The sequence below is a fragment of the Arachis hypogaea genome, chromosome 10 (genome assembly GCF_003086295.3).
Source record: "Arachis hypogaea cultivar Tifrunner chromosome 10, arahy.Tifrunner.gnm2.J5K5, whole genome shotgun sequence".
Taxonomy (NCBI): Eukaryota; Viridiplantae; Streptophyta; class Magnoliopsida; order Fabales; family Fabaceae; genus Arachis; species Arachis hypogaea.
Genome location: NC_092045.1, coordinates 84,806,235 through 84,878,323, shown reverse-complemented (window position 1 = coordinate 84,878,323; position 72,089 = coordinate 84,806,235). Strand labels below are relative to the sequence as shown.

At 36.9% G+C, this 72,089-nt stretch overlaps 1 long non-coding RNA gene across 4 annotated transcripts; it reads left to right on the top strand.

Annotated features, from left to right (window-relative positions):
• The first annotated feature begins 59,115 nt into the window (after positions 1 to 59,115).
• Positions 59,116 to 66,408, top strand: LOC112717679 (uncharacterized). Of its 4 annotated transcripts, none has more exons than XR_011866715.1 (10): positions 59,116 to 59,412; positions 59,516 to 59,800; positions 61,711 to 63,345; positions 63,446 to 64,000; positions 64,106 to 64,273; positions 64,510 to 64,754; positions 64,837 to 65,124; positions 65,827 to 65,961; positions 66,052 to 66,155; positions 66,272 to 66,408. It is a non-coding gene; the product is annotated as an uncharacterized lncRNA (long non-coding RNA). The 4 variants fall into 4 exon arrangements; XR_011866717.1 differs by having other exon boundaries at positions 59,161 to 59,412; positions 61,714 to 63,345; XR_011866716.1 differs by lacking the exons at positions 65,827 to 65,961; positions 66,052 to 66,155; positions 66,272 to 66,408 and having other exon boundaries at positions 64,837 to 65,358.
• Positions 66,409 to 72,089: the final 5,681 nt, after the last annotated feature.

The window sequence follows — 72,089 nt, the reverse complement described above, 5'->3', positions numbered from 1 at the left end:
CATTATTAAGACTTTCAGCACTTGTACAATTTGTACTGCATATGGACATCAGATCAATTTTCAAAAAATTTGTACTCACCTTTTTATTCATTTGAGCTATTTCTTTATGAACTTGGTGACTAATTTCAGATGAATCATATGATTCAACAAGTATATGAATTGCTTCTTCTGTGGTTAGCCCTCTAGCTAATCCTTTCTCAGGATCCTCCTCCTGAAACAAAGAGATAAATTGGTTAAGTTTTTTTGTAATCTATCATTGTAACCGTTAAAATAAATTGTTGTTCAGTAAAGATCTTAGAGTGATTCATATTCTACCTACATGTTCAAAATCCTTGTTAATAATTTTTACAAAGTGATCAGGAGGATTCTGGAGACTTGGGAAAGGAATCCATTTAATGAGAAAAACTACAGCCAAAAACAGAATTCAATAAGCCATTGATTTGCAGCAACAAATACATATATGGACAGATGATACTGATTTCTAACCTTATTGGCAGCTGAGACAGGTCCGAAGTAGCTTATTGCTTATTGCTTATCAAACATTTATGTGAGTAACTTCTATTCTATTTTATTTTATTTATCTAATCACTAACACAAGTTGCATTAAAGACTTTACACCCACGCCATCACCAAGTTTTTGACTAGCTGCTCAGAACTCTTCCATAGATTTCTCAGGGTTTATCTGCCCCAAAAAAAGATTCAATAGAACGCAAGAAACGGTTTCACAAATAGAAACATATGAGCACTATTAGTTTAGTATTCAATTCTGTTTCAATCAAAATGAGTACCTTGAGAGCATATAATGGTGACTTCACTCCTTTAACCAGAACAAGCCTACCATCTGTCAAATCCTAACGAGATTGTAGCATTACACTTCTGAAGTTTTATCCATATTGAAGAACAACTAAACTAAACAATCAAGAGATTTTTCTTGGTCTCATTAGGTACCTGAGCAAAAGAGTCGCTTAAAGAGTGAGTAGGATCAGTTGAAACCACCATAGTGGGGTGCCTATGATTTGCAAATCTCACTGCAAAGGAGGCAGCACAGCTTGTTTTTCCCACACCCCCTTTCCCACTAAGCATGTAATACTTCCTCTCCTTCCCTGCCACCATCTCATCAAATCCACAAACACCTTCTGTGCAAGATCCTAGTAACCTCATTATATTACTAAATATAGTGTGCAATCTTATCCACTCATCAAAATAACAATCATTGTAATAATAACCGAGCACATTATCCCATATTTATTATCCATTATGCAATTGTCATAACAATAATTGTAATAATAACAATAAAAAAAGTTATGAACAAAGAAATAATGTTGAATCATTAAAAAAGAACTAACCGTTCCATGATCTTTTAGCCACTCTCCTAAAGGTCTATTAGTATTCTGAGGATCATAGGGTTCACCATAAAAGGAGTCCGAAATAACCACATAGTAACCAGAAGCTGTAATCTTGCTGCAAGCTTCCTAAATAACAAAAGATGAACAATGCTATTTAGGACAGGAACACATTGAGATGGAAACAGAGATAATTGACAATAAGAGCAGATTGAATCAGATTAGCCTCCTGCTTCTATTGGTGGTAAAATTTATCAAAATCTTCAGAAATTTTAAGTAAAAGATAGCGAGGCTTTAATCTTAGCAAGTAACCTCAAACAAGCAAGTAACTCTAACAAGCAAGTAACCTCAAACAAGAAAAGCTTATACCTTCTTTCTTGTCATTTTTTATTCAGCCAACTGTCAAACAAGAAAACATTCAAATAATTAGAATAAAGCAACAAAATTTGGAGAGAAGAATGTTAGAGAGAAGAAAACTTAACTCAAAAGGTAGGAAAATTTGGAGCCACCTTCAAGCATTACTATCCCACGGTGTACATCTTGCGATCATTTTGAGTGAATAAGAGCCCACGATAATCGCAGGAGACACTCCTGCAAGAACTCATCGGCTTACTTCCCAGCCTCAGCAACCTCTCTCTCACACCCCTACACAAAAACTCGAGTTATAAAAAGTAGCAAAGGAACAATAAAAAGACAAGGAGGTTTAATTGTTATCAACAATTTCTTTTGTGAATGAAACATATCATGCTCTAAGCTATAGCTTTAACGGATTACACAATAATCCATCACAACAGGGAATTGTTTCATAGAAGCTTGATGAGCGGATAATTTATACGCTTTTTGGTATTGTTTTTAGGTAGTTTTTAGTATGTTTTAGTTACTTTTTAATATATTTTTATTAGTTTTATGCAAAAATCACATTTTTGGACTTTACTATGAGTTTGTTTATTTTTCTGTAATTTCAGGTATTTTCTGGCTGAAATTGAGGAACCTGAGCAAAAGTCTAATTCAGAGGCTGAGAAATGACTGCAGATGCTGTTGGATTCTGACCCTCCTGCACTCGATGTATATTTTCTGGAGTTATAGAAGCCCAATTAGCACGCTCTTAATTGCGTTGGAAATTCGACATCTTTGGCTTTCCAGTAATGTATAATAGTCCATACTTTGCCCGAGATTTGACGGCCCAAACTGGCGTCCAAACGCCCACCAAAGACCCTTTTCTAGCGTTAAACGCCAGAACTGACACCAGAACTGGAGTTAAATGCCCAAACTGGCATCCAAGCTGGTGTTTAACTCCAAGAATGGCCTATGCACATGAAAGCTTCAAATTTCAGCCTAAATACACACCAAGTGGGCCCATGAAGTGGATTTCTGCATTATCTGCACTTAGTTACTTATTTTCTGTAATCCCTAGTAACTAGTATAGTATAAATATCACTTTTCACTATTGTATTAGGGAGCTTATGCCATTTTTCACATTTGGAAGGCTAGTCATTCGGTCATGCCTAGACCTTTTTCTCTTATGTATTTTCCAATGGTGGAGTTTCTACACCTCATAGATAAAGGTGCGGAGCTCTGCTGTTCTTCATGAATTAATGCAAGTACTATTGTTTCTCTTTCAATTCACACCTATTTCTTCTCCAAGATATACTCTCGTTCTTAATTCAGTTAAGTCAGAATGAAGGGGTGACCCATGACAATCACCCACTATCTTCGTTACTCGCTTAGCCAAGATCCGCATGCCTGAAAACCACAAGCGGTCTACATGATGTTCAATGTAGTCATTGGACAACAGCCGGAGTATAATCTCTTGGGTCTCTGATCCACGGATTTGACTTGCCTCTCCTGACAACAGAGCATTCGAATCCGTGAGATTAGAACCTTCGTGGTATAGGCTAGAACCAATTAGCAGCATTCCTAAGATTCAAAAAGTCTAAACCTTGTCTGTGGTATTCCGAGTAGGATCAGGGATGGGATAACAGTGACGAGCTTCAAACTCACGAATGTTGGGCGCAGTGACAGTGTGCAAAAGGATAGAGAGATCCTATTCCGACACAAGTGAGAATCGATAGATGATTTGCGGAAACCATACCTAGACCGTTTTTACTGAGAGGACAGATGGTAGCCATTGACAACGGTGATCCACCAATATACAGCTTGCCATGTGATGAGCGGATATTTTATACGCTTTTTGGGGGTAATTTCATGTAGATTTTAGTATGTTTTAATTAGTGTTTAGTAGAATATTATTAGTTTTTAGGCAAAAATCATATTTCTGGACTTTACTATGAGTTTGTGTGTTTTTCTGTGATTTCAGGTATTTTCTGGCTGAAATTGAGGGAGTTGAGCAAAAATCTGAGTTAGGCTGAAAAATGACTGCTGATGCTGTTGGATCCTGACCTCCCTGCACTCGGAATGGATTTTTTGGAGCTACAGAAGTCCAATTGGCGCGCTCTCAATGGCGTTGGAAAGTAGACATCCAGGGCTTTCCAGCAATATATAATAGTTCATACTTTTCACGAAGATAGACGACGTAACTTGGCGTTGAACGCCAAGTACATGCTGCTGTCTGGAGTTAAACGCCAGAAACACGTCATGATCTGGAGTTGAACGCCCAAAACACGTTATAACTTGGAGTTCAACTCCAAGAAATGCCTCAACTCGTGGATAGCTTTAGTCTCAGCCCCAGCACACACCAAGTGGGCCCCAGAAGTGGATTTCTGCACCAATTATCTTAGTTTATTCATATTCTGTAAACCTAAGTTACTAGTTTACTATTTAAACAACTTTTAGAGATTTATCTTGTACCTCATGACATTTTCAGATCTGAATTACATACTTTTTGACGGCATGAGTCTCTAAACTCCATTGTTGGGGGTGAGGAGCTCTGCAGCGTCTCGATGAATTAATGCAATTGTTTTTATTTCTCCACTCAAACGTTTGTGTGCTCCTATCTAAGATGTTCATTCGCGCCTAATTATAGAGAAGGTGATGATCCGTGACACTCATCACCTTTCTCAACTCATGAACGTGTGCCTGACAAACACCTCCATTCTACATCAGATTGAATGAGCTTCTCTTAGATTCTTTAATCAGAATCTTCGTGGTATAAGCTAGAATTGATGGCGGCTACTCTTGAGGATCCGGAAAGTCTAAACCTTGTCTGTGGTATTCCGAGTAGGATTCAAGGATTGAATGGCTGTGACGAGCTTCAAACTCGCGATTGCTGGGCGTGATGACAAACACAAAAGGATCAATGGATCCTATTCCAACATGATCGAGAATCGACAGCTGATTAGCCGTGCTGTGACAGAGCATCTGGAACGTTTTCACTGAGAGGATGGGAAGTAGCCACTGACAATGGTGACACCCTACATACAGCTTGCCGTAGACGTGCTTTACAAACAATTGAGTTGAATATTACATTGCAGAAATTCAGAGGACAAAGCATCTCCAAAACTCCAACATATTTCCCATTACTGCACAACAAGTAACGATTTTATTCTCTTTTATTTTTCCAATCTAATAATTCCAACTGATAATTTTGATTGACATCCTGACTAAGAATAATAAAATAAATATAGCTTGCTTCAAACCAACAATCTCCGTGGGATTCGACCCTTACTCACGTAAGGTATTACTTGGACGACCCAGTGCACTTGCTGGTTAGTTGTGCGGATTGCAAAAAGTGTTATTGCAATTTCATGCACCAAGTTTTTGGCGCCGTTGCCGGGGATTGTTTGAGTTTGAACAACTAAAGGTTTATTTTATTTCTTAGATTAGGAATAATTTATTTTTATTATTATAGAGTCATTAAATCCTGATAGGATAGTTTCTTTTCAAAAAAAATTTCTCTTCAAAAATATTTCTCTTAATTAATTGTTAATTTTCGTGAGTTTAGTGTCTTGTTCTAAGTTTGGTGTTAATTGCATATTTTATATTTTTCTTTAAATTGTCGAACTTGTGTTCTTTGTTCTTCATTGATCTTCAAGTTGTTCTTGTTTATTTTTCTTGTTTGATCTTGAGTTTTTCTTGTGTTGTGTCTTTTCGTGTTTTTCTTGTACTTTTTCAAAACATTAGCTTTCAAAAATTTTATACTTTTATCCATAAATATAATACATCTTTAAAATCAACACTGAAGTTGCTGCCCAATTGGCTGGAGCTTTAGTAGTTGTTCTTGATAATTGGGTATCTTCTTTGGAATCTTTTTCAAAAATAATTTTTCTTTGATTGAATCTTGTGCCAAACTCTAAGTTTGGTGTTTTCTTGTTAATTTTTCTTTAATTTTTGAAAATTTGTCTTGTTTTTCTAAAAATTTTAAGTTTGGTGTTCTTTCTTTTGTTCTTGGTGTTCTTGTGAATCTTCAAGGTGTTCTTGAGTCTTTCTTGTGTTTTAATCTTAAAATTTCTAAGTTTGGTGTTCCTTGGTGTTTTCCCTCCAAAAATTTTCGAAAATAAGGAGCATTGGATCTAAAAATTTTAAGTCTTGTGTCTTTTGTGTGTTTTTCTCTTTCATCAAAAAAAATTTTCAAAATTCAAAAAAAATATCTTTCCTAACTAATTTTAAACTACATTTTCGAAAATTTTGTATAAAAATTCAGATTTCAATTTCAAAATATTTTCAATTTCTTTTATTTATTTCGTTTTTATTTTATTTTATAAAATAATTTTTTATAAAATAAATAATAGTGACATACATATCATCTCCTTTATTCCATTATGGAACTAAGTGAGAATGAACAGTCCAAGAGGACACTGGGGTCATATGCTAACCCCACTACTGCTTCATATGGGAGTAGTATCTGTATACCCTCCATTGGAGTTAGTAGCTTTGAGTTGAATCCTCAGCTCATTATCATGGTGCAGCAAAACTGCCAGTATTCCGGTCTTCCACAGGAAGAACCTACAGAGTTTCTGGCACAATTTTTACAAATTGCTGACACAGTACATGATAAGGAAGTAGATCAGGATGTCTACAGATTATTACTGTTTCCATTTGCTGTAAAAGATCAAGCTAAGAGGTCGTTAAATAACCAGCCTAAGAACAGCATCAAAACATGGAAACAGCTGTCAGAAAAATTCCTGAATCACTATTTCCCTCCAAAACGGATGACACAGCTAAGGCTAAGCATCCAAGGCTTCAAACAAGGAGATAATGAATCCCTTTATGATGCCTGGGAGAGATACAGAGAGATGCTAAGAAAATGCCCCTCTGAAATGTTTTCAGAGTGGGTGCAATTAGACATCTTCTACTATGGGCTTACAGAAAAAGCTCAGATTTCTCTAGACCACTCAGCTGGTGGATCTATACATATGAGAAAAACAATTGAAGAAGCTCAAGAGCTTATTGATACAGTTGCCAGAAATCAGCATATGTACCTAAGCAGTGGACTTTCCATGAAAGAAGAAGCTAAAACAGTAACTGCTGAACTCAGTCCTGTGGATCAGGCTAATGAAATCAATCAACAATTAGACTTTCTAACCAAGCAGCTAGCCGAATTCAGGAAATACTACAGGAAACAAGAATGGCTAACAGGAATATGGAAGTACAGTTAAAGCAAACAGAAATGCAACTGTCAAAACAAATAGCAGAAGAATGACAAGCAGTTCAATTAAGAAATGGGAAAACATTAAATACCTCACTTCAAAGCAGCAGGAAGCCAAAAAATGAACAAATGGCTACTCAAAACCCCTCTGAGGACAATCAGAGCCCAGAGAGGAATGTTGAACGCCCAGCCCATGCTCATTCCTGGTGTTCAACGCCAGAAACAAGCATGAATCCGGCGTTGAACGCCCAAGGGGAGCTCAGTTCTGGCGTTCAGACGCCAGTAACAAATAAGGAGTTGGCGTCTAACGCCACTCCAGCTTCCACCCCTGGCATTCAAATGCCAGTGGGGGATCAGTCACATACAAGTGCTGATAACAACCATTCTAAAAAGGCTTCCCAACCTACTTCAACAGGTAATAAACCTACAGCAACTAAGGTTGAGGAATACAAAGCCAAAATGCCTTATCCTCAAAAACTCCGCCAAGCGGAACAGGATAAGCAATTTGCCCGCTTTGCAGACTATCTCAGGACTCTTGAAATAAAGATTCCGTTTGCAGAAGCACTTGAGCAAATACCCTCTTATGCTAAGTTCATGAAAGAGATCTTAAGCCATAAGAAGGATTGGAGGGAGACTGAAAAAGTTTACCTCACTGAAGAATGCAGTACAGTCATTCTGAAAAGCTTACCTGAGAAGCTTAAAGATCCCGGGAGCTTTATGATACCATGCACATTAGAGGGTACTTGTACCAAGCAAGCTTTATGTGATCTTGGGGCAAGTATCAACCTAATACCTACATCTACTATCAGAAAGCTTGGTTTGACTGAAGAAATCAAACCAACTAGGATATGTCTTCAACTTGCCGATGGCTCCATTAAATACCCATCAGGCGTGATTGAAGACATGATTGTCAAGGTTGGGCCATTTGCCTTTCCTACTGACTTTGTGGTGCTGGAAATGGAGGAGCACAAGAGTGCAACTCTCATTCTAGGAAGACCCTTCCTAGCAACTGGCCGAACCCTCATTGACGTCCAAAAAGGGGAAGTAACCCTGAGAGTCAATGAGGAGGAGTTCAAGTTGAATGTTGTCAAAGCCATGCAACATCTAGACACCCCAAATGACTGCATGAGTGTTGATATCATTGACTCTCTGGTAAGAGAGGTCAATATGGCTGAGAGTCTCGAATCAGAGCTAGAAGACATCTTTAAAGATGTTCAGCCTGATCTGGAGGAATCAGAGAAAATAATAGAACCTTTGAAAATCCCTCAGGAAGAGGAGAAACCTCCAAAACCCGAGCTCAAACCATTACCACCATCCCTGTAATCATAAGCTCTACCTTAGAGCCACAGGAAGAGGAAGCACTAATTCAAGTGCTAAGGACACACAAGACAGCTCTTGGGTGGTCCATTAGTGATCTCAAGGGCATTAGCCCAGCCAGATGCATGCACAAGATCTTACTGGAGGATGACGCCAAGCCAGTGGTTCAACCACAAAGGCGGCTGAATCCAGCCATGAAAGAAGTGGTGCAAAAAGAGGTCACTAAATTACTAGAGGCTGGGATTATTTATCCTATTTCTGACAGCCCCTGGTTGAGCCCTGTCCAAGTTGTCCCTAAGAAAGGTGGCATGACAGTGGGTCATAATGAAAAAAATGAACTGGTTCCTACAAGAACAGTTACAGGGTGGCGTATGTGTATTGGTTATAGAAGGCTCAATACAGCCACCAGAAAGGATCATTTTCCTTTACCATTCATAGACCAGATGCTAGAAAGACTGGCAGGTCATGAATACTACTGCTTCCTGGATGGATATTCAGGTTATAATCAAATTGCAGTAGATCCAAAAGATCAAGAGAAAACGGCATTCACATGCCCATCTGGAGTTTTTGCATACAGAAGGATGCCATTTGGCCTGTGCAATGCACCTGCAACCTTTCAGAGGTGCATGCTCTCAATTTTCTCTGATATGGTGGAAAAATTTCTGGAAGTCTTCATGGATGACTTTTCAGTATTTGGAGACTCATTCAGCTCCTGTCTTGACCATTTAGCACTTGTTCTAAAGAGATGCCAAGAGACTAACCTGGTTTTAAACTGGGAAAAATGTCACTTCATGGTGACTGAAGGAATTGTCCTTGGGCACAAAATCTCGAACAAGGGAATAGAAGTGGATTAAGCTAAGGTAGAGGTAATTGAAAAATTACCACCACCTGCCAATGTTAAGGCAATCAGAAGCTTTCTTGGGCATGCAGGATTCTATAGGAGGTTTATAAAGGATTTTTCAAAAATCGCCAAACCTCTGAGCAACCTGCTAGCTGCTGACATGCCATTTATCTTTGATAAAGAGTGTCTGCAGGCATTTGAGACTCTGAAAGCTAAATTGGTCACAGCACCAATCATCTCTGCACCAGACTGGACATTACCATTTGAATTGATGTGTGATGCCAGTGACCATGCCATTGGTGCAGTATTGGGACAGAGGCATGACAAGCTTTTGCACGTTATTTACTATGCCAGTCGTGTTTTAAATGACGCACAGAAGAATTACACAACCACAGAAAAAGAGCTGCTTGCAGTGGTTTACGCCATTGACAAGTTCAGATCCTATTTGGTAGGATCAAAAGTGATTGTGTACACTGATCATGCTGCTCTTAAATATCTACTCACAAAGCAAGATTCAAAACCCAGACTCATCAGATGGGTGTTGCTTCTGTAAGAGTTTGATATAGAAATAAGAGACAGAAAAGGGACAGAGAATCAAGTAGCAGATCACCTGTCTCGAATAGAGCCAGTGGAAGGGGCGTCCCTCCCTCTTACTGAGATCTCTGAAACCTTTTCGGATGAGCAACTCTTTGCCATTCAGGAAGTGCCATGGTTTGCAGATATTGCAAACTACAAGGCAGTGAGATTCATACCCAAAGAGTACAGTAGGCTGCAATCAAAGAAATTGATCACAGATGCAAAGTACTATCTTTGGGATAAACCATATCTCTTCAAGAGATGTGCAGACGGAGTAATCCGTAGATGTGTGCCTAAGGAAGAAGCACAGAAGATTCTATGGCACTGCCATGGATCACAGTATGGAGGACATTTTGGAAGTGAGCGAACAGCCACAAGAGTCCTCCAATGTGGCTTCTACTGGCCCACTCTCTATAAAGATTCCCGAGCGTTTGTACTTAACTGTGACAGTTGCCAAAGATCTGGCAATCTGCCTCACAGTTATGCCATGCCTCAACAAGAGATCTTAGAGATTGAGTTGTTTGATGCATGGGGTATTGACTTTATGGGACCATTCCCACCATCATACTCAAACACTTATATTCTGGTGGCAGTGGATTATGTATCCAAATGGGTGGAAGCTATTGCAACACCCACCAATGACACTAAAACAGTGTTAAAATTCCTCCAGAAACATATCTTCAGCAGATTTGGTACCCCTAGAGTATTAATCAGTGATGGGGGTGATGCATTTGCATCTTTGCTATATTAGCTAGTTAGTTTAAGTAGTTTTAGCTTAATTTCATTCACTTTCTTTGAAATAAACAAGCATTTGTGTGAGTTTTCTCTCCATGCATTCATGAACCAAGAACTAGGTGGAATTTGGCCATATTTGTGCAAAGAATTCAAGGAGTTGACAAATGAATTAGCATGAATGAATCTCTTGAAAATTGTTGCATAGAATGGCAAAACTTTGAAGCAAATTCTTTGGTTAATGATAGGTAATGAAGCAAGAAGGTCATGGAGCAAGAATTGGAGCAAGAAGCCTTGAGAATACATCAAGCTTGGCAAGGAGGCAGAGGACTTGCACGTTGCCAACTTGGAGAAAAGGTGAGTTGTTGAAGGCAACGCCAAGGCAGCCCTGGAGAGTGAACAAAGAGGAGTTGCACGTTGCCAACTTGCACTTCAACTAGAGTGTTCATCAACAACGTCCAACAATGTAAGGCAGCCCTGGAGAAGCACATTTGGGCGTTGCCAACTTGGAGAAAGGGGTGAGTGTTTGATGGCAACGCAGGCAAGCAAGGAATTAGGCCAGGGAGGAGCTCGAGGGCGTTGCCAACGTGGGAATGAAGAAGCGTTATTCAAAACAACGCTGAATAGAAGACTTGGCCCAGGAAAGGGTGTGATGCACGTTTCCAACGCCAAGTTCTGAAGGCGTGGCCCTTGGCAACGTAGCAAGCAAAGCTTGATGCTAGGAGAATGAAGTTAGCACGTTGCTAACTTGAAATTATAAGGGCGTGTGTGGCAACAACGCAGCAACCCTGGCAGCCTGACCTTGCTCTCTTCCATGGAGTATATCTTGAGTTGTAGACCTTCAAATGATGCACTCTCAACGGCATTGAAAAGTAGACATCCAGAGCTTTCCAACCATATATCATAGTATGGGGTTGACATTCGTTTAAAGCTTCAAAAGCGTGCTTCATTTAGAGGTTCAGAATCTGAGGGCGTTGGCAACTTGGAAATACAAAGGCGTTTTTGCCAAAAACGCCTGCGATTTTAGCAGCCTGACCATGTTATCTTCAATGGAGCATAACTTGAGCTACAGAGATCCAAATTGAGTGATTCCAGTTGCGTTGGAAAGCTGACATTCAGAGCTTTCCAACCATATATAATAGTCCATAGTGAAGCATGAAATGGAAGCTTGAATCAGAGTCATCTTTAGGTCCCAAAAACAAGAAAATGAGGTTGAAATTTGAGGAAGCTAGAAGCTAGCCCTGGAAGGGGTGCCAACCAAGTTGCCAACGCCAGGAAGGGGTGCCAACCACGTTGCCAACGCCAGGAAGGGTGCCAACCACGTTGCCAACGCCAGGAAGGTTGCCAACCACGTTGCTAACTTGGAAATACAAAGGCGTTGTTGCCAAAAACGCCTGCGATTTTAGCAGCCTGACCATGTCCCCTTCAATGGAAGATATCTTGAACTACAGAGATCCAAATTGAGTGCTTCCAGTTGCGTTGGAAAGCTAACATTCAGAGCTTTCCAACCATATATAATAGTCTATGGTGGAGCACAAAATTGAAGCCAAATCAGAGTCATCTTTAGGAGCCAAAAACAAGAACATGAAGTGAAATTCAAGAAGGCTAGAAGGTAGCCCATGAGGAAGCACGGGCACGTTGCCAACGTGCTAGCAAGGGGGCATGTTTTGCAACAATGCCAGCCCCAAGTCCCTGCCTTGGGAGGTGAGGCACGGGCACGTTGCCAACTTGGGAGTATAGGTGCGTTTTTGGCAACAACTTGGCAGATTGACCTTACCTTCTTTGAGGAAGCATAACTTGAGCTAGGAAAGTCCAAATGAGGTGATTCCAGTGGCATTGGAAAATAGACATCAAGAGCTTTCCAATGATGTATAATAGTCCATATTGAAGCAGAAGGTTGACACTCAAATTCTGGGCTACATTTAGCATGAAAGTAGAGCCAAGAAGAGGAAAAGCAAGTTGTTAGCAACAACTTGGGCTAGCAACGCCCAAGTCTCAAACTTCACTTCCAGGGAAATATCATGCACGTTGCCAACGTGCATTAAGCCTGGAGTTATTGCCAATAACGCCCCTCAATGGGCCAGAATGGTTGCCAACTTGCTCTGCTTCCCCTATTCCTCACAAAGGCCAGCAACTTCTTCAATTGAACCAAGAATTCAACAATGAGAAAGCCCACATTGCTAACCCAAATTGAAGATCTCTGAAGAAGTTTTGGGAGTAGTATAAATAGATGAGATTGGTGTACTTGTAAGGGACTTTTAGACTTTTAGACTTTTACACTTTTTGACACTTAGAACTTTTTCATACTTTGAGCACTTTTACTTGTTAGCACTTCCGGGAGGATACCCGAGGAGCATTTCTGGGTTCTTCTTGGAACTTCTCTTCTTCATTTCTTAAGCTTTAAGCATTTCATTATTCTTCTTCATCTTTCTTTGCAATTTAGTTTAATTTTGATTTATGGCAATTGTTGTTGAAATTGGAGCAATGACTCACTAAACCCCACTTTCATTAGGGGGAGGAGCTCTGTTTGTTGGAATGAATTGGTGAACCCATCTTCTCCTCCTCAATTCTAGTGGTTGATCTAAAGAGGGAACTCTTGCTCTTCAAAGATTCAACCACCATCGAGAGAGGGGTTAATCTATATGAATTATGTGGTGAATTTGAGGAATGAGCCACATAATTCAGTTTAGAGTTCATCCTTTCATGATTTCTTTAATCAATATACCTTGGTTAGTATGTGAGATGTAACTCTCCTTGGTTGAGATTATAGGAATTGTGTGGCTGGATTAGATTTGAGCTTCATCTCTTCTCATGAACAATTAGATCACGAGAGTGGCAATTGGTTATGTTGAGAGAGATTGAATCACCAAGAGATTGGGATTCAATCACCCACTTGCCATGGATCTATACCCATGATTGAGGAAGATTTGACTAACATCAATTCATGAAAACTAGCATCTCTGATCCCTAATGATCCTCTCTATCATTAATTCTCATTTCTCTTGTTCTTAGTGTTTGAAAACCCATTGCCCAACTCCCTTCTACATTCTTGCAATTTATTATTCTTGCCATTTACATTCTGTTTCTTTATTTCTTACTCTCTTGCTCTTTAGAATTCAGCACTTTATTTTATTGCAATTTACTTTTGATGTCATTTAAGTTTCTTGCAATTTAAGTTTCTGTTATTTACTTTCACTTTATTTCTATCTTCTAGTTCTTTACATTCTGTGTCATTTACATTCTGGCAATTATGTTCAAAAATCAAAATGCTCATGAAATCAAAACTATGTTTGCTTGACTAAATCTACCATTTAACTAAAGTTGCTTAATCTACCAATCTCCGTGGGATCGACCTCACTCTTTGTGAGTTTTATTACTTGATACGACCCGGTATACTTGCCGGTTGTACGTGAAATCTAATTTTTACGTATCAAGTTTTTGGCGCCGTTGCCGGGGATTGGAAAGATTGACAATGATTAAGTGAAAGGGGGTTTAGATTAAGCATTTTTTTTTAGTGTTTTTGTTAAGCCCACTAACTGTTTGATACTTTGTTTCACTAAACCCCACTTTCATTAGGGGGAGGAGCTCTGTTTGTTGGAATGAATTGGTGAACCCATCTTCTCCTCTTCAATTCTAGTGGTTGATCTAAAGAGGTAACTCTTGCTCTTCAAAGATTCAACCACCATCGAGAGAGGGGTTAATCTATATGAATTATGTGGTGAATTTGAGGAATGAGCCACATAATTCAGTTTAGAGTTCATCCTTTCATGATTTCTTTAATCAATACACCTTGGTTAGTATGTGAGATGTAACTCTCCTTGGTTGAGATTATGGGAATTGTGTGGCTGGATTAGATTTGAGCTTCATCTCTTCTCATGAACAATTAGATCACGAGAGTGGCAATTGGTTATGTTGAGAGAGATTGAATCACCAAGAGATTGGGATTCAATCACCCACTTGCCATGGATCTATACCCATGATTGAGAAGGATTTTGACTAACATCAATTCATGAAAACTAGCATCTCTGATCCCTAATGATCCTCTCTATCATTAATTCTCATTTCTTTTGTTCTTAGTGTTTGAAAACCCATCGCCCAATTCCCTTCTACATTCTTGCAATTTATTATTCTTGTCATTTACATTCTGTTTCTTTATTTCTTACTCTCTTGCTCTTTAGAATTCAGCACTTTATTTTATTGCAATTTACGTTTGATGTCATTTAAGTTTCTTGCAATTTAAGTTTCCGTTATTTACTTTCACTTTATTTCTATCTTCTAGTTCTTTACATTCTGTGTCATTTACATTCTTGCAATTATGTTCAAAAATCAAAATGTTCATGAAATCAAAACTATGTTGGCTTGACTAAATCTACCATTTAACTAAAGTTGCTTAATCTACCAATCTCCGTGGGATCGACCTCACTCTTTGTGAGTCTTATTACTTGATACGACCCGGTATACTTGCCGGTTGTACGTGAAATCTCAGATTTTTACGTATCAAGTTTTTGGCGCCGTTGCCGGTTGTTTGATATTTTGTTTCACTAACCCCAAATTCACTCTAGTTCTAGAGTGTCTCACTTGTGATTTTGGTTTTGTTTGTGTATGTCAGGAGCTAGTAGACGTAATATTGAGGACGAGAGAACCCTCCGAAGGATAAGGAGAGCAGAAAGAGGAAAGGGAATAGTTGGTGAAGAGGAGTCAGAGGAAGAAGATCAAGCCATGGAGGATGAGATGCAAAATCCTCCTGGAGGGGTCAACAATAATGATGGACAAGCTAGAAGGGTGTTATCCTCGTATACTATCCCTGATCCAAGACATTGTGGGAGCAGTATTGCTACACCAAATGTTCATGCCCATAACTTTGAGTTGAAACCTCAGCTCATCACTTTGGTACAGAACAATTGCTCTTATGGAGGGGGACCTCTTGAAGACCCAAATCAACATCTATCTGTTTTTCTGAGGATATGCAATACGGTGAAGACAAATGGAGTGCATCCAGATGTCTACAAGTTGTTACTATTTCCATTCTCTTTGAGGGACAAGGCCACTCAATGGCTAGAGTCATTTCCCAAGGAAAGCCTCAACAACTGGAATGATGTGATGGGCAGATTTCTAGCAAAGTTTTACCCACCTCAAAGAATCATCAAGTTGAAGACAGAGGTTCAAACTTTCAGGCAAATGGAAGGGGAGTCATTGTATGAAGCCTGGGAAAGATATAAGGCACTAATGAGAAGATGTCCCCCTGACATGTTTAGTGATTGGGTTAAGCTCCAAAACTTCTATGAAGGCTTAAGCTTAGAAGCAAGGAAGGGACTAGATTACTCATCAGGAGGATCACTCAACATGATGAAAACTGCCGAGGAGGCTCAAGACCTCATTGAGATTGTGGCAAACAACCAATATTATTACTCATCAGAGAGGCAGCATAATCCGACCCCAAAGAAAGGTGTAATGGAGCTTGAAGGTGTTGATGCTATCTTGGCACAAAATAAGTTAGTGCACCAACAAATCCAACAACAAATGGAGATGATAACAAAGAGAATGGATGGTTTGCAACTTGCAGCAGTGAACACAACAAATCAATCATTACTTGAATGGAACCAAGGTGAAGGGACCACTGTTGAACAACCACAAGAACAAGTTCAGTACATGCAGAATACTTCAAATTCTCAGGATGAATTTCATGGCGATACATACAACCCATCTTGGAAAAATCATCCCAATCTAAAGTGGGGTGAAAACCATTGGCAAAAGAACAACAACCACAATCACACCCGTAACATAAATAACCAAAATCACCATGCCAACAACACTAACCAATATAGAAAAACACAAAACACATATCAACCACCTCGTCTTAATTCACAAACTCACCAAAATAACTTTCCTGCACCAACATCCAACTCACAGAATTACTCACAAAATTACCACACTAATCCGCCCAACAACTTCCAACAACAATCAACCCCCATCATACCCCCAATTGACCATCATGAGACCAGAATCTCAAATCTTGAAGCAACTTTGCAAGCACTTGCTCAAACCACTCAAGCCTTAGCTAAGGGACAAAAGGAACATGAGGCCACCATGAAGAGTATTGAGCGACAAGTGGGACAATTAGCCAAACAAGCTGAACGGCCAACCAATGTTCTTCCAAGTGATACGATACCCAACCCAAGAGACACAGAAAAAGCCATAAAATGGGAGGAGTGTAAAGCAATCACCCTGAGAAGTGGGAAGAAAGTGGAGACAGAAGCCATTACTCAGGAAGAGCACATCAAAGAAGGCTTAAAAGAAGAGGTGAAGGAAGCAGGAGCAAGAAACCTATACACAAAGTGATAAATTAGCTAAGAAGGAGGTAGTGAAAGCATACCAACCAATGCTCCCATACCCTCAAAGGTTTAAAGAAGAGAACAAAGAGAAGCAATATTCCAAATTCTTGGAAATATTCAAGACACTACACATCAACATCCCCTTCATTGAAGCACTTAAACAGATGCCCCTATATGCTAAGTTCATGAAGGAATTGTTGACAAAGAAAAGATCCTTGAAAGAGGGACAAACGGTTATGATGACCAGGGAGTGTAGTGCCATCATCCAGAAAAAGTTGCCAAAGAAGATGAAAGACCCAGGGAGCTTTCACATCCCCTGCACAATAGGCAACATGATGATTGAGAGAGCATTTTATGATCTTGGTGCAAGCATAAATCTGATGCCTCTATCTTTGATGAGGAAGCTTCAGATTCATGAATTGAAACCTACAAAGATAGCCCTTCAAATGGCGGATAAATCTATTCAGCAAGCACTCGGGGTTGTAGAGAATGTATTAGTAAAGGTGGACAAATTTTTCCTCCCAGTTGACTTTGTCATCCTAGACATAGAGGAAGATGACAACACTCCCATTATTCTAGGGAGGCCCTTTTTAGCTACTGCCAGGGCATTGATAGATGTCGAAAAAGGAGAATTAATGCTAAGGGTGCATGATGAGCATATAGTGTTCCATGTGTTCAAGAATTTGCAAGACTCTACCCAAGAGGAAGAGTGTATGAAGATTGATTCCATAGATCCAAACTTGAAAGAGGCACCCGATGAGGCACTTCCAAGCTCATGCTGGAAAGAAAATGAAGAAGTGGAGGTGCTGCAACAAGCTCAAAGAATAGAGGAGAAGCTGCAATCAAAGTCAGCATTTAAGATTCATAGCAAGGACCGTCCAAAAATTGAGACCCCAAAACCTGGACTATCTCCTGGAAAAGAAGAGAGTCCCAAGAAGAAAATGCCAAGAGGATGGAGAAACAAGAAAATCTCCACTGAAGACTTCTCACCAGGGGATAAAGTGATGCTAACTTACCAACCAATAGAGACATCTCCACACTTTTCTGGATACTACACAGTGAACAAAATCCTCTCACTTGAACATGTGGAAATCATCAAGAATGATACTGGAAGGAAGCTCACGGTGAGAGGGGAAGGATTAAGGCACTATGATCATCATCCGCCCTAAAGAGGGACAACCGTCAAGCTAATGACGATAAAAAAGCGCTTGTTGGGAGGCAACCCAACCAAAGGTAGTCTTCTTTTCTTAGTTAATTCAATAAAAGAGTTAAGTATATTTATCTGCATTGCAAGGAGCTAAGTTTGGTATTACACACCAACAGAATTCAAAGGTGAATGTGAGGTGCTAAGTTTGGTGTTCCACCAAAAAGTTTCATTAAATACACATTTTAACCCTTTGCATGATTAGTCACTAGCTCCAAACAATCAGAAAAACTACTTAACAATTGCTACTTTTAATTTAGATTTTGTTTCCTTAATAGAAGCACTTGATGTTTCTTACATGTATTCATTCCACTGCATATAAAAGTAAGCAAGGAACTAAGTTTGGTGTCCCCACACCAACTTATGTCTAGAAGATCACAAGCATACATGCATGCTAACCATCTCTCAAGTGCTTGGGGACAAGCAACTTTCAAAGTTCATTGTAGGCGATCACTTCAATCTTGAAAAGGATCAAGCATCATCAACCAAAGAGACAAAGAGGGATATAAAGACCAACAATGATGATGATAAGGAGTAAAGCAAGTAAACTCCAAAAGGTTGTATTGTTGAGTGATTGTCTTGTATTCAAACTACTATGATTGAAAGTGATATTGTACCCCTGTTTGTCTGCTTAGTATAACTTCTTTGTAGTTCAATAACTAAGATGTTTGATATATCATAACACCATACTCTTGAAATTGCTTGCACTCAATACCTATGAAAATGCAAACAGAGAACATTTCTTTGAAAAGAATGATTAAGGAGTCAAAAATCTATTTTGAGGCAAGAAAAAGATTAAGAGAAGTGGTGGTTCTAGTTGTATGATTGTGTATTGAGGTTGCATGTTTGTGAAAACTTGCATGGGAGCTCATAGGCAGGAAATAGAGTTCAAAGAAGTATTATGGAGATTCTCAAACACTTATTGATCCAAGAAGCAGCAAAAAAAAAACAAAAAAAAAACAAAAGAACATGGCAAAAGGCTCTGAGCATCAATTACTAGGAAGAAAAAGAAGGAAATGAGAACTCAAAGAGTTACTATCCTAGTTAAATGCTTGTGGTAGAATTGTGTCAAAGAGAGAGGCTTGAGCAAGTAAATCCTAAGGGGTGTTTCAACACCTAATACCTTAAAACCAACTGGTTTGGGAGTATTGATTGAAAGCTTATCTAAAGAGCCGCTTTGAGACATGACACTTAGAGTCAAGGCCAAGACACATAAACAATGAGCTGTTTCAAGGTGATTACCTATAAAGAGATTTCCATGATATCATTTGAATGAAAGTCCTAAGATCTAAGACTTCCAAAATGTAAGGACTGATAAGCACTGGGACCCTTGCATGAACACATAATTCAGAGTTCACGCCACTATCACTTAATCACTTCACTCACCAAGGTATTACAAGCTATTCCTCAACTCATTCCAATTAAAAGAAATCTTTGTGCATAGTTCTTTTCTTGCTTGAGGACAAGCAAGGTTTAAGTTTGGTGTTGTGATGCATTTGCATCTTTGCTATATTAGCTAGTTAGTTTAAGTAGTTTTAGCTTAATTTCATTCACTTTCTTTGAAATAAACAAGCATTTGTGTGAGTTTTCTCTCCATGCATTCATGAACCAAGAACTAGGTGGAATTTGGCCATATTTGTGCAAAGAATTCAAGGAGTTGACAAATGAATTAGCATGAATGAATCTCTTGAAAATTGTTGCATAGAATGGCAAAACTTTGAAGCAAATTCTTTGGTTAATGATAGGTAATGAAGCAAGAAGGTCATGGAGCAAGAATTGGAGCAAGAAGCCTTGAGAATACATCAAGCTTGGCAAGGAGGCAGAGGACTTGCACGTTGCCAACTTGGAGAAAAGGTGAGTTGTTGAAGGCAACGCCAAGGCAGCCCTGGAGAGTGAACAAAGAGGAGTTGCACGTTGCCAACTTGCACTTCAACTAGAGTGTTCATCAACAACGTCCAACAATGTAAGGCAGCCCTGGAGAAGCACATTTGGGCGTTGCCAACTTGGAGAAAGGGGTGAGTGTTTGATGGCAACGCAGGCAAGCAAGGAATTAGGCCAGGGAGGAGCTCGAGGGCGTTGCCAACGTGGGAATGAAGAAGCGTTATTCAAAACAACGCTGAATAGAAGACTTGGCCCAGGAAAGGGTGTGATGCACGTTGCCAACGCCAAGTTCTGAAGGCGTGGTCCTTGGCAACGTAGCAAGCAAAGCTTGATGCTAGGAGAATGAAGTTAGCACGTTGCTAACTTGAAATTATAAGGGCGTGTGTGGCAACAACGCAGCAACCCTGGCAGCCTGACCTTGCTCTCTTCCATGGAGTATATCTTGAGTTGTAGACCTTCAAATGATGCACTCTCAACGGCATTGAAAAGTAGACATCCAGAGCTTTCCAACCATATATCATAGTATGGGGTTGACATTCGTTTAAAGCTTCAAAAGCGTGCTTCATTTAGAGGTTCAGAATCTGAGGGCGTTGGCAACTTGGAAATACAAAGGCGTTTTTGCCAAAAACGCCTGCGATTTTAGCAGCCTGACCATGTTATCTTCAATGGAGCATAACTTGAGCTACAGAGATCCAAATTGAGTGATTCCAGTTGCGTTGGGAAGCTGACATTCAGAGCTTTCCAACCATATATAATAGTCCATAGTGAAGCATGAAATGGAAGCTTGAATCAGAGTCATCTTTAGGTCCCAAAAACAAGAAAATGAGGTTGAAATTTGAGGAAGCTAGAAGCTAGCCCTGGAAGGGGTGCCAACCAAGTTGCCAACGCCAGGAAGGGGTGCCAACCACGTTGCCAATGCCAGGAAGGGTGCCAACCACGTTGCCAACGCCAGGAAGGTTGCCAACCACGTTGCTAACTTGGAAATACAAAGGCGTTGTTGCCAAAAACGCCTGCGATTTTAGCAGCCTGACCATGTCCCCTTCAATGGAAGATATCTTGAGCTACAGAGATCCAAATTGAGTGCTTCCAGTTGCGTTGGAAAGCTAACATTCAGAGCTTTCCAACCATATATAATAGTCTATGATGGAGCACAAAATTGAAGCCAAATCAGAGTCATCTTTAGGAGCCAAAAACAAGAACATGAAGTGAAATTCAAGAAGGCTAGAAGGTAGCCCATGAGGAAGCACGGGCACGTTGCCAACGTGCTAGCAAGGGGGCGTGTTTTGCAACAACGCCAGCCCCAAGTCCCTGCCTTGGGAGGTGAGGCACGGGCACGTTGCCAACTTGGGAGTATAGGTGCGTTTTTGGCAACAACTTGGCAGATTGACCTTACCTTCTTTGAGGAAGCATAACTTGAGCTAGGAAAGTCCAAATGAGGTGATTCTAGTGGCATTGGAAAATAGACATCAAGAGCTTTCCAATGATGTATAATAGTCCATATTGAAGCAGAAGGTTGACACTCAAATTCTGGGCTACATTTAGCATGAAAGTAGAGCCAAGAAGAGGAAAAGCAAGTTGTTAGCAACAACTTGGGCTAGCAACGCCCAAGTCTCAAACTTCACTTCCAGGGAAATATCATGCACGTTGCCAACGTGCATTAAGCCTGGAGTTATTGCCAATAACGCCCCTCAATGGGCCAGAATGGTTGCCAACTTGCTCTGCTTCCCCTATTCCTCACAAAGGCCAGCAACTTCTTCAATTGAACCAAGAATTCAACAATGAGAAAGCCCACATTGCTAACCCAAATTGAAGATCTCTGAAGAAGTTTTGGGAGTAGTATAAATAGATGAGATTGGTGTACTTGTAAGGGACTTTTAGACTTTTAGACTTTTACACTTTTTGACACTTAGAACTTTTTCATACTTTGAGCACTTTTACTTGTTAGCACTTCCGGGAGGATACCCGGGGAGCATTTCTGGGTTCTTCTTGGAACTTCTCTTCTTCATTTCTTAAGCTTTAAGCATTTCATTATTCTTCTTCATCTTTCTTTGCAATTTAGTTTAATTTTGATTTATGGCAATTATTGTTGAAATTGGAGCAATGACTCCCTAAACCCCACTTTCATTAGGGGGAGGAGCTCTGTTTGTTGGAATGAATTGGTGAACCCATCTTCTCCTCCTCAATTCTAGTGGTTGATCTAAAGAGGGAACTCTTGCTCTTCAAAGATTCAACCACCATCGAGAGAGGGGTTAATCTATATGAATTATGTGGTGAATTTGAGGAATGAGCCACATAATTCAGTTTAGAGTTCATCCTTTCATGATTTCTTTAATCAATATACCTTGGTTAGTATGTGAGATGTAACTCTCCTTGGTTGAGATTATAGGAATTGTGTGGCTGGATTAGATTTGAGCTTCATCTCTTCTCATGAACAATTAGATCACGAGAGTGGCAATTGGTTATGTTGAGAGAGATTGAATCACCAAGAGATTGGGATTCAATCACCCACTTGCCATGGATCTATACCCATGATTGAGGAAGATTTGACTAACATCAATTCATGAAAACTAGCATCTCTGATCCCTAATGATCCTCTCTATCATTAATTCTCATTTCTCTTGTTTTTAGTGTTTGAAAACCCATTGCCCAACTCCCTTCTACATTCTTGCAATTTATTATTCTTGCCATTTACATTCTGTTTCTTTATTTCTTACTCTCTTGCTCTTTAGAATTCAGCACTTTATTTTATTGCAATTTACTTTTGATGTCATTTAAGTTTCTTGCAATTTAAGTTTCTGTTATTTACTTTCACTTTATTTCTATCTTCTAGTTCTTTACATTCTGTGTCATTTACATTCTGGCAATTATGTTCAAAAATCAAAATGCTCATGAAATCAAAACTATGTTTGCTTGACTAAATCTACCATTTAACTAAAGTTGCTTAATCTACCAATCTCCGTGGGATCGACCTCACTCTTTGTGAGTTTTATTACTTGATACGACCCGGTATACTTGCCGGTTGTACGTGAAATCTAATTTTTACGTATCAGGGGGCAGTCATTTCTGCAATAAACAGCTTTACTCTGCTTTGGTTCGTTATGGAGTTAGCCACAGGGTAGCCACTCCATACCATCCTCAGACCAATGGGCAAGCTGAAGTCTCAAATAGAGAACTCAAAAGAATCCTGGAACAGACTGTAATTAACCGTAGAAGGGATTGGGCAAGAAGCTTGGATGATGCTCTGTGGGCATACAGAACAGCATTCAAGACCCCTATAGGGACCTCTCCATACCAGCTTGTGTATGGAAAGGCATGTCACTTGCCAGTGGAACTGGAACACAAGGCCTACTGGGTAACCAGATTCCTGAACCTTGATGCCAAGTTAGTGGGAGAAAAACGTCTACTCCAGCTAAATGAGCTAGAGGAATTTAGACTCAATGCTTTCAAGAATGCAAAAATATATAAAGAGAAAGCGAAAAGATGGCATGATAAGAAATTGTCATCCAGAGTCTTTGAGCCGGGGCAGAAAGTACTGCTATTTAATTCTAGGCTCAAATTATTCCCTGGGAAATTAAAATTCCGGTGAAGAGGTCCATATGTAATTACAAGTGTATCACCATATGGATACGTAGAGCTTCAGGATAATAACTCTAACAAAAAGTTCATTGTTAATGGACAGAGAATTAAACATTATCTTGAAAGTAACTTTGAGCAAGAATGCTCAAAACTGAGACTTGATTAGAGCTCAGTGATAGTCCAGCTAAAGACAATAAAGAAGCGCTTGCTGGGAGGCAACCCAGCCATTTACAAAGTTTATTTACTAATTAAATAAATTTCCTTTTCTTTACAGGTATATGTCAGAGTATCTTAAAAAGGTAAAATAGCAATTGATTGAATTCACAGAGTTACAGGGAAATTTGGAAAGCTCACTGGCATCAAAAAGCCAGTAAGAAATGTTTTGGGCATTGAACGCCGAAAAGAAGCACCCACTGGGCGTTCAACGCCAGTAAGGGTAGCCATCTGGGCGTTAAACGCCAGAAAAGAGCATCTTCTGGGCGTTGAACGCCAGAAAGAAGCACCTTCTGGGCGTTTAACGCCAGATTGACAGCATCCTGGGCGTTCAGAAAAACGCCCAGTGACAAAGGACTTCCTGGCGTTCAACGCCAGAAAGAAGCAACAGCTGGGCGTTGAACGCCCAGGAAAAGCAACAATAGGGCGTTAAACGCCCAAAACATGCAGCGTTTGGGCGTTTAACGCCAGGATGGTGGGGAGGAGGTAAAATTCGTTTTTCTTCAAAAATTTTCTAATTTTTATGTTTTAATTCATGATTTCTTGCATAAACATGTTTCCAAATATCATCCTTCAATTTCAAAAATTTTAATCCTAATTTCTAAAATCTCTAATTTCTGAAATCCCTACTTCAAAATTTTACATACATCTTAATCCATAAGGACAATTAATTTTCAATCCAATCCAACTCTTTTTCCAAGCTCTTTCCCAACTTAATTATCTTTTAAATCTTTTTCAAATTATATATTTCAAATTTTTTTTTTTAAAAAAAAATCATTCATATCTTTCTAAATTATATCCTTTCCTTATCATGTTTATCTTTTATAAATCATATCTTTTATCTTATATCTTTTTCTTATTTTTGAATTACCCACCCCCTCCCTTTATAACCACTTTCGGCGCCCCTCTCATCATCCACCATTCCACACTTGCTCTCCTCCTATTCCTCTTCTCTCTTTTCTTTTGCTTGAGGACAAGCAAACCTCTAAGTTTGGTGTGCTTATCCGTGATCACAAAAACATTCTCACTTTGATCATGGCCCCTAAAGGAAAACAACCCAACCCAAGAGGCAAGAAAGAGAATATTCCAAAGCCACTTTGGAATCAAGGGAAGTTCTTAACTAAAGAACATTCAGACCACTACTACAAAATAATGAGTCACAGATCAGTGATCCCGAAAGTTAAATTTGACCCGAAGGAAGATGAATATCCGGAGATCCAAGAGCAAATTCGAAACAGGAACTGGGAAATCCTAGCCAATCCTGAAACGAAAGTGGGAAGGAACATGGTTCAGGAGTTCTATACTAATCTATGGCAGACAGATAGGCAAAGAATAATTGGAGCTGCTCTCTATGACCATCGGACCTTAGTCAGAGGAAAGATTGTTCATATCCATCCTGACAAAATCAGGGAGATCTTTAAGCTCCCTCAACTGAAAGATGACCCAGACTCCTTTAATAGGAGAATGATGAGGGTAAATAAAGGTTTGGACAAGATTCTAGAGGATATATGCATCCCCGAAGCCAGGTGGACCACCAGCACGATTGGCATCCCAAATCACCTCAAAAGAGAAGATCTCAAACCAGTAGCCAGAGGCTGGCTGGATTTTATTGGGCGTTCCATATTGCCCACCAGCAACCGTTCTGAAGTTACCATTAAAAGAGCAGTGATGATTCACTGCATCATGTTGGAAAAAAAAGTAGAAGTTCATCAACTGATCTCGTGTGAACTATACAAAATAGCAAACAAGAATTCCAAGGACGCCAGATTGGCCTATCCAAGCTTAATTTCTATGCTCTGCAGAGATGCCGGAGTGAAGATGGGAATAACAGAGTATATCTCAGTTGAAAGGCCAATCACTAGAATATCAATGGACAGACAACAGCTGCAGGATGATCCAATCAAGAGGAGGGCACAAGAAGTCCTCCCAGAACTTCCTCAATTCGAATATTGGGAACATCTTGAAGCATCTATTTCCAAATTGCAAGAAGCTATGAACCAATTAAAGGAAGAACAGAACAATCAAAGTAGCTTGCTTTGCAAACTGCTTAAGGAACAGGAAGAGCAAGGGCGCGATCTAAGGGAGCTGAAGCGCCAGAAATTAATCCTTGAAAAGCACCCCACAGACTAGAGGAACATCTACTTCTCAAAACACAGGTTGTTGAGTTCTAATTTTAGCTTTAACTCTGTGATAGTGTTATTATAGAAATTTACCTTAGAAGATATATAGTAGTAGTAGTAGTAGTAGTAATTAGCATATCTATTCTGGTTTTATTTCCAATTAAGTTATAATTTATTTTTCTCATCATCATCAGACATGAATAAAGTAGTAGATTTTTAGAATAAAGAAGTAATTTATATTTTTTTTTTCGAGTTCTTAATAATAAAAATTATAATTAATTACATGTGGTGGCAATACTTTTTGTTCTCTGAATGAATGCTTGAACAGTACATAATTTTTATCTTGAATTTTATGAATATTGGCTCCTGAAAGAATGAGGAACACGAAAAATATTATTGATGATCTGAAAAATCATGAAATTGATTTTTGAAGCAAGAAAAAGCAGTGAAAAAAAATATTTACAAGAAATCATTGGATCAAGAAAAGGAATAAGAGCCAACAGCCCTTAAAACCAAAAGGCAAGGGTGAAAAGGATCCAAGGCTTTGAGCATCAATGGATAGGAGGGCCTAAGGAAATAGTTCCAGGCCTAGGCGGCTAAATCAAGCTGTCCCTAACCATGTACTTGTGGCATGCAGGTCCAAGTTAAAAACTTGAGACTGAGTGGTTAAAGTCGTGATCCAAGGCAAAAAGAGTGTGCTTAAGAGCTCTGGACACCTCTAACTGGGGACTTTAGCAAAGCTGAGTCACAATCTGAAAAGGTTCACCCAGTCATGTGTCTGTGGCATTTATGTATCCAGTGGTAATACTGGAAAACAAAGTGCTTAGGGCCACGGCCAAGACTCATAAAGTAACTGTGTTCAAGAATCAACATACTACACTAGGAGAAGCAATAATACTATCTGAATTCTGGGTTCCTATGGATGCCAATCATTCTGAATTTCAAAGGATAGAGGGAGATACCAAAACTATTCAGAAACAAAAAGCTACAAGCCCCGCTCATCTAATAAGAATTTGAGCTTCATTTAAAACTCTAAGATATTATTACTTCTTAAATTCTTTTTCATCCTATTTTATTTATCTAGTTTCTTGAGGACAAGCAACAGTTTTAAGTTTGGTGTTGTGATGAGCGGATATTTTATACGCTTTTTGGGGGTAATTTCATGTAGATTTTAGTATGTTTTAATTAGTTTTTAGTAGAATATTATTAGATTTTAGGCAAAAATCATATTTCTAGAGTTTACTATGAGTTTGTGTGTTTTTCTGTGATTTCAGGTATTTTCTGGCTGAAATTGAGGGAGTTGAGCAAAAATCTGAGTTAGGCTGAAAAAGGACTGCTGATGCTGTTGGATCCTGACCTCCCTGCACTCGGAATGAATTTTTTGGAGCTACAAGAGTCCAATTGGCGCGCCCTCAACAGCGTTGGAAAGTAGACATCCAGGGCTTTCCAGCAATATATAATAGTTTATACTTTGCGCGAAGATAGACGACGTAACTTGGCGTTGAACGCCAAGTACATGCTGCTGTCTGGAGTTAAACGCTAGAAACACGTCATGATCTGGAGTTGAACGCCCAAAACACGTTATAACTTAGATTTCAACTCCAAGAAAGGCCTCAACTCGTGGATACTTTAGTCTCAGCCCCAGCACACACCAAGTGGGCCCCAGAAGTGGATTTCTACACCAATTATCTTAGTTTATTCATATTCTGTAAACCTAGGTTACTAGTTTACTATTTAAACAACTTTTAGAGATTTATCTTGTACCTCATAACATTTTCAGATCTGAATTACATACTTTTTGACGGCATGAGTCCCTAAACTCCATTGGTGGGGGTGAGGAGCTCTGCAGCGTCTCGATGAATTAATGCAGTTGTTTTTATTTCTCCACTCAAACGTTTGTGTGCTCCTATCTAAGATGTTCATTCGCGCCTAATTATAGAGAAGGTGATGATCCGTGACACTCATCACCTTTCTCAACTCATGAACGCGTGCCTGACAAACACCTCCGTTCTACATCAGATTGAATGAGCTTCTCTTAGATTCTTTAATCAGAATCTTCGTGGTATAAGCTAGAATTGATGGCAGCTACTCTTGAGGATCCGGAAAGTCTAAACCTTGTCTGTGGTATTCCGAGTAGGATTCAAGGATTGAATGGCTGTGACGAGCTTCAAACTCGTGATTGCTGGGCGTGATGACAAACGCAAAAGGATCAATGGATCCTATTCCAACATGATCGAGAACCGACAGCTGATTAGCCGTGCTGTGACAGAGCATCTGGAACGTTTTCACTGAGAGGATGGGAAGTAGCCACTGACAATGGTGACACCCTACATACAGCTTGCCGTAGACGTACTTTACAAACAATTGAGTTGAATATTACATTGCAGAAATTCAGAGGTCAAAGCATCTCCAAAACTCCAACATATTTCCCATTACTGCACAACAAGTAACGATTTTATTCTCTTTTATTTTTCCAATCTAATAATTCCAACTGATAATTTTGATTGACATCCTGACTAAGAATAATAAAATAAATATAGCTTGCTTCAAACCAACAATCTCCGTGAGATTCGACCCTTACTCACGTAAGGTATTACTTGGACGACCCAGTGCACTTGCTGGTTAGTTGTGCGGATTGCAAAAAGTGTTATTGCAATTTTGTGCACCACCATGGAAGGGAGCACACATGATTGGATGAAGACAATAGGAAAGCAGAGGTTCAGAAGAAACAAAACATCTCCAAACGCTTATCTGAAATTCCCACCAATGAATTACATAAGTATCTTTATTTTATTTTATGTTTTATTTATCTTTTAAATATCAAAACCTCATAACCATTTGAATCTGCCTAACTAAGATTTACAGGATGACCATAACTTGCTTCAAGCTGACAATCTCTGTGGGATTGACCCTTACTCGCGTAAGGTTTTATTACTTGGACGACCCAGTGCACTTGCTGGTTAGTTGTGCGGAGTTGCAAAAGTGTGATTGCAATTTCATGCACCAAGTTTTTGACACCGTTTCCGGGGATTGTTCAAGTTTGGACAACTGACGGTTCATCTTGTTGCTTAGATTGGGTAATTTTATTTTATGTTTAAGCTTTTTATTTTTATTTTCGAAAAATACAAAAAAATTAATAAAATCATAAAAACCAAAAAAATTTTGTGTTTCTTGTTTGAGTCTAGTGTCAAATTTTAAGTTTGGTGTCTTGCATGTCTTTAATCTTTCTTAGATTTTTGAAAATTCATCATGTGTTCTTTCTTGATCTTCAAGTTGTTCTTGATGATTTTCTTTATTTAATATTATGATATTCTTGTTTTGTGTTTTATGTTGTTTTTCATATGCATTTTCGAATCCATAGTATCTAAACATTCAAAATTTCTAAGTTTCATGTCTTGCATGTCTATCTTTTCTTAAAAATTTTCTAAAATATGTTCTTGATGTTCATCATGATTTTCAAAGTGTTCTTGGTGTTCATCTTGACATTCAAAGTGTTCTTGCATCCATTATTTGTTTTGATCTTAAAATTTTATATTTTGTTTCATTTTGTTGTTTCTCTCTCTCCTCATTCAAAATTCAAAAGTAAAAAAAATATCTTTTCCTTTTTCTTCTCATAATTTTCGAAATTTTGAGTTGACTTGGTCAAAAAATTTTAAAATTTAGTTGTTTCTTGTTAGTCAAGTTAAAATTTCAAATTAAAAAAAAGAGCTCAAAACATAAAGCAGAAGAATCACAGAGAAAAAGAGCTCACTGGCGTTAAAACGCCAGTAAAGAGGCATTTTGGGCGTTAAACGCTAGAATGGCTATCATTCTGGGCGTTTAACGCCAGTAAAGGTATCATTATGGGCGTTAAACGCGTTAAACGCCAGAATGAGCAGCATTTTGAGCTTTTAACGCCAGAAATGGCAGCATTCTGAGCGTTTAGAACCCAGTAAAGAAGGATTCCTGGCGTTTAACACCAGCCAGGGTATCCGGCTGGGCGTTAAACGCCCATAGAGGCAGCCAAGTGGGTGTTAAACGCCAGAATAGATAGCATTCTGGGCGTTTAACGCCAGGATGACACAAGGGAGGTAATTTTTTTTCCAATTCGAATTTTTTTTCAATTTTTCATGTTTTAATTCATAATTTTTTTGCATCAAACATATTTTAAACGTTCATCTTTCAATTTTTTTATATTTTTGAAAATTTTCAAACTAATTTTTCAAAAATCTTTTTCTTCATTTTATTTCATATTTTCTAAAATCCTTGCTAACAACTAATGCTTTGATTCAAAAATTTCAAGTTTGTTACTTTCTTGTTAAGAAAGATTCAATCTTTAAATTCTAGAATCATATCTTTTAGTTTCTTGTTAGTCAAGTCATCAACTTTAATTTTAAAAATCAAATCTTTTCAAAATTTATTTTCAAATCTTTTTCAACTAACTACTTGACTTGTTTGTTTAATTTTAAAAAGTTTACTATTTCTTATCTTTTTCATACCACCTAACTATTTTTCCACTTCTAATTTTTGAAAATCACTAGCCACTTTTTCAAAGATCTTTTTAGTTAACTAATTGTTTTAGTTTTAAATTTTCTTCTATTTCTTTTTCAAATCTTCGAAACTAACTAAATTAATTAAATAAAAACAAATTTTTTTTCTTTTCCCTCTTTTGAAATTCGAATACTCCCTCTCGCATCTCTTTCTATTTAATTGCTAATACTTCTCTTCTACTTATAATTCGAACCTCTCTCTCTCCCTGTGTTCGAATTCTTCATCTTCTCTCTCTTCTTATTTTTCTATTCTTCTATTCTTATACTCACATAAAGGAATCTCTACACTGTGACATAGAGGATTCCACTACTCCTTTTGTTCTCTTCTTTTTCATATGAGTAGGAACAAGGATAAGGACATTCTTGTTGAAGCTTATCCTGAACTTGAAAGGACTCTGAAGAGGAAGCTAAGAGAAGCAAAAGCACAACACTTCGGAGAGGACCTTACAGAAAATTTCGAAAAAGAAGCAGACATGGCAGCCGAACCCAACAACAATGCTAGAGATGCAAGGAAGATGCTTGGTGACTATATTGTACCAACTTCCAACTTCTATGGAAGAAGCATCTCAATTCCTGCCATTGGAGTAAACAACTTTGAGCTTAAGTCTCAATTAGTTTCTCTAATGCAGCAGAATTGCAAGTTTCATGGACTTCTATTGGAAGATCCTCATCAGTTCTTAGCTAAGTTCTTGCAGATCTGTGATACTGTTAAAACCAATGGGATTGATCTCGAGGTCTACAGACTTATGCTTTTCCCCTTTGCTGTAAGAGACAGAGCTAGGATATGGTTGGACTCACAACCTAGAGAAAGCCTGAACTCTTGGAACAAGTTGGTCAGTGCTTTCTTGACCAAATTCTTTCCACCTTAAAAGATGAGCAAGCTTAGAGTGGAAGTCCAAACCTTCAGACAGAAGGAAAGTGAATCTCTCTATAAAGCTGGGGAAAGATACAAGCAATTAACCAAAAAGTGTCCTTCTGACATGCTTCCAGAATGGAGCATCATATGTATATTCTATGATGGTCTGTCTGAATTATCCAAGATGTCCTTGGACCATTCTGCTGGTGGATCTCTTCATCTGAAAACACCTGCAGAAGCCCAGGAATTCATTGAAATGGTTGCAAATAACCAGTTCATGTACACTTCTGAAAGAAATCCTGTGAATAATAGGATGACTCAGAAGAAATGAGTTCTTGAAATTGATACTCTGAATGCCATACTGGCTCAGAACAAGATATTGACTCAGCAAGTCAATATGATTTCTCAGAATCTGACTGGATTGCAAGCTGCATCCGGCAGTGCTAAAGAAGCCTCCTCTGAAGGAGAAACTTATGACCCTGAGAATCCTGCAATGGAAGAGGTGAATTACATGGGAGAACCCTATGAAAACATTTATAATCCTTCATGGAGGAATCATCCAAATTTCTCATAGAAGGATCAAAAGAAGCCTCAATAAGGCTTCAATAACAATAATGGTGGGAGAAATAGGTTTGGCAATAGCAAGCATTTTCCATCATCTTCTCAGCAACAGACAGAGAATTCTGAGCAGAGCCACTCTAGCTTAGCAAATATAGTCTCTGATTTATCTAAGGCCACTCTCCATTTCATGACTGAGACAAGGTCTTCCATCAGAAATTTGGAGGCACAAGTGGGTCAGCTGAGTAAAAGAGTTACAAAAACTCCTCCTAGTACTCTCCCAAGCAATACAGAAGAGAATCCAAAGAGAGCGTGCAAGGCCATCAATATAACCAAAATGGCCGAACCTACAGAGGAGGAAGAAGCAGTGATCTCCAGTGAGGAAGACCTCACTGGACGTCCACTGACCACTAAGACGTTCCCTAATGGTGAACCAAAGGAATCTAAGGCTCATACAGAGACAATAGAGATTCCACTAAACTTACTATTGCCATTTCCGAGCTCTGATAAGTATTCTTCCTCTGAAGAAGATGAAGATATTGTTGAAGAGCAAGTTGCTCGGTATCTAGGAGCAATCATGAAGCTGAATGCCAAGTTATTTGGTAATGAGACTTGAGAGGATGAACCTCCATTTCTCACCAATGAACTGGATGCCTTGGTTCAGCTAAAAGTACCTCAGAAGAAACCAGATCCCGAAAGGTTCTTAATACCTTGTACTATCGGCACCATGACCTTTAAGAAGGCTCTGTGTGACCTGGGGTCAGGTATAAATCTCATGCCACTCTCTGTAATGGAGAAACTAGGGATCTTTGAGGTACAAGCTATAAGAATATCACTAAAGATGGCAGACAAATCAATGAGACAGGCTTATGGACTTGTAGAGGATGTCTTAGTGAAGGATAATTTATACGCTTTTTGGCATTGTTTTTAGGTAGTTTTTAGTATGTTTTAGTTACTTTTTAATATATTTTTATTAGTTTTTATGCAAAAATCACATTTCTGGACTTTACTACGAGTTTGTGTATTTTTCTGTAATTTCAGGTATTTTATGGCTGAAATTGAGGGACCTGAGCAAAAGTCTGATTCAGAGGCTGAGAAAGGACTGCAGATGTTGTTGGATTCTGACCCTCCTACACTCAAAGTGGATTTTCTGGAGCTACAGAAGCCCAATTGGCACGCTCTCAATTGCGTTGAAAAGTAAACATCTTGGGATTTCCAGCAATGTATAATAGTCCATACTCTTCCCGAGATTTGACGCCCCAAACTGGTGTCCAAACACCCACCAGAGACCCTTTTTCTGGCGTTAAACGCCGGAACTGGCACCAGAACTGGAGTTAAACGCCCAAACTAGCATCCAAGCTGGAATTTAACTCCAAGAATGGCCTATGCATGTGAAAGCTTCAAAGCTCAGCCCAAATACACACCAAATGGGCCCCGGAAGTGGATTTCTGCACTATCTGCACTTAGTTACTTATTTTCTGTAATCTCCAGTAACTAGTAGAGTATAAATAGCACTTTTTACTATTGTATTAGGGAGCTTATGCCATTTTTCACATTTGGAAGGCTGGCCATTCGGCCATGCCTAGACATTTTTCTCTTATGTATTTTCCAACGGTGGAGTTTCTACACCTCATAGATTAAGGTGTAGAGTGATGCCAGGGCATCTAGGCCAGTTTCACTGTCCTTTTCTTTACTATTTTAGGGTAGTTTCATGCATTTTCCTAGTGAATAAGACAAGTTTTGGGTGAAAATACACTTACACCTTCATTCAAGCAACTATTGTGAATTTTGCATGATTTCATGAGATTTTTTTGCCAGAATTGCATGATAACTTGATGATGCATAATCTCATGAGTTTGGCTAGAGCTTTGATGCACTTTAATTGCTTGATTTCAGAACAAATGAAGCATGGAAGAACCACGTTAGCATTCACGTTAACTTAGTTAACGTGACTACTAACGTGGGATGGCAAAGAGCTTGCAACGTTAATGAGAAAAGTGATCACCAATAACGCTTGCGAAGACATTCATAGCTTACGTTAAGAGCCACGTTAACTAAGTTAACGTGGTACTTAACGTAGAAGAAGAAGAGGACTCCACGTTAACGAGAAACATGAACTCCAATAACGTTTCTCCTCAATGTTAGTGGTAAAAGTGAACACCACTAACGTTGGGAAACTAGGCAATGCCCACATTAAGAGTCACATTAACTTAGTTAACGTGAACTCTAACGTGGAAGAGGATCAACCACGCCAACGTTAGTGACATTCACTTTTGTCACTAACGTTGGATCATTAGCATTGCCTACGTTAACTCTCACGTTAAGATTGTTAACGTGAAAGTTAACGTGGAGATGGCTTCATTACTACGTTAAGAGCCACGTTAACTTAGTTAACGTGGGTTCTAACGTAGGGACTTAAGGCAATTGGAGCGTTAGTGACAAAGGTGAGTGTCACTAACGCTTTCGAAGGTGATAGAGACCCACGTTAAGAGCTACGTTAGCCAAGCTAACGTGAGATCTAACGTAAGGGCAAGAGGCAAGCAACGTTAATGGGAAAAGTGATTCCAATTAATGTTTGCGAAAAGGGGCACAAGCCAACGTTAATGGGAAAAGTAAGTCCCATTAACATTGGCCAAGGATTGAGTAAGAAACGTTAGTATTCACGTTAAGATTACTAACGTTGGAACTAACATGGGTATATAAGGGTGGAACGTTAGTGGAAAAAGTGAATGCTACTAACGTTCTCGCACTCAAAATATTACCCAACATTAATCTCACTAAATGCCCAAGCCTAATTCATATTTCTCTGTAAGCTGGGCCCACTAAAGATGAGAATTGCTTCAACTCAAGGTCCAGAGCCCACATCCAAGACTTGAAGAACTCACTAGAAGATCATGAGGAGTAGTATAAATAGGAGTAGTTTTGAACTAGAGAAAGCTTAGCACTTTTGGGAACTACTCTCTGCATATTTACTTTTCTTCTAGCATGGATTCTTCTTTTCTGCCATTTTTGATTCCTAGAGCTATGAACAACTAAACCCCTTTCATTGGGTTAGGGAGCTCTGTTGTAATTTGATGGATCAATTATAGTTTTCATTCTTCTTCTTCTTTCTTTTCTCTTGATCTTACTAGAAAGCTTTCGATCTTAATTCAATTGGTTAGTTATCTTGGAAAAGAAACTCTCTATAATTGGATCTCCTTTGAACCTTGGAAAAGGGATGAGGAAATCATGCTAGAAATGCTTTCTAATGTTGGACCAAATTGGGGTTTGGATGGATATTGTGACATTTAATCCTCCCAACACTTTGATTTGGAAATACATGTGGTATAATCAGTGACCACACTTTCATCTCTCCCCATGAGCAATTAAATCAAGAAATTGGGCAATTGTTTAAGCTTAGAGAGATTGGATTGCCAAGGAATTGGGATCCAATCACTTAAGATTGCCAAGGAGATTAATGAATGCATTGATTGAGGAAGAGATGAGAATGAACTTGATCTGGAGAATGCAACATCTCCTAAACCCAATGATCTCCCCATTTCTGATCTTACCCATTCTATTTACTTTCTGCCATTTAAATTCCTGCTCATTATCCCAACTCCCCATTTAAGATTCTGCACTTTAATTTCTGTTATTTACTTTCTAGTTATTTAAATTCCTGCATCTCAATCTCAATTCTGTTTAGCTTAACTAGCATATTCTTCTAACTAAAGTTGCTTGACCAATCAATTCCTGTGGTATTCGACCTCACTCTATTGTGAGTTTTACTTGACGACAATTCGGTATACTGGTCGAAGGGAAATTTGTTGAGAGACAAGTTTTCATGCATCAAGTTTATGGCGCCGTTGCGGGGGATCAATTTTGAATCAACAATGATTAAGTTAGAAGATCACTAGATTGAGCATTTTTTTATTTCGTTATTCGTTTCTTTTTGTTCAGTCAATTTACCTTAGTTAGTTTTTAATTTCTTCCTCACTCCCTATACCCTCTCTATTTTCTGTTCTCTTTTTCTTAGTTGATCATAATTCAGCTCAGTAACCCACTAACTGTTTGATAAATTGCATCATTCACACTAACTATTACTCTAACAAGAATAGTCTTCACTATACCTCCTGTTGTGCAATCTGTTTGTTGTATGACAGGGAGAAGAGAAGGAGCTTCAACATCCTTTGATTCAGAACCTGAAAGAACCCTTTGGAGACTACGAAGGGAAACAAGAGGAAAAAGGATTATTGGTGCTAAGGAAGCAGAGGAAGAGTACTTCGAACCCAACATGGAAGGGAATTTGGAGAACAATCATGAAGAAGAGGCTCATAATCATGCCAGAGAAGGCCATGCAAACCGGGTTGGGCAAGAAAGGAGGGTCTTAGGATCCTATATCAATCCTAATCCAGGAAACTGTGGAAGCAGCATTCAGAAGCCCACCATATATGCCAACAATTTTGAGCTAAAACCTCAGCTCATCACCCTGGTGCAGAATAATTGTTCATTTGGAGGAGGTGCTCAAGAAGATCCTAATCAACACTTGACCACCTTCTTGAGGATTTGTGACACAGTGAAGTCCAATGGAGTCCACCCAGATGCCTATAGGCTGCTCTTGTTCCCTTTTTCACTAAGGGACAAGGCATCCAAATGGCTTGAATCCTTCCCAAAGGAAAGCTTAACTAATTGGGAAGAAGTGGTGAACAAGTTTTTGGCAAGGTTTTACCCCCCTCAAAGGATCAATAGACTGAGAACTGAAGTGCAGACGTTTAGACAGCAAGATGGGGAGACACTTTATGAAGCTTGGAAAAGGTTCAAGGATCTAACAAGGAGATGCCCACCAGAGATGTTTAATGAGTGGGTTCAACTTCACATCTTCTATGAAGGTCTTTCCTATGAGTCAAAGAAGGCTGTGGATCATTCATCAAGAGGCTCTTTAAACAAGAAGAAAACCATTGAAGAAGCCATAGATGTCATTGAAACAGTTGCTGAGAATGATTACTTCTATGCCTCCGAAAGAAGCAACACTAGAGGAGTAATGGAGCTGAACCACATGGATGCACTGTTAGCCCAAAACAAGATGATCACCAAGCAGCTAGCAGATCTTACCAAGAAGGTGGAAGAGAACCAAGTTGCAGCAGCCATCACTTTATCACCAACTCAAGAAGGAGTAAACATAGGAGAAGAAGGTGACTGGAGCAAGCCAACTATGTGGGAAACTCACCTAGACAAGTCCATGATCCATACTCCAAAACTTACAACTCTGGATGGAGGAACCACCCCAACTTTGGATGGGGAAATTAACAAGACCAAGGGCAAGATCAGAGACGCCACAACTTCAACTCCAACAATAATACTACTCATCAAAATACCTCACAGAGATATTACCAACATCCATCTAACCAACCTTCTCAACCACCTAATCTCAACCCACCATCATTGATAGATGATAGGCTTTCAAAGATTGAGGCTCTACTTGAACACATATGCAAGAAAATCCAAGATAACAAAGTGTTTAAGGAAGAAGTGCGAGCTAATATCAAGAATCAAGGAGAAAACATCAAGAGATTAGAGTCCCAAGTAGGGTACCTATCTTAACAAAGTCCCAAACCCACTGATGGATTCCCCAGTGATACAGAGAAGAATCCAAGAGGAGAAACAAAGAAAGTGAGATGGGAGGAATGCAAAATGATAACCACAAGTGATGAGGGGAGTATGAATGGAGTAGAACACCTTCAAAATAACCAAAAGGAAAGCCAGAAGAAAGGAAGCTGTGCAACTCAGCTTACATCCAAGGAAGAGCTAAAGAAGAAGGAGGTATGGAACCCATATGCACCTTTTCCCCATAGGCTTAAAGGTGGTGTAGCAGGGAGAATGTACTCAAGGTTTCTTGATATGTTTGCATCTCTAGATGTAAATATACCATTCATTAAAGCCCTCCAACAGATGCCTTTCTACATCAAGTATATAAAGGAGCTACTAGCCAGAAAAAGTCCATTGAAGGGTGGACAAACAATCAAGATGAACAGAGATTGTAGTGCTCTCATTCAACCAGGGCCACCCATAAAGAAGGAGGATCCAGGGAGTTTCCACATCCCTTGTGCCATAGGAGAAACAATGATTGACAAAGGGCTTTGTGACTTGGGAGCAAGCATCAACCTAATGCCTCTCTCCCTCATGAAGAAGCTTCAAATCAATGAACTAACTCCTACTGATGTAATTATCAGATTGGCTGACAAAACTCAAAAACAAGCAGTAGGAGTGGTTGAAAATGTGTTGGTGAAGGTTGGGAGCTACTATCTTCCCACAGATTTTGTTGTTCTGAAAATGGATGAGAATCCTATTTACCCCATCATTTTGGGAAGACCATTCCTAGCCACAGCTAGAGCACTCACAGATGTAGAACGAGGAGAGTTAGTGTTGAGAATACATAATGAGCAGCTCACTTTCAATGTTTTCAACCTCTCATAAGAAGCAGATCATGAAGACAATAAGTTGATGGAGGAGCCAAACAAGGAAGCACAAACAACACAATTGGAAGACCCATTAGTTGGGAAGCCATATAGTCAAGAAGAACCATGTTCAAAGATGATCCAAGGGGAACCAGAACCATCAGAGTCATGCAAGATCAATAACAAGAATCCACTAGAGAAAGAATCCATAGAAAACAAGACAACATCAATGGAAAAAAAAAGGGTTCCAAGGGGATGGAGAAATAAGAAAATTCCTACAAAAAATTTCTCACCAGGTGATGAAGTGATTTTTACATACTTTCCATCTATACCACCTCACCTCCCCATTATTCCATCTCAGCTTTCCCCAGTGTATACCATCAACAAAATCATGTCCTTAGAGCATATGGAGCTTATCAACAAAGCTAATGGACATAGGTTCACTGCAAGAGGGGAGGACTTCAAGCACTATCAGCCACCTTGACAAGAACCAAACGTCAAGCTAATGACGTTAAAGAAGCGCTTCATGGGAGGCAACCCATGTTCTATAACTCCTTTCTTAAATTTCTAATAACAGCAATAAGGTAATTTTCATGGAAGTTCAAATTAATCTTGACAACTAACATAAAGCCCATCTACATGTAACTTATAGTACATGATAAGTTTGGTGTTCAAAGCACCCCAAGTGTGGTTTGAACACACCTTATGAGGAAAGTTCACTCCCCAGACTTGTTGCACCATGTGATTACAAACAAGTTTGGTGTACCAACGTGCATGCATGGGTAGCTTAATGTTTGATTGATTTGCTTTCATGGAAAATAATTAGTCATATAGAAACAAAAGAAAAAGAAAAAGAAATATTTTATTAGTTCACACATTTTCCCACCAATTTTTCAATTAATTTTCACATTCTCCCTTTTTCTGTATAGGGAATCAAAAAGGACATTGATGGTACTTGATAGGACAATTGAGGAAGAAGGATTCAGCCACTACACCAAGGGAATTTCACACTTGTCTTCATAAGGAATATCCTTGGATAGGGGTGAGCACGGGTCGGTTTGGTTCGGGTTTAAAGTAAAATTAGAACCGAACCGATCAAAAAGTAATTGGTTTGGTTTGGTTCGGATTTGCGTTTTTTTGTGCTTGTACCCGAACCAAACCAAACCAATTAAGAGCGGATTGGTTCGGTTCGGGTAGCGGGTACCCGATGACTTTGAAATTCATTAAAAAAAATCAAATTGGCAAATTTTTATCTTAAAAATTCAAGAAATACAATAAACATGTAACATCAATAGAAATAATGCAAACATATTAAATACCAAATACATTAAAAATTAAACTCATCAAAATTCAAACATATTAATAGTAAATAATCTTGTCTAATGAAAATATAAAAGTGCAATAGAAATATTAGAAGTTAAATACAAAAGTCTAGTAAATAATCTTTGAAAGAAGCTAAAACCAAAACACATTAAAATCTAAACATTAGTGATATAGGATTAGGGTTATGAGTTAGAAAACATATAAAAAGTTATATATATTTTATTTAATTAATTATGATCGGGTATACGGGTTGGTTCGGGTTCCACGCCCCCAAAACCGATACCCGAACCAATCATCAGCAAATGTCATTGGTTTGGTTCGGGTTGGACCCGATTACCCGTCGGTTCCAGAACCAATTTGATTGGTTTGGTTCGGATTCGGGTGGGTAATCGGGTACCCGCTACCCGTGCTCACCCCTATCCTTGGAAGTGTTACCATGCAACATTGGGAGTGGATGGCTTTGGAGACCGAACCAAGACCCTCATAAAAGAGGTGATCCTTGTGCTCATTCAATCTCAAAACCCCAACCGTCCACTATCAAACAACACCATCAATCCACACCCTTCAACAATTCCCATCTCTCTATATAAACCCCTTCACACAACCTTCACGTACACCTTATATCCTCACCTTTCCTCCATTCTCTCTAAGACACATTTTGCCTAACATCAACCGAATTCCATCTTCAACTTCATAGCCTTCACCATCTTCACAAACTGAGCCTCACTCATGGCAGCATCAAGCTCCAAGAGGCAAAAAGGGAAGGGACCCATAGAGCATCCTCCTTTTGATGAAGTGCGATTTAGAACCTTCTATCATGCACTTTAGTATGGGTGGATGACTGAGAAGGAAATCATTTATGAACTAGGCTTTCAAGTCACAAAAGTCGAGTGCCCAGAAATCATAGAGAAGGTGAAACAATGCAGATGGGAGCTCCTCACCGACCCTGTCACAAGGGTGAATGCCACTCTAGTAAGAGAGTTCTATGCAAATGCAGTTAGGTAAGACAAGGAGGATGACTCATACACAAGTTTTGTGAGTGGGGTCGTGGTAGACTTTAGCCCCATGACTATCATGAGAGTGTTGAAATTGAGAAGCATACCCTTTGAAGAGGAGAGCTATCAATCGAGAATGGACCAAAACCCCAATTATGACCAGATTCTACAGGATATATGTGTGCAAGGAGCAGATTGGGAGAGAGGTCCCAAGGGGAAGCCGAAATTTATAAAAAGAGGAGATCTCCTCCCTGAGGCTAAAGGATGGTTCAAAATTGTAAGGAGATCCATTCTCCCAGCTGGAAACAACTCGAAAGTGAACCTCAAGAGAGCAACGATGGTGAAATATATAATGAAGGGAGGAGAGATCAAGGTTCATGAACTTATAGCTCAAGGCATTCGGAAGCTCGCCGAGAAGAGTGACTCTGGAGGAAAGTTGGGTTATCCTAGCACTATCTTCCGCCTTTGCAAACTGGCCAGGGTGACATTCGAAGATGAAAACCCTGAGTGGATAAAGGTTGGTCTTCCACTCACTTATCGCTGGATGCATGCTGTTGCAACTCCATTACCTCCACGAAGGGTATGAAAGAGGCCAGCTCATCAAGCTGAAGAAGAACAACATCCACAAAAGCAAGCTTCAGCCACCCTAAGCATGCACCAACTGTAGGAGGCTATTGACACCTTATCTAGGCAATGCATGGAAAATCAAGAGGCGCAAAGAGAGCTCCAAATAAATCAAGGGATCGCCATGAAAAGTTACTTTCTAGATGGATGAATCAACAAGGGGAGTGGAAAAAACAACTGATGGATCAGCAATTGGAACAAGGAAGACAATGGAGTGAATCCTTCCACAACCTGAATCAGAAACATGATCAACAACAAGAAGCCATCCAAAGGCTAATCAACATCCAAGCACATCAAGGAGCACACATTCATGAGATGCATAGGAAACAAAGAGAACAAGCAGATCTTTTCGATGAATATAGAACATTCTCGGAAGGAGTCTACATGAGTGAGACTGGATACCATGTGAATACCCAAGCCAGGCTTGGATATCTAGTCAGACAATTACCTGTTTTGCATCCAGGAATCACAAAATATGAGGATGTAAAGGATGAATTAGCACGAGTGGAGTGCAAAAGGGTTGAACAAAGTCATGAATCAGTAAGGAAGGCACTAGAAGATTAGAAATTAGCTAGAGCAAATCGGATGAGAGGAAGCAAAAGTGGACAAAGCGAATCTACAAATGGCAAGGGAGCAGAAGAGAATGAGCATACCAACAAGTGAAAGGTGGTGAAGTTTCTTCTTAGTTTACTTTCTTTTTCAAAGCTTTAAATAAGGAAAATCATGTATGAAATAGAACATGCTTCCATGGTAGCTTAGAATTTTCAATTATGCATTTAATTCCCCTTGCTTAGGTTTATGTTATTGAGCCTAATGTCTTGAATGCTCACTTTCATCTTTCTTACTTGTATGCTTGTCTCTTTAAGTTAATCAAAAAAAAGAAAATGTTATGGAAAGAACGAGAAGTGGAGTCATTTTGTGAAGTGCATTCTGAATGTTTATGGTAGGTTGATTAGTAAGCTAAGTTGGTTCACCAAGAAAGGAAAAAAAGCAACTATCCGTCCTAAGTCCTATGTTTGAGACACATTCTTTGAGGCTAGCTAAACAATAAGATCCCAACAAGAAAAGAAAAAGAGTAATACAAGTGAAAATAAGAAAGGAAACACAATAAGAAACAATGCTAGGCACCAAGGGTTTCAAAATTGAAGCATGTGTTTGTGGTGTTTATGTACAAGGGATATACTTGGATGAATAAGCTCTTAGGGGTGCCTTATCACTTGGTAACTTGGATTAACTAATCCGGGATTATCAGCTGAAAATCCACTATCAAGAGTAACCCTTGTTACAGAGCACTTAGTAACCCAAAGAGGTGCTGGACACCAAGGTCTCAAGAAAGAAAGAATAACAAACCATGTGCCTGTGGTGTGTATGTATGAGGGAAAGAGACTTGAGGGAGTAAGTCCTTAGGGGTGTCTTAACACCTAGCACCTTAAAACCAACTGGTTTGGGAGTGTTGGCTGAAAGCTTATCATAAAGCGTCGCCCTCTTACAAAGCACCTAGCAAAAAGAAAAAAAACTTAGAAAAAAAAAGAAGAGAAGGATCAATAAGAAAGAAGCCTCAAGGGATGCAATCAAAAGAGTGACTAGGAATTTGATAAAGGCTTGAAACCTAAAAGGAAAGAACCTAAGTTGTTATGCATGAAACTCCATGAACTAGGAATGCTACTTCCATTTTATCTTCTTGTTCTTTCATTTCATTTTTCTTATGCTTCAGTACTTGCTTAGGGACAAGCAAGCTTTAAGTTTGGTGTTGTGATGCCAGGGCATCTAGGCCAGTTTCACGGACCTTTTCTTTACTGTTTTAAGGTAGTTTCATGCATTTTCCTAGTGAATAAGGCAAGTTTTGGGTGAAAATACACTTACACCTTCATTCAAGCAACTATTGTGAATTTTGTATGATTTCATGAGATTTTTTTGCCAGAATTGCATGATAACTTGATGATGCATAATCTCATGACTTTGGCTAGAGCTTTGATGCACTTTAATTGCTTGATTTCAGGACAAATGAAGCATTGAAGAACCACGTTAGCATTCACATTAACTTAGTTAACGTGACTACTAACGTGGGATGGCAAAGAGCTTGCAACGTTAATGAGAAAAGTGATCACCAATAACGCCTGCGAAGCCATTCATAGCTTACGTTAAGAGCCATGTTAACTAAGTTAACGTGGTACTTAACGTAGAAGAAAAAGAGGACTCCACGTTAACGAGAAACATGAACTCCAATAACGTTTCTCCTCAACGTTAGTGGTAAAAGTGAACACCACTAACGTTGGAAAACTAGGCAATGCCCACGTTAAAAGTCACGTTAACTTAGTTAACGTGAACTCTAACGTGGAAGAGGATCAACAACGCCAACGTTAGTGACACTCACTTTTGTCACTAACGTTGGATCATTAGCATTGCCTACGTTAACTCTCACGTTAAGATTGTTAACGTGAAAGTTAACGTGGAGTTGGGTTCAAAGAACCAACATTAGTGACACTCACTTTTATCACTAACGTTGGGAGATGGCTTCATTACTACGTTAAGAGCCACATTAACTTAGTTAACGTGGGTTCTAATATAGGGACTTAAGGCAATTGGAGCATTAGTGACAAAGGTGAGTGTCACTAACGCTCTCGAATGTGATAGAGACCCACGTTAAGAGCTACGTTAGCCAAGCTAACGTGAGATCTAACGTAGGGGCAAGAGGCAAGCAACGTTAATGGGAAAAGTGATTCCCATTAACGTTTGCGAAAAGGGGAACAAGCCAACGTTAATGGGAAAAGTGAGTCCCATTAACGTTGGCCAAGGATTGAGTAAGAAATGTTAGTATTCACGTTAAGATTACTAACGTTGGAACTAACGTGGGTATATAAGGGTGGAACGTTAGTGAAAAAAGTGAATGCTACTAATGTTCTCGCACTCAAAATATTACCCAACGTTAATCTCACTAAATGCCCAAGCCTAATTCATATTTCTCTACAAGCTGGGCCCACTAAAGATGAGAATTGCTTCAACTCAAGGTCCAGAGCCCACATCCAAGACTTGAAGAACTCACTAGAAGATCATGAGGAGTAGTATAAATAGGAGTAGTTTTGAACTAGAGAAAGCTTAGCACTTTTGGGAACTACTCTCTGCATATTTACTTTTCTTCTAGCATGGATTCTTCTTTTCTGCCATTTTTGATTCCTAGAGCTATGAACAACTAAACCCCTTTCATTGGGTTAGGGAGCTCTATTGTAATTTGATGGATCAATTATAGTTTTCATTCTTCTTCTTCTTTCTTTTCTCTTGATCTTACTAGAAAGCTTTCGATCTTAGTTCAATTGGTTAGTTGTCTTGGAAAAGAAACTCTCCATAATTGGATCTCCTTTGAACCTTGGAAAAGGGATGAGCAAATCATGCTAGAAATGCTTTCTCATGTTGGACCAAATTGGGGTTTGGATGGATATTGTGACATTTAATCCTCCCAACACTTTGATTTGGAAATACATGTGGTATAATCAGTGACCACACTTTCATCTCTCCCCATGAGCAATTAAATCAAGGAATTGGGCAATTGTTCAAGCTTAGAGAGATTGGATTGCCAAGGAATTGGGATCCAATCACTTAAGATTGCCAAGGAGATTAATGAATGCATTGATTGAGGAAGAGATGAGAATGAACTTAATCCGGAGAATGCAACATCTCCTAAACCCAATGAACTCCCCATTTCTGATCTTACCCATTCTATTTACTTTCTGCCATTTAAATTCCTGCTCATTATCCCAACTCCCCATTTAAGATTTTGCACTTTAATTTCTGTTATTTACTTTCTAGTCATTTAAATTCCTGCATCTCAATCTCAATTCTATTTAGCTTAACTAGCATATTCTTCTAACTAAAGTTGCTTGACCAATCAATCCCTGTGGGATTTGACCTCACTCTAATGTGAGTTTTACTTGACGACAATTCGGTATACTTGCCGAAGGGAAATTTGTTGAGAGACAAGTTTTCATGCATCATAGAGCTCTGCTGTTCTTCATGAATTAATGCAAGTACTATTGTTTCTCTTTCAATTCATGCTTACTTCTTCTTCAAGATATACTCTTGTTCTTAATTCAGTTAAGTCAGAATGAATGGGTGACCCGTGACAATCACCCACTATCTTCGTTACTCGCTTAGCCAAAATTCACGTGCCTGACAACCACAAGCAGTCTACATGATGTTCAACGTAGTCATTGGACGACAGCCGGAGTATAATCTCTTGGGTCTCTGATCCACGTATTTGACTCGCCTCTCCTGACAACAGAGTATTTGAATCCGTAAGATTAGAACCTTCGTGGCATAGGCTAGAACCAATTGGCAGCATTCCTGAGATCCGGAAAGTCTAAACCTTGTCTGTGGTATTCCGAGTAGGATCAGGGATGGGATGACTGTGATGAGCTTCAAACTTGCAAATGTTGGGCACAGTGATAGTGTGCAAAAGGATAAAGAGATCCTATTCCGACATAAGTGAGAACCGACAGATGATTAGCCGTGCGGAAACCGTACCTGGTCCATTTTCACTGAGAGGACGGATGGTAGCCAATGATAATGGTGATCCACCAACATACAGCTTGCCATGGAAGGGAGCACGCATGATTAGATGAAGACAATAGGAAAGTAGAGGTTCAGAAGCAACAAAGCATCTCCAAACGCTTATTTGAAATTCCCACCAATGAATTACATAAGTATCTTTTATTTTATTTTATGTTTTATTTATCTTTTAAATATCAAAACCTCATAACCATTTGAATCCGCCTGACTAAGATTTATAGGATGACCATAGCTTGCTTCAAGCCGACAATCTCTGTGAGATCGACCCTTACTCACTTAAGGCTTTATTACTTGGACGACCCAGTGCACTTGCTGGTTAGTTGTGCGGAGTTGCAAAAGTGTGATTGCAATTTCGTGCACCAAAGCTGCAATTCTTCCTCCTTAACTAACATAATAAAAGATATGTGATTGATTTATATCTAAACCCTAAACCTATTGCAAGCGCTTACTTGATTTTCACCTAAACATCAAGACTGAAATCACGACCAATAGATAACAATAAATCACAAGTTGATATCAATTCTGAATGAAGAAAATGGAATCAAGAAAAAGAAAATGCTTACAGTGACGATGTCAGGGTCGCACCAGGGAAGCTGGTCTTTCCCAGAGAAGAAGTTACCAACGGAGTCAACTATCATTCCGAGCTTCACTTCAAGCTTCGCCATTCAACAATAACCACCGAGTTGAGCTAAGTTTCACGAATCACTGCAGACGCGACAAGAGTGGCAGCGGAGGGAGCCCGTGCGACGCAAGGGATGACAGAGAGATCCTGCAACGCGAGTGGCGGCGACAATGGCGGAAGAAGCTGGTGCGACGAAGAAGAGAATCAACTCTGTGATGGAGAGAAGAGAAAGCTCATTTGATTTGTGTGGAGTGTGAATGGAGTTCAATAGGGTGGGGATAAAATTAGGGTATACTCAATATTTTCGACAGAAAATTTTAAATTACAGACGGATTTTCTGTCTATAATAATTTAATAAAATGCACCATTTTTGTCCATTTAATTACAGACGAATTTTTCGTCTGTAATCATTTCTCACGAAAAAAATTAATTTTTCCGACAAAATTATCGACGGATTCTCTTTTCCTTCTGTAATTTATGCTAATTCATTTTTTTGTTTTTCGACAAAAAATCCCTCTGAAATTCCGTCTGTATTTTTATCGGAAATATCCATCTGTAATAACTAGTTTTCTAGTAGTGACAGCGAAAGAAAAGAAAGTAATACTAAAGATCTATGTTGTGCTTAAATTTTATTTGAATAAACAATATATAGATCATATCTAAATAGCCGTGTATGCTGGTAAAAATCATTTTCTTGTTTGATGGTACAAAAGCCCTATGCGTATCCACACTGATATCAACCTTTGTTGTCAACTACTTGATCAATGGACATCTGATCTAAATTGATAAACCTATTGCAACTCTTTATACGCCATAAAATTCTTCTCCAAGAATTAGGCCCACATACGTTTATGTGTGTAGAGGTAAAAGAATAAAACTCTTGTATTTTATTCTCATTTATTTCCTGTACTCTTAGCATTATATATATATATATATATATATATATATATATATATATATATATATATATATATATATATATATAGTATAAGATTTGTTACTGATTTTAAATTTGAATCTCAATTCAAATTTGAATCATATCTTAGTATTCTAAACTTGAATCTTTCAAATTTATGAATCATATCATAACTCAATTTGAAACAAAATTAGTTAGGATCTCATCCAAATTTAGAATTCAAATTTAGAAATAGAATAACTAATTATTCTCAAATCTCATTTCATATTCTCAATTACCATACTATTATTATATTCTTGGTGTTAGGAAAAAATATAATAATATTCCTTTTGAATTAATATAATTATTTATTTGATTAAATCAAAATAATAATGAAATAATTCTACAACAAAGATTAAAACATTCATTAATGTGTGACTCCATAGGTTCAATATTAAGCAGGTAGTAAATTAGTCATACTAAATTTACTAATCAAGGTTGGTGTCTAGCAACACTCTTCAATGATCCGAAGTATGAAGTAGTATATTTTTTACTAAGAACCTGAGAAGAACAAAGTATAATTCCTTCCATCTTTCCAGCTCTTGGTTAACCCTTCGAGTATAGTTCAGTTGTCAAAACTCTAACTTGTTACCACTATATAATGAACTGTGAATGACTTAAGAAACTCATTTCTTCATTCATTCAATCTCCTTTACCAAGGTTTTATTCATCTCAGTCATTATAATCATAGAGCTCAAACTTTTTACCGAGAGTTGACAAATTTCTTATTGACTAATCATTAATTCTACAAGTATCTAAATCATACCCAATATCCATTCAACTAGCACCGTAGGATATTAGGTGTCTGGAATCAAAGTATAATAAATACATTGTTAATTACTATGACAGTCTCAGGTCAAAGAAAAGTCTATTACCATGTTCATTTTGGGAATATCCTATTGATAAATATGCAGTAATTATAACCATTAGAAATTCTTAAATTGAGTCAATTCAATGTTTGGTAAACCACAATTTTATGGTTTATCTTGTATTGAATTTGGTGGATTTTATCAACTTTTTCTATATTTATTCAATGAAATAGCATGGTTTTGTAAATTCTCCTTAAATTGTGCTTAAGAGTAAAAATATGCTTTTTAGGCTCTTAATTTGATAAATTTAATTCACTTTAATTCCATTCGATGTCTTGATATGTTTGTTGAGCAATCCCAAGTTTATAAGGCAAAGATTGGATTGAAAGAATGAAGAAAAAGCATGTAAAAGTGGAGAATTCATGAAGAAATGAAGTTTTGGAAATCTGCCATTGGAGGCGTACGCGTGAATGGTCATATCTCTATATGCACCATCTATATATATATAATTTAATAAATGAGAGCTATTAATTTTCATCCAATAAAGATCATTATATATATATATATATATTGATCTTTTCAGATTATAATGTCCTTTTTGATAATCATATGACCAAGAACAATTTAGATTAAATTATAAAATATTCATCTCTCAATATTATAATTGATGTGTGGAAAACGATCCAACACAAAACTCACCGGCAAGTGCACCGGGTCACATCAAGTAATAAAAACTCACGGGAGTGAGGTCGATCCCACAGGGATTGAAGGATTGAGCAATTTTAGTTTAGTGGTTGATTTAGTCAAGCGAATCAAGATTTGGTTGAGTGATTTGTGATTTGCAGAATTTAAATTGCATTGAAAGTAAAAGGAATGTGTAAATTGCATGAAATTAAAGAGAGCAAGAATTAAATTGCCGAATCTTAAAGAACAAGTGATATAAATTACAGAAACTTAGAACGCAAGAAATGTAAATTGCGGAATCTTAAATTGTAAGAAATGTAAATGACTTGAATTGTAAAGGGAATTGGGAATTGGATTTGCAGAAATTTAAACAAGGCAAAGTAAATTGCATCAAACAGAAGAGTAAAAGGGGATTGGGATTGAATCGGATCTGAAGCAGAAGAGTAAATGAACATGAAAAGCAATAAACAGAGAATTGGAAATTGGAAATTCAGATCTCAGGGCCCAAGAGACTAGATAACTGAGTCTAGATCTCAATGCCTTCCTAGATCCAACAAGAACACTTGCAAAGAAATTGTAAATTGCAAAGAAAGTAGATGAAGAGCAATTAACAGAAATTTAAACTCAATTATGCAGTAAATAAAGCAGAGAGATCCAATGATGAGATTGAAACAGAATTTCTTCAATTCTCCAACCCAAGATCCAAGGCAAAGTAATTGAAATTGAAAACAATAAAACTAAGAGGAAGAGAATGGAATTCTCCTTCCCCGAAACTAAGAAATTAAAGATCACTCAATACCAAAAGCTCTCCAAAAACTACTAAGCAAAACTAAAAGGAAAACTAAAAAGAAGAGCTCCCCGAATAACTTGAATTCTATCCTATTTATACACTTTCTTCAAATGATCTTCAAGCCTTGAGTTGGGCCTTTGCTCTTGGTGGAATTGGGTTGAAAGAGGCCTTGATTGATTGCTCTTGGAGTTTGGAGAGGAACCAAAGTGAACCAATTGAACCGGGTTGGAGTTTTGCAAAAGTTGGAGTAAAAGTTTGAGCAAAAGTTAGGGGTCTAACTTTTGCTCCAACTTTTCATATCAGCTAGCCTCTTTTGCTGATACCAACGTTGGTGCAAAAGTTAGGGGTCTAACTTTTGCTCCAACGTTGGCCCTTCCTAGTGCACCTATGGCGCCAACGTTAGCCCAAAAGTTAGGGGTCTAACGTTGGCGCAAACTTTTGCTCCTCCCCTTGTATTTTCATGTGCCAACGTTAGCCCAAAGGTTAGGGGGCTAACGTTGGCGCAAAATTTTGGTGGCCAGGGAGGCTTTTCTCATGCCAACGTTAGCCCAAAAGTTAGGGGGTTTGTATCCCATATACTTCTCCTGCTCATCTTGTGTCTCTGAAGCAAATCTCCATGGATTGGAGTGCTCAGAATCTGTTAATTCTTGGTGATATCCCAGCCACCATTAGAGGTTGGTGCTGGTGGGTGATATCCTGAAAAATTTTGTTTGACTGCAAGATGAGTTGAACTCCATTTGTATTTTGGAAAGCACAACACCATTGAAAATTGAAATTACTCATATCACAGATGAGAATTTCTTAGTGAGGCATAAACTCAAACACCTTGGTTTCAATCTAAATCAGGGAACAAAAATAAAGAAAATGCTTGATCTAGACCACCACCTCACTTAATCATTGTCAATCTAATCAATCCCCGGCAACGGCGCCAAAAACTTGATGTGTGGAAAACGATCCAACACAAAACTCACCGGCAAGTGCACCGGGTCGCATCAAGTAATAAAAACTCACGGGAGTGAGGTCGATCCCACAGGGATTGAAGGATTGAGCAATTTTAGTTTAGTGGTTGATTTAGTCAAGCGAATCAAGATTTGGTTGAGTGATTTGTGATTTGCAGAATTTAAATTGCATTGAAAGTAAAAGGAATGTGTAAATTGCATGAAATTAAAGAGAGCAAGAATTAAATTGCCGAATCTTAAAGAACAAGTGATATAAATTGCAGAAACTTAGAACGCAAGAAATGTAAATTGCGGAATCTTAAATTGCAAGAAATGTAAATGACTTGAATTGTAAAGGGAATTGGGAATTGGATTTGTAGAAATTTAAACAAGGCAAAGTAAATTGCATCAAACAGAAGAGTAAAAGGGGATTGGGATTGAATCGGATCTGAAGCAGAAGAGTAAATGAACATGAAAAGCAATAAACAGAGAATTGGAAATTGGAAATTCAGATCTCAGGGCCCAAGAGACTAGATAACTGAGTCTAGATCTCAATGCCTTCCTAGATCCAACAAGAACACTTGCAAAGAAATTGTAAATTGCAAAGAAAGTAGATGAAGAGCAATTAACAGAAATTTAAACTCAATTATGCAGTAAATAAAGCAGAGAGATCCAATGATGAGATTGAAACAGAATTTCTTCAATTCTCCAACCCAAGATCCAAGACAAAGTAATTGAAATTGAAAACAATAAAACTAAGAGGAAGAGAATGGAATTCTCCTTCCCCGAAACTAAGAAATTAAAGATCACTCAATACCAAAAGCTCTCCAAAAACTACTAAGCAAAACTAAAAGGAAAACTAAAAAGAAGAGCTCCCCGAATAACTTGAATTCTATCCTATTTATACACTTTCTTCAAATGATCTTCAAGCCTTGAGTTGGGCCTTTGCTCTTGGTGGAATTGGGTTGAAAGAGGCCTTGATTGATTGCTCTTGGAGTTTGGAGAGGAACCAAAGTGAACCAATTGAACCGGGTTGGAGTTTTGCAAAAGTTGGAGTAAAAGTTTGAGCAAAAGTTAGGGGTCTAACTTTTGCTCCAACTTTTCATATCAGCTAGCCTCTTTTGCTGATACCAACGTTGGTGCAAAAGTTAGGGGTCTAACTTTTGCTCCAACGTTGGCCCTTCCTAGTGCACCTATGGCGCCAACGTTAGCCCAAAAGTTAGGGGTCTAACGTTGGCGCAAACTTTTGCTCCTCCCCTTGTATTTTCATGTGCCAACGTTAGCCCAAAAGTTAGGGGGCTAACGTTGGCGCAAACTTTTGGTGCCCAGGGGTGATCTTCATGTGCCAACGTTAGCCCAAAAGTTAGGGGTCTAACGTTGGCGCAAACTTTAGGTGCCCAGGGAGTGATTTTCAAGTTCTAACGTTAGCCCAAAAGTTAGGGGTCTAACTTTGAGGCTAACTTTTCACCCAAAAGTTTGTGCAAAAGTTTGAGGCTAACTTTAGGTCCAACTTTTTGCTTCCTGGTTCAATTTCACTTATTCCATTGTCCTCTCTTTACTCCTAGCTATTCCTTCTTGCTTCAACCTTTCTTCAAGCTTTCTTCACCTATCATTAATCAACCAAACACATCAAAGCTATGCTCAAAATCATGAGATATTCATTCTATCCTAATATGCAACCATTATAGCATCAAATCTCATAAAATAGCATGAATTCATACATAGTCGATTCAATCAAAGGAAGCATGAAAATCTACCCAAATTGGCTTGCTTAGAGCTCAAGAAAGTGCATAATTCAATTGAAAACAAAAGAAAAAGACTAGTGAAACTAGGCTAAGATGACTTGTCATCAATAATTACTATCACAATGATAAATCTCTAAATCTAATCAAGGACTTTATTATATTAACATTTTAATATAATAACAATAACAAATTATTTGACACATAATTGATTGAATTGTGGTCATACTACTTATTCCCAACAGAAACTAGTGGCAATTTAAAGCTCTATATGTCTATAATACCTAGTTTAAATTTCAGACTTATGCCATGTTTATAAAAATAGTTATATAGGTGAGAAGGTGACTAGCTCACTATTCTTTTCAACCAGCTTCCTCTAAAATAAGGCCATATTTCAAGCTGTATAACTTTTTGGTGTGATATGGTATTGAACTGAAATTTACTTTGTTTGAAAGTTAAGTGAGTCTTATTTAAGGTCGCCAAATTTAAAAGACATTTGGGTAGAATTAGATTTTTCATAAATTTGCTAAAATTATGGCTCTCTGCTTTTTTTTATACTCTCAAAGTGATGACATAATTTAAAATTTTTTTATAAAATTCAATTTTAATCGGATTGTCTCAAAATTAATTTTATATTAAAGCTTTAAGCCCGTAGAATTATTTTGTATAATTAAATATTTTATGTTTGAACTTTTCACAACATATATGAATATTTTATAAGGTACAGAGAGCTAGGAGCAAAAGTCTCCAAGAGAGTAATGCAAAGAATAAGATAAGCCCCAAGATGTTAACTAGAAATTGCTAATGTGGAAACGCCTACATGACTGATAGTCTGTTTCTCACTGTGATGCACACTGGAGATGTTAGCAAAATTATTATGATTATGATTCCGCCTAACTGATACGGTTAAACCCGTAATGCCGAGGTATCCTGACTGACATGGCTTCACTCATGATGGTACCAATGTGCCTAACTGACACAGTGGAGAAATCATCTTCGGGCGTAGTAGCTCCAGATAACGTCAGGTTGCGGGTAGACAACCGATGCATGAGCTCAAGGCCTACACTGGGGATAGGCATGCATCATAAATTTCTTGTGCATTTGATTGTGACTATTTATGGTTCATTCTTTCTGCTATGTCCTATCTACTTCTCGCTAAATTTTCATTCTCTGATTATTGTTTGTATTTTTAAAATTATATGATTTAAATTTCTCCAAAACTTAGAATAAGATAGTAAAGTTAGGAATAATAGTCGTAGAAAATAGCGTAGGAATTGCATGAACCCCAAAAGAAGATACTAAGGAAGAGTTATGACAAACCTCGCAAGTACGGAAAGGAGAGAAAAAGTTTAATATAGTACATAGAACAAAGTAAACTGAAAATAAATATTACAATAGCACCAAAATTCTAGGTTTCACGTTTTGCGATGTCGCCTTACTAGGAACCATATAACTTCTCACCCCTTCCTTCTCGTTTTCCCACAGATGAAAGATCCAGACTTGGTCCTGTCACTGAAATTCTATTCATAGAGGTACCAAAAGAGCATGTGTTTCAAGATTCTATAGGAGATGTTGTGAGAGGTGTTCGAGACTAATCCTGAGATGATGCTAGCAGACTTGTTCCTCGGCAGTGGAGAATTGTAAGATAGATGGTCTTTAGTCCTTAGACTCTGCTTTTCCTCACTTTTGTAGCATTTTGAAGGATAAGACTTGATATTTTCTTTTATTAGTCTAAGTACCAACTTAAAAATTATATATATATATATATATATATATATATATATATATATATATATATATATATATATATATATATATAAATATGTCAAGTTTGTATGAACTAATTTGGGATGTATATAGATGTGAAAACTTTTCTATGATCTCGTTGCTATTTGATTTCGCTGTTAATTGGTATTTATTTTATATTATATATCTCTGATAATGTCTTTGTTGTTGTTAATGGGTTTATTAAGAAAAATGATATGATACAAATAAGATAACATACGCGATTTTGTTAGTACGAAAGGCTCATATGTAGTAAATATTATTTAGTATAGAGTTTATAGACCTGTCGAAAATTGGATCGTTACAGTTGATATGAAATGTTAACTCACACAAGTAGCCATTAAATATTCATGTATACGAGTTGGACAAATCAATTTCTAGAATAAAATATAAAATAATGTCAAAAAACTTTAAAAATTTTAAAACAGTTTCTAAAAAATTTAAAATAGTCCTTTCAAATGTTCGTAATCTTTTTAAAAATCAACATCTTATAATATTTTTATCAATTAGAACAATAAAAGATTATTAAAAAATATATAATGAATAGATAATACAAAAATAACAAAATATATGATAAAAATTTTATTTATTAACACTAAAATAACATAACAAATAACATTATTGAATCATTAATCTATGATATTTAGAGTATTTCTAATATTCGGTATTAATTTTATTTTATTTTGGGTTTCACAAGATGTCAGATTAGTATTTGTAAAACAATATATCATAAGACTTGATTTGAAACTTAATATAAAATTTGTCACTCCAATGTTTAGTTTTATTTTAATTTAAACTTTAAGTTATTTTTAATTATTTTAAATAAATATAATTAAATTGTAAAAATTAAACTAAAATAAAAAATATAAAATTATAAAATGTAATAATTATATACTATATTTAAAAGATATTACACACTAATAAAAATAAACTTTAAAATTTACCTAGTTAAGCATAATAACATTAAAAAAACACATTGCATATTAAAAAAAAAAGTATTACACATGAATTAGATAGGATACTCGTATTTTTTATCATTGGATTAAATGGGTTAGAAAATAGAAGTGATCCTGAACTTTGATTGTTTGAGAAAAATAAAACTTACAAATGAGATGAACTTGAAATTAAGAAGAAAACTAAGTATTTGAATTTTGGCTTATTGGATTTTTAAAAAAAATGCAATAGAAAATTAGAATTTTATGAATGTAAAGATTGATAATTTTATGCATTTAGATGGAAAAAAATAAAAATTTTATTAATAATTCCGAAAAAACTTATGTTAAATTGATTTTCATCTATTTTTTAACTAAATTTATAAGAAGATAATAAAAAAAGTAGAGTATACATCTAACATATTTAAGTAATTTTTAATTGAGATTTTGTTACAATAAAACAATATTATAATGTTACAATGAAACAACGTTACAATAATACCATTAGTATTCATTTAATGAGTTTAAACAAGTGATAATATTTCACTTTTCTTTCTTTAAAATGATAAAGTATCTCTTTACTGATATGTATCATTTTAAAGATAGTATCTAATATAAGTTTTAATTTTAAATCAGTTCATTTATTGTACAGGTCAAAAATGATACTCAACATTAATTTTATTGGAGTTGTTCTTAAATCGAGATAATAATAATAATAATAATAATAATAATAATAATAATAATAATAATAATAATAATAATAACTAAATCTAAGAGGTCAGTACTAATTTATGAAGTCTATTTTATATGCCTAAACTATTAAAATATTAACACCAAATAAATTTTGAAAAATATTTTTAAGTGAAAAAATATTTTTTTGACATAATTGCTAATTATGGTAGCACAAATAACTTTAATTGCAAGTCTATTTTGTACAATATTACAAGTAATGTATCTAAAATTTTTTAAAAAATATAAACAAAACACTTGAATTTATCAAGATATTTCTTCTTTAAGTGTTGCAAAGTATTAGGAATTAACTTCACAATAAAATTTTGTAAATCATTAACATTGACTTTGTGTTGACCAAAATTTATAAATTTAACTCCATAAATAACTTAGTTTGCATTGCAAATAAGTTCTAAAATGTTGCCCTCACAAGCATTCACACAAATATTTCTAGTTATTTATGTAAAAAATTTTATCTTAAATAAATTTTTTTATATTTTTAAATAATACTAGCTCATTCTCTTCAATATTAGAAAATGATCATAAAATATGATACTTACAACAACAACAAAAATAACAACAAAATATTGTCCCACTAGGTGGGTCGGCTACATGAATCAAACAACGCCATTGAGCTCTGTCATGTATCATGTCTACAACGAGACTATTTACTTGTAGATCTCGTTTGACCACCTCATAGATGGTCTTCTTAGGTCTTTCTCTACTTTTTATCCCTTGTCTATCCTCCATCTCATTCACCCTCCTGACTGGGTGCTCTATCGGTCTTCTTCTCATGTGTCCAAACCACCTGAGACGCGATTCTACTATCTTTTCCACAATGGATGCTACTCCAACTCTCTCCCTTATATCTTCATTCCTTATTTTATCCAATCGCGTATGGCCACTCATCCATCTCAACATCTTCATCTCTGCTACACTTAGCTTATGTTCATGCTCCTCTTTGGCCGCCCAATACTCTATACCATAAAGCATAGCCGGTCTTATAGCAATGCGATAGAATTTACCTTTAAGTTTTAAACACGCTTTTTTGTCATATATAAAATCAGATGCACTCTGCCATTTTGACCAACTTGCTTGGATCCTATCATTTACATCCTGTTCAATCTCTCTATTGTCTTGTATGATGCACGCAAGATACTTAAAATCCCAAATCCGCTTTACGGCCAGACTACTTTTAGCCATTTTTTCAGTAGACTGGATTTGAAGGCCAAAACAGAGAAAAGTACTATATGTATCTTCTAAAAATGCGGATACAAGTAGGTGAGCATTCAATGTCTTACTCACCGCGAGTTTGACTTCTTTGAACGTAGCGACTCCCTTCAATAAGATATGAAAATATTTTATTATCATGCTCCTTTTGGGTTTTACTTCTCTTCATGTTCTATTGATCAAATGCAACATCAATGATCTCGAGTATCAACAATGAAATTACTGAACACTTGCTATATCTCTCTTTACTCAAAGATCGAGCATTTTCGATCTTAGGCAAATGAGAGTTACCGACTCTACGATCTCGCAAGACGCTACTGTAGTGCTCTTGGGGTCTGCCGCTTTCTCAATTGATGAAAATGAAAACTGTCGAGAGCAGCCCTACACTGCTCTATCTATATAATTTCTTGATGGATTGTCTGCCATCACATACGCAATTTCAAAGTCGTAGGATGTTTTCTCCAATATTCATCTATATATTAAGGTTTTTAAAATATGATACTTACAAATAAATATAAATTTATTTATTTTAATTTTTTGAGAAATAATATTTTTTAAAACTAATTTATAATTTACTTAAAAATACATAGATAATATATATATATATTTTAAATATTAAAATTTATTAATTAGAAATCATTTTGAAAGGGACTATTTTAAAATTTTTCAGTGGCTATTTTGAGATTTTTTTTTAAACTCTTCGTAGATTATTGCTTTATACTTCATCTTAGGAATTGATTTGTCTAAATCGCATATGTGGACACTTAATAGCCATGTATATAAGTTAACATTACACATCAGTAATTACCGTTAATGATTAACAGAGAAAATTATATTGTTTAATCAAAATAAATATTAGAGACTGTTTTATATATAATATAAATTGAACAACACATAGATTTATATATAAATATATTAGTGACTGTATTTGGTGTTTGATTTTAATATAAAAATATTTTTTATTTTTATATGTATTTGATATCTCATAAAAATTTCTATTATATGATTATAAATAAGTTTGACTATTCATATAGATTTGATTATTCTACTATAATTAATTTAATTATTAATTATACGCAGTATTCATTTAAATATTTATTTCAAGTCTAGTAGCATATTTGTTTGGAAAAACAATCATTTGTACCTATTAATTTTACGAATGCTGATAAAAATATCCATTAAAAAAAAGAAACTAACGTACTTATTAAAGATGGGTTTCGTACGACAAAAATATCTAAATTCTAAATTTTTGTTGAATTTTTAATAAAATTTTCAAATTATCTCTATCCTTTATGTTTAACTTTTAACCCCACAATTATATCTTCTTCTCCAAATCTCAAACATTCACGTCCCTCCATTACCACCACCTTAACCACATTTTCTATTCTCTGCTACTCCACTACTGCCACCACCGTCACCACCATCTTTCCAGGCCGACGATGACAAAGATGATGACAAGGTTTCTAGACAATCCGCATGTTCCCATGCCACCTCCGACAACACCCACCTAAAGTCCCACAACGGCCCAGCACCGTCTCAAGTCTGCACACAGATTACCTCTACCTCGACACTATTGTTGTTGCTACAATCTACAAAGACATCAACCATATCTTACTTCGAAAAGTCAGTTCCATCAGACATTAGCGACACATATTTCCTTCTCGTTCTCAATATCACCTTTTGTACAACCACCAAGCACATCCACAAAGATAAGATTGTCGAATATGCTTCCAGATCTAAGCGCAGCCGCAGTTCCAGAAGAAGGTAGCGTTTCGAATTTTGTTTTTGAGTGATACTTTTTGCTATGGTTTTGTATTTATGGTTTGGTTTGATACTTGAATCAGATGCAGGTATGGTGATAATGATTACAGAGGAGGAGAGGATTATAAAAAGAGGAGTAGTAGTGATGATGTTGACGATGATTATTTTGATGATGTTAATGCCCACTGACAGTGGTGGTGGCAGTGGTAGAGAAGAGAAGGTGATTAAGGTGTTGACGATAGAGATGTAAAAATGAAATATTTGAGGAAAAAAAGAGATAGTGGTGGAGTTCAGGTTAAAGATAAATGAGGTGGTAATTTGAGAATTTTATTAAAAAAAACAAAAATTTAGGATTTAAATATTTTTGTCGTACAGAATTCATCTTTAATAGATACAACATTAATTTTTTTTAATAGATACTTTTATTAACGTTCATAAATTTTATGGATACAAATAGTTGTTTTTGTTATTTATTTTTTTAAAAATAAAATATGAGTACAAATAGTTGTTTTTATTTGTTTTTTTTTAAATAAAATAGTTTAATCTTATATACATCCATATTAAGTGGAATCTTTTAACAAAAAGATAATTTAAAATAATTGGTTATTACAACTTAGTTACAATTTGAGATTGAAACTAAATTCGTTGCTTGTTAGTAAGTCGATTAATCTAAAGGTTTTTAAGGAGAAGCAAGCACACAACTAATGGAGCCGAGGCAACGATTACTTAATTCGTTGCTTCTTTCTCCATCAAGTTGGCATGTGCTGTAAATAACTGGGTTCCGCAACTTGCAGCCACGTTCCTTTAACGGCGCGTGGTCACCGTCGTACCCTCCCCCAACTTTTTGTGTTCTGATTAGATTTAATCACTCCGGTAAGTAACGTTTACTTAATTAACTGTCCAATAATTATTTCTTCTCATAACAAATTAACAATCATTAATATTGTTATGATCTAATTCAATCTAATCGCAGCAGATTATTGACATGTTCGGTTTAGGGATGGTAGAGGGATGTGGAATTCCATGGCTGATTTGGATTCAATTCTTAGTTTCTTTTCTTCTCCTTTTCGTTCTATTTTGCTTCACTCTAGATCACACCGATGATGAGGATGGCGGTGCCACCGCCGCGCCGGCCACCGCTTCTACTTCTACCACTAGGTTCCATGTCCATGATATTCACCAGATTCAAAACGACAAGCAGGTCGCCGAGGACGATGAAACGTCCACCGTCGTAGTTACCTCCAATCTACGCCATACACAGGTTACACACCTCATCATTTTTCTTCTTCAATCTTTGTTTTTTGTTTTTTTTTTTTAAATATTATTATTTTGTTAATTTGTTCCTTTTCTCTCCTAAACGAGTAAGAGATCGAGTACTTGGCCTCAAATAGAGAATTTTGTTTTTTTAAATTGGACAATTATACTTTTACATTCCAGTCAATAAAAGATTAACAGTGACTAGTTTTGAGGAGTTTAAACACTATATATAGATTTTTAAATCCGATTCTCATTGCCACGCATGTTCTAAAAAAATACATATCCCTATGATTACAGCTGAAGAACTCTTACAGAGATTTAATCCTTAATTGAATGTTCGTCACTTTTTTAAATTTAGCATTTAAATTTAAATTAAGAATAATGTTACACATTTAATATTTTTGTTAAGCAAGTCCTATTAAATTTTATTGTTTAATTTTGTTAAATTTAATTTATAAAAAAACTTGAATGCATAGTATTATTCAAAAATAAACATGAGAGTGATATCTTGAGTAAAAACCAGTGGAACTCCTTTTCTATTAAATACTAAGGATAAGTTTGGATTGATTTAAAAAAAAATATTTTTTATTTTTTTAATTTTGTTATGTATAATTATTAATACAATAATTTTGTTAGATATTATTTTAATTTTATTTTAATTTTTTTAAATTAATTATATTTTTATTATGTATAATTACTAATATAAATATAAATGTTATTAAATATATATAAATAAAAATATCAAATATATTTTTTGTAATTATATGATATTTATTAATATTATTTTTTTAATAAATATATATAGTATATACTAATATTAAAATATTTATTTTAATATAAAAATAAAATTAAAAAATTTTATTATAAAAAATAAAAAAAATTATTATAAAAAATGACTAAAATTTTATATAATTATCTAATATAAGTAGATTAGAATTTGTTGATTATAATTTATTGAAGTTTTAATTATTTTTAAAATATTAATGAAGATGTGTATTTTAAATTTTAATTTTAAATTTTTTATTATTTTATATTTTTTATTTACGTGGAATCAAATTAACCGATTTTATCAATGACCTACCAATAACCAATAAATAAGTAACTTGACCGGTTTGATCACTATTTTAATTCTGACAATTATGATCAAAACAGCTCATATTTGCTTTATTTAACTTTTATTTATTACACGATATATTAAATAAACTAAAAATAAGAAGTTTAAGCAGTTTTTAACTAATTTTTTTTATAAGACATTTCTGTTAAAACTAAAGACCATCCATTTTGATATTGTTGCAAATTTGCAATTCATTACTGTGGCGAAAGTGAGAATTTTGTAATGCAAAACATTGCAGCGCTCCCGGATATGGTTGTAGCTAGTTTAGTTATCAAATAATGAATAGAGTTTAGTTAATGTGTGTCTTATAAGACACATGAAAAAATTTACTATTAGTTAAAAATTTTAAATATTTTTATTTAATAAAAACAAAATAAATACGTTAAAATTTTGATTTTTTTATATTTTTAATAAAAAAATTTTACTAATAGCAAATTTATTATGTATCTTAAGGACACATATTAGCTAAGCCCTAATAAATATAAATTAAATGCATTGATATCTTAGCATTTAGTGTTATGTATTTTTCCTTTCCGCTTATGTGTATGACTGTATGTTATTATTATCCTACATCATGACATATCAGTTATCACTTAGCCATATATCGCATATACCCTAAACCCTTTAACTAACTCTTAAATCATAGTTAAATGCAAGGAGAAGATCATTTAAGTCCTAAGAAATCCATGTCAAACTATAGTCAACTCTAACTCGCACAGATGTACATATATAATTTATTTTTATTTTATTTTATTTTATTTTGACATATAGTAATTACTTGTACATATAATGTATTTTAGCAGGGCGGAGAGAACCTAGATATAAAGGATGACAGTGTATCATGTTCAAGCTTGAAAAGCGAAGAAGAAAGTACAGATGACAATGAGGATTCATCATCACCTGAATTATTTTTACACCCTTGTCAGTATTTCCAGTTAGCCACAGTAGCTTTTCTCAAATGTTTCGGCCTAGATTCTACGCCTGACCCTTCTTCAACCTGTAGGCGTAGGAAAAGAAAAGAAAGTTGATAATGAAAATTATGCTCCGTTAATTCAGTTATATATGAGCCTTAATCTAAATTAAAACAAGAAAGAAAACTCTATTTCGATTCTTGCATGATTTAACAAAGGAAAAGTATAGGGAACCAATGGTTTAAGCGTACAATGTGTACAATGGAGGTTTAGGAAGTATTAGAGATATGACCATTAGTGTTACATTGTCCTGTCAAATTACGTTTTTGGGATAAGTGGGTTCATGATATGGTATTAGAGTTCTAGATCCGAAAGGTCAAGAGTTTGATCCTTGATGAACTCCAAAATCAGCTTAAGTTTTTAGGATGAGTTGTTTTATGACATGAAATGTTTATTATCCCTGGTATCCGGATGATTATTCTGGATAGTATAGGTGATGCTCATTTTATTCATAGACCAAAGATTTAGCTCATTGTACACATTGTACACTTAGGCCATTGGCTCCCTAGCACTACTCTTTAACAAATTAACACTGGACAACTATTGGGAAGAATAACGAAAAATCTAAAATATTTTGAGGATCAAATACAATTATGAATTTTTTTATTAACTTTTATATATTTCGATGAATGCAACCACTTAAAAGAATGATTTTGTTTCTCCAGCTGAATTTACTCTAAATGTATCTCGAAGGATGGAATTTATACCATGTCTATGAAATTTATTCCCTATTAACACTTGAACATAAAGGAAGAATATGATGGCATTGCCATTAACACATTAGAACTCAGAAACTACTTTTACGGGACTTTAGTAAGATTGGATTAAGTTAATTGTATTGGAAGTTAATAAAGTGAAAAAAGAAGGGTTATCTGAAAGTTAAAAAACAAGCTAGTGCAGGCATTGGTATAGTAATAAAAACATGATAAAACAAGATCAAGATTTTAACTTTTAAAGTACAAGTACTAACTTTCCCTGGCATTTCACAACCTTTAATTACTATTAATATCTCACAACCTAACCTAAATTTTCATGGTTGCCATTGTGGTTTCATCTTCTGATTGCCCTACAGTATTGTCATGAAGGAAAGTAAAGAGAGTCTCTGTGTACATGGTTGCAATAATCCTTAAAACATTTTCAGTTAAAAACATTTAGCCTTCTACCTTCAGTAGGTGCTGAGGACAGATGTGCATGCTGGAGGGATGACTCGCGGTGAGTGAGAAAGCAAGGGAATATTGAATCTCTGTTTTGCAGCAGATTATGGGTCCTACAAAAGCAACATTTGTCGGTTGCTTACACACCTATTTATAATTATAAGAGTTCCGCTATGGCATGTGAAGTAGAGCATTATGCTCCAACTTGCGAGGGCCTATGACGTGGAATCAAACATTCTCAAGGTCGACGCAGGGGACATAAGCGTTATCGCTGAACTGATCGGCAGTGTATTCGGCATACCTTCTAGAGGTTAGTAGAAGTTATATAAGATGTAATAATTACTATACGTGTTTTTTGGTTTGCCTTTGTTGACACTGATTGATTGTTGTATAATGTTTCGTTAATGTAGGGGACCCAATCCCAGAACTGTAGAAGAAAAATGCATCCCCTCTAGCACTTAAGAGACAGTTCCAGAAGAAAACAACAACACAACTGCAGGACTTTGCTTTTGCTTGTCCAATGGAGACTGAGCAACAAATGATGGCTTTTAGACGATACTTTATCCTCGTGGTTTTGAAGATGTTTCTTTGCCCCACAAGCCAGCAGACTATTTCCCCATGGCACCTCCCTCCGATTTTGGATGCTTCGAACCCAAGAAGATTCCACTAGCCGTATCAGATATTAAAGTGGTTGCGAGATGTAATAAGAAAATTCTAAAATGAGAACTGAGAAACATGCGGCGGGTGCATGTTCGTGTTGCTGGCATCGCAAATAATTTACCTAAATTTCTACTACATGTACGTCTTAAGTTGTAAATCCTAACATTTGAATTACTTGTTTCTAGGTTCTGTACTTTCATCGCTTAAAGCATGGTCCGTTACATGCATGTCAAACACCCGAGCCTTGGATTAATGAATGGACCGCTAATGAACTTGATAAGAAGGCCGACCATGTTATTTCACAGGTACAATTTGTAATAATTTCATTTTTATAGTCAAATTGAATACAAATGCCATCGAAGGTCCAAATTGATTTTTGCTAACTTTGTTGTCCCACATTGAACACACAGGGATGCATCGTGGACAAGGCAAGGAAGGGAAAAAAAAAGAAGAAAGCAACTAGTTAGAAAGTAGAAAATGAAAAAGCAAGGTGTAAAAGGCCGCGCAAGGACTCCGAACAAGCACCATCAACCTGGAGCAGGACCAAATCTCAGCATAGAGATATGGATGCGCAGAAGGTGAGCTCAGTTAATTTAAATTACTTGTGTTATTATCATGGATGTTTATTTTAGTAAGTATGCAACTAGTTTGAGTATTTATCCTGCATATGACAATATCTAGAAATATAGCCCCGACTGTGGTCATAAAAATTATTCCTTTCCTCTCAAACATGATAAAGTGTTTTATATATGTTGTTTTTCATATCCTGCTGTGTCGCTTATATTGCTTAATCCGCTCAATGTATACACCACAGGAATGCAGGCCTGGTAGGAGGAGAAAATTGCCTATTCGTAGAAGCTGATCTGGAAGCGGCATTAAAAAAGCACTTCCAGGAAAGAGTGTCCCAAAAAGCAAGGGGACATCCTATGAAGAGCATGGATACTTAACTCGTCCTTGAACAAAGAGCAACATTTGGCATCCTATGAAGGCCGGGAACATCTGGTATTACAAAGGAAGGACTTATGGACCTTAATAGCCCGCAATTGGGTCAACAGCACGGTAAGTATCTGAACTTAATCATGCGTTTTAATTCCCTACCTCTATCGATGTTTAGTTTATACTTGCTTAATATATTGTGTAGGTCATTCAATGGATGTGTTACCCTTCAACGACACCGAATCATCTATATTCAAGCGAGATTTCTATTGCGTGTGTCCAGGGATATTAGTAATTACACTCTACTGATTACAATATGTGTTAGATTTTTTAAGGATTCTTACTAGTTGTGGGTTTGCAGGAATCAGTCACATGAAATGATAATCTGGCATCATTCATTGACGGTGCAAGTCCAATATATGTGGGGCTTGGTCCAAGCTTTGGTGAGAATAATAGGTTCTTTGACAAAGTCGAAGCTGAAAAGAGAAAATAGGTCACTTGTAATCTTTTTTAAATACACTGCACTTACGATATATTAGACAACTTGTAAAATTTTGAACATTCTTAGTTTGTTTTTCCTGGTTATGTTGCATGAGTTGCATGTGATTATTTTGTTACCAGAACTAGCACCACTCTCTCTTATTATATTTAAAATAAACTTGTAAAGATCTCCCTTCATGCTATATGTGTTATTTAACATGGACAAGGATGGTCCGTTTGACTCTTAGAGACTGCTGTTTTGTTTTACAATATTTATATCCTGTCTGAATCAGGTCCTGGTTTATGCGTGTCCTTTTTCTAGGTAAAAATATTTGCATATGTTGCCTAAAGTGGGTTTCGGAATCCAATATTTATTCCATATTTAATTTGAAACGGATGGTTACTATTTCATACTATAAATATGGTTATTTTTATCTCCATATTTTGCTCTTCGGGTGTGCCATGTTATTGCGTTGATTGAAGTTACTCTTCTTTGCTGTTGGATACGTTTATAATGGGTTGGGTGGGTCTCTTAGGCCTAGTAAATAGTTGCTTTAGGCATCTTATGTCTTCAGGATCAGTAAATTTTTTTTGTTTTTGAGAATTATGTCATGACTGTCATCTGATTTGAGGATGTTTTGGTTCTTTAATGGTCAAGGGAGTTGACTTGTTTTTTTTAAGAGACGTATTCAATCTTGTGTACTCTTTGCTGCAGTCGTTAATTCTTAATTGTTGGAGGAGCCATTGGTGGGTATATGCATTTGAGGTGAATGCGAATCGCCTAGTGATAATCGACAGTTTGCATTCTGTACCACAAGTTGATGAACGGGATAATCTCGATGCATATGTGGTAAGCTAATATATTCCTTTTATCCGATATACAGTTATAATATCTAATTCTATAGCATGTTGTTCGAGTATTTTGTTCCTTGATTTCTAGGGGAGACTGTTTGAGGACATGGTGAGAATTATAATTCCTGCATTCGTCCGGACTACATACGGCCCATTTCGTTCTTATGCCAGGGTCCCAAAGCAACCGAACAAGTAAGATGAAATTACAACTCAACTTTTGAGGCTTTTTATTTTTCTTTCCGTCATGGGGTATACCTTATTAAAAATTCTTGTCATCCTGATTGCATAAGTGTGTTATTTGTATGTAGCTTTGATTGTGGCATATGTGTTATTAAGTTCATGGAAAGTTAGGCCGAAGAATGTGCTCTTAATGAATGGGACGAGGTGACTACAATAAACTTTTGGGCATATATCACGCGTCAATTTGAACATATATCACTGTAACAGTTCTTACTCCTAGCTCGTCTAGCAAATCTATTTACAGGATTCACTCTAATCATACAAGATGGAGTTGATACTAGACATTGTCTGTGGGCCACATAATGCATTGGTTGACCAGGTTCTTGCATTATTGAAGGACAAGGTTGAACCTGTATGGCGTAATCAACCACGGAATAAGAGAAAAGAAGTTAGATCACCATTCACTGCACCTAGCACGAGGACATTGATAGAACGTGCGGAAGGATTACCAAAGGGGAGGATAATCAAAGAGGGGGAAGAAGTAGCGTTCCTAGGTTTAACTACTGTGAATTTAATTACCATATGATATTTAGCTTACTTTCTGCTTAGATTCTTGGGGATTTATTTATGATATATTTCAAGGACTTGTTTCCAGTAGATTTTTTTTTAAATAAACTTCTATGAATCTGTTGGTGTAAAGTTGTTCAGGCATGACACATTTACGAGTGTGACAAACTGACCATCCATTTTGTTTAGGAAAAGTAACCATCTAGATTCTTATTGAACCGAACATCTGGTTTGTTATGTCTTATCACAAGTATGTCTCTTTTATATTTTAGATTTGACTTCAATATGTTAAGTTATGACATCATGATCACTGGTGTTGACACAAGATCCAATGATTTCATTGGAATGCATGCTACAGATAGTATATGTTGAAATACCCGATGAATAACCATCCACAAATACTAAGAGCTAAACATCCAAAATCATACAATAACAAACATCTAATGTAACTCGGTAAAAATAACAACATAATTACCGTTTAAAACGACCAGCTACGTACCAAATGACCATGTAAAATAACATTGTGAAACCGTGATAGTCTGATAAAACATATCCAGCAACCATTATACACAAGTAAGCACCCAACAATAACCATCCATGTTCACAGTAAAAGTGAACATCACATCACATACAGAAATGAACATCCCAAGTATGCGAGAAAAAAAACCATGTAGTCACTATCTAAAATGAACAGCTATGTCTCGAATGACTATATAGTATAGCATGAAGCAATTTAGTACAAATTTAATAACCTAACTCGTAAGTTAAAGAAAAACATCATCTATAATTATTTTGCATTCAGTTCATTGAAATTAATAAAGTAAAGTGGTTCATTCTGGCCAAGGAAAAATGGTTCATGAAAATTAATCAAGTATAGACTCTTGCAACAGCTGCCTACAAACCTTAAAACTATTTATTTATAACATAAGACCACTCTCTTCATCTAATCTTAATAATAAATGGATACCAATCTGAACCCTATAAACATGGAGATTAAAAATAAACACAAGCACACTCATGTCCAACTTATTCTAACTTTTGTTGAAGGAGCTTAACAAAGACTTGAAACCACCAGCTTATTGGGGATCATTCCGGCCGACAACAGCACCGAAGTTTATATCTTGAGATGCCTCCAGACGAACCACCTGCTAAACACAACTAAAAATGACAACAATTAACTTCTTGCATAGTACTATACCAAATAAACATGCAAGGTCGAGATTGATACAAACATGTACCAGGGAGACATTTTTGTTTTTCTTTCGAGCATATTTCTTAAAGGACTTCTCCAGGGCAACGCCGAGCCTCTTACTCTTTGGCCGGCCCTTTGTGGTGACCTTCGATGGGTTTTTGATGTCGACTACACCGACAATGTTTGAACTTTGTGAACCAATGCTGGTGTGGGTCTCCGCCACGCTCTCAAACCTCTTCTTATCACTGTGCGTAGCCAGCTTGGCCGTTGTTTCTTTTAGAGCAGTATGCAGCAATGCTATTTCGTCGTCGTCATAGACAAACTCTTGAGCAACATTGTAGAAGTGTGCACATAATCCCTTGAATGCAACATGACTCTCATCCGACCGACTGACGCCGTGACTACTCTTGACATACGTATGCTTGCACTTTATGTTCTTGCTCGATCGAGGGAGAATATAATAGGTAGGTACTTTATACAATTTATACGAATGAAAAACTGCAAGACAGTGACAGCACAACACACTTGAACTCTCAAAAAGATTGCACTCACAACGAACCTCTTGTGTGGAATGGTCAAAGTGCACATCATATGGAACGTAGAGAATAGTATCACTGACTAATTTCTCCTCTTCCACCTTCATACATACCGATGGCCCCTCTTCAGCAACTACAGAGACTCTGCAATCAACCTTCTTTACGAACTTAGTTTGAACATCCCTAAACATGTTGACAGTGTACTCCTACTGAAATTGTCTCTCCATAGGCAAGTTCATTGCACAAGGGATAACCCCCCTCGAGTCTGCAGCATCATCCTCCATTCCTCTAATTCCCTCTACTCTTTGATTTCAAGCACTTTGTCATATTCGTGAACAAATTGGACCAAGCTAGCCCTACTGTGTAAGAATCCACCGTAGAATGCGTGCATGCTCTCACTCCTTTGCGTACTCCTCATGGCAGCCAAAATTCACCCTTGAAGTATATGGGTACCCACATGCGTCGGTCATCATAGAGGTCTACAGAAAAAAATCTAATTTTAGCAAAGAAACCTTACACTGAACTTATTACTACAAATAAGAAAAAACCAGATACCAAATAATTGTCAATTAAAGCGCGTAAAGTAATTGTACACTAACAGACCTGATAGCCATGTGTTGTTATGTAAGTTATACTCATCTATAAATTCAGACTAGTTATCCTCAAATGACTCCTTAGTCCGAGAGTTCCACACAATGTCATTGAGGTCATTATACAACTCTCTGTACCGGGGTAACCTCCAAGCTTGTGCGATAACTTCTTCGTAATGTGCCAGATGTACCACCAGTGGCGTGTATCAGGGAACACATTTCTGATCGCACAGAAAATGGATCTGCATTAATCGGTGATGATCTGCTGTGGAGCAGTTCCCATGTACTTCACCCATTGGCTGAAAACCCACTCATAACTTGTGATTTTCTCATTCCCCAGCAAAGCATAATCGAGAAGGGTCGACTTACCATGGTGGTTCACACCGACAAACGACATAAACGATAATCCATGCCTACAAGAAAAACCAACCAGAAATAAGAAATCTCAATCACGACCGAAGAAAATAAAAAAATAAAGAAAAAAACACCAACTTAACTACTTCATAACTGTTTGTACTGTAGATGCTATCAACTGACACGACGTCTCCATAGTATTCATATGACGCCCTACACCTTGCTTCTACCCATACTACACTCCTAAATTTACACCCCTCATCCAACTTCACCGCGTAGAAGAATTTCATATTGATGTCCTTCATTCTCATGAAGTAATTCATCATCTCCCTGACATCCGCATTCACGTTGCTGGTTCGGAGCCTTGCTGTAATATAGTTTCTTAAATCATTTTCTGAGAATCCTAAGTTAGACAGGCCCTGATGAGCGGATAATTTATACGCTTTTTGGCATTATTTTTAGGTAGTTTTTAGTAAGTTCAAGCTACTTTTAGGGATGTTTTCATTATTTTTTATGTTAAATTCACATTTCTGGACTTTACTATGAGTTTGTGTGTTTTTCTGTGATTTCAGGTAATTTCTGGCTGAAATTGAGGGATTTGAGCAAAACTCTGAAAAAGGCTGACAAAAGGACTGCTGATGCTGTTGGAATCTGACCTCCCTGCACTCGAAATGGATTTTCTGGAGCTACAGAATTCCAAATGGCGCGCTCTCAATGGCGTTGGAAAGTAGACATCCAGAGCTTTCCAGAAATATATAATAGTCCATACTTTATTCGGAAATTGACGACGTAACTTGGCGTTGAACGCCAAGTACATGCTGCTGTCTGGAGTTAAACGCCAGAAACACGTCATGATCCGGAGTTGAACGCCCAAAACACGTTATAACTTGGCGTTCAACTCCAAGAAAAGCCTCAGCTCGTGGATATATCAAGCTCAGCCCAAACATACACCAAGTGGGCCCTGGAAGTGGATTTATGCATCAATTACTTACTCATGTAAACCCTAGTAGCTAGTCTAGTATAAATAGGATAAGTTACTATTGTATTAGGCGTCTTTTGACCACGTTTCATCTTTGGTCTTAGTTTTGTTTTATTCTTCATCTTAAGAGGCTATTGATCACGTTTTAGGGGGCTGGCCATTCAGCCATGCCTGAACCTTATACTTATGTATTTTCAACAGTGGAGTTTCTGCACACCATAGATTAAGGGTGTGGAGCTCTGCTGTACCTCAAGTTTCAATACAATTATTATTACTTTCTATTCAATTCTCTTCTATCCTTATTCCAAGATATACGTTATACTTAACTTTGATGAATGTGATGATCCGTGATACTCATCATCATTCTCACCTATGAACGCGCGTGACTGACAACCACTTCCGTTCTACTCTAGGCCGGGCGCATATCTCTTAGATTCCCCAACAGAATCTTCGTGGTATAAGCTAGATAGATGGCGGCATTCATGAGGATCCGGAAAGTCTAAACCTTGTCTATGGTATTCCGAGTAGGATTCTGGGATTGAATGACTGTGACGAGCTTCAAACTCCTGAAGGCTGGGCGTGATGACAAATGCAAAAGAATCAAGGGATTCTATTCCAACCTAATTGAGAACCGACAGATGATTAGCCGTGCTGTGACAGAGCATAGGAACGTTTTCACTAAGAGGATGGGATGTAGCCATTGACAACGGTGATGCCCTACATATAGCTTGCCATGGAAAGGAGTAGGAAGGATTGGATGAATGTAATAAGAAAGTAGAGATTCAAGAGGAGCACAGCATCTCCATACGCCTATCTGAAATTCCCACTATTGATTTACATAAGTATTTCTATCCCTTTTATTTTCTATTTACTTATTAATTTTCGAACCCCATAACCATTTAATCTGCCTAACTGAGATTTACAAGGTGACCATAGCTTGCTTCATACCAACAATCTCTGTGGGATCGACCCTTACTCACGTAAGGTATTACTTGGACGACCCAGTACACTTGCTAGTTAGTTGAACGGAGTTGTGTCCACACATAAGTGCCATAATAATGATTCCATACAACAACAAAGAATACTATATTGATGTGATCACAATTTCGTCCACCAAGTTTTTGGCACCGTTGCCGGGAATTATTCGAGTATGGACAACTGACGGTTCATCTTGTTGCTCAGATTAGGTAATTTTCTTTTCAAAAAATTTTTCAAAAATCTTTTTCAAAATTTTTCTTTTCTTTTTCGTTTTTCCAAACTTTATTTTCGAAAAATATAATAAAAATACAAAAAAAATCATAAAATCATAAAAATAAAAAATATTTTGTGTTTCTTGTTTGAGTCTTGTGTTAATTTTTAAGTTTGGTGTCAATTGCATGCTTTTAAAATTTTTCTTGCATTTTTTTTCGAAAATTCTATGCATTCATAGTGTTCTTCATGATCTTCAAGTTGTTCTTGACAAGTCTTCTTGTTTGATCTTGGTGATTTCTTGTTTTGTGTTGTTTGTTGTTTTTCATGTGCATTTTTTGTTTGTTAGAGTCCATGCATTAAAGATTTCTAAGTTTGGTGTCTTGCATGTTTTCTTTGCATCAAAAATTTTTAAAAATTATGTTCTTGATGTTCATCATGATCTTCAAAGTGTTCTTGGTGTTCATCTTGACATTCATAGTGTTCTTGCATGCATTAAGTGTTTTGATCCAAAATTTTCATGTTTTGGGTCATGATTGT